General features: G+C 42.4%; 1 protein-coding gene and 1 pseudogene across 1 annotated transcript; both read left to right on the top strand.

Annotated features, from left to right (window-relative positions):
• The first annotated feature begins 11,161 nt into the window (after positions 1 to 11,161).
• Positions 11,162 to 12,088, top strand: LOC142430397 (exosome complex component RRP43 pseudogene; annotated as a pseudogene).
• A 6,832-nt stretch (positions 12,089 to 18,920) lies between these two features.
• On the top strand, positions 18,921 to 69,293 carry HNRNPLL (heterogeneous nuclear ribonucleoprotein L like). Its single transcript, XM_075536134.1, has 13 exons — positions 18,921 to 19,374; positions 32,043 to 32,161; positions 35,120 to 35,357; positions 37,225 to 37,310; positions 39,492 to 39,588; positions 39,675 to 39,747; positions 44,341 to 44,412; positions 54,954 to 55,171; positions 61,396 to 61,517; positions 61,989 to 62,190; positions 63,190 to 63,247; positions 63,341 to 63,439; positions 68,217 to 69,293. The coding sequence occupies exons 1-13, from the start codon at positions 19,189 to 19,191 to the stop codon at positions 68,270 to 68,272; spliced, it is 1,626 nt and encodes a 541-aa protein (XP_075392249.1). The 5' UTR covers positions 18,921 to 19,188; the 3' UTR covers positions 68,273 to 69,293.
• The last annotated feature ends 2,796 nt before the right edge of the window (positions 69,294 to 72,089 follow it).

The raw sequence follows: 72,089 nt of genomic DNA, 5'->3' as shown, positions 1-72,089 counted from the left end.
GACAGGAAGAATGGGTTGGATTGGGTTTTCTTGTTCGTGGTCTCCTAAATCAGATGTAATTTGAATGTTCTATGCCTCGTTAGGGCGTGGACACTGAAAATGTCCTGTCAAGCAGAGAAGACCTCTTCCGCTTACAGACTCTCCACCAGCTATCATGGCAGCTGGGAACGGGTTTCTTGATGTGTTTATGGACATATCTGCTCATGTTCCTGTCGTGGTCCAGCCTCTTGGTGGAAGCTCACTGTTCATTGATTCAAATATATACCCTAGAATAGGAGAGGATGTATAGCAGCCATACGTACCCTTCTCTTTGCTTAGGTTTACACCCCACCTGAGTACCCCCTTCTGAGACATGTCTTTCATGAGAATGTCATCGGAACTTGCAAAGAGGTTTTTTTTTTTTTTTAAGATTTTTTATTTTTTTATTTTAACAATTTATTGGGGCTCATACAATTCTTTTCACAGTTCATACATATACATACATCAATTGTATAAAGCACATCTGTACAGTCTTTGCCCTAATCATTTTTTTCTCTTTTCTTCTTTTACATTTTATTAGGGACTCATACAACTCTTATCACCATCCATACATATACATACATCAATTGTATAAAGCACATCCATACATTCCCTGCCCCAATCATTCTCAAGGCATTTGCTCTCCACTTAAGCCCCTTGCATCAGGTCCTCTTTTTCCCCCCCCCCCTCCCTCCCGCAAAGAGGTTTTATGCCTCTGGCTAATGATACCAAAAACAGAATGCTCAGAGATTGAGCGGTGGTTATAGTCTTTCTCCAAAATTCTGTGTTAGAGTAGCTGACACTCTCTTGTTCCATATCATATACTTGCTGAATTAATCAAAACGTGCTCATGACTGAGATTCTATTTCTTATGTTCACATCTACTCAATAAGAGACGGAGTGCTCTAGAGCTCTCTCAGTCTTACAATCTTTTTTTTTTTAATTTTAACAATTTATTAGGGGCTCATACAATTCTTATCACAGTTCATACATATACATACATCAATTGTATAGAGCACATCTGTACAGTCCCTGCCCTAATCATTTTTTTCTCCTCTTTTCTTTTTTTACATTTTATTAGGGACCCATACAACTCTTATCACCACCCATTCATATACCAGTCTTACAATCTTGTAGGTAACTTTTGCATTTACAGAAGCCCTGGTGGCACAGTGGGTTAGGCATTAGGCTGCTAACTCCAAGGTCAAAAGTTCAAACCCTGAGGTGGAAGATGAGACTGTCTGATCCCTTAAATTCTTGGAAAATCTATAGGGAAGTTCAGAATTGACTCAAGGGCAGTGGGCTTGTTGTTTTACCTGAAACAACCTTAAGTGGGTCAAAGGGAGATCAAATGCAAAGATGTTACATTTTAGCCTAACTACATCCACTGTATCAACTGTAAAGTACTGTCGGATTACAAAGCTACTCACATCCCTCTACTATGGTCAGAGGGGATTCACCAGAAGCTTCATCCTTGTATGGACCCTGCAGATAGATTTTGGCTTCCACTGTCATCCACTGCCTTCTGTGACCCAGGTGTTCACAATTTAAGCTCTGATACCATTCTCTCCTTTGGATAGCAATTTTATTATTTATAATCCTTGGATCACACAAGCTTGTGTGCTTCTTCCACGTGGACTTAGTTGACACCTCACTCAGCTGGCTGCTTGCCTGAAGACAAAACTTTAAGACCCCAGATGCTATTCTGATAGCTGGGCACCATCTAGTTTTTCACCACACTTTGCCATAGCACCCATATCTTCAGTGATCTCTTCATGGGGTTGAGCATCAAGCAGACAGGGCCGTGGGTTTTTTTTTTTTACAGGGAAGTCAAACACACATTAACTTTTTACTGAAATCCAGCAAAGGAGATCAGTAATGAAATACTACTGCATTCGTTTTTCTTTCTTGCATATATATTGTTTCCTTTGGAATCACTGAAAAGATTTTTTTGGAAATCAATGGCAATTCCGCATTTGGACAAACTCCAAGAAACACTTGGCAGAGTAAGACTCATGCCCAGCACACATGACTAATTTTCTTTCTTTCCCATCTGAATGACGTATCAGTTTGGCTCTATGCTTTCTAAAGTGATTTTGAAGTCATCTGAGTAAAATTTCATTTGATTAAATGATTAAAGTTGGGAGGTTCAAAGTTATCTTTAATAATAAAAATGTACCATAAGTAATCTTTAAAGATGAACCCTTCTCAAGAATTTGTGTGAATCATCACAGACTTCAGTTTTATTTCACTGTTCCTTAATATTTTTTGTTGAAAGACCGTTAGAGGATCTTTAATCATTTCAATAGCTTCCTATTAAAATGCCTACTTTTTTCAAAAGTTCCTTCTAGCTTTGTCTATATCTGCAAATATGTCACATAGCTGTGATTATAGCATGTGCAGCCATGCTTCCCAACTAGAAGTGATTTTCCCAGCCCAAGGGGACAATGGGGATTGTTTGAAAACATTTTGACTGACATAGGTGTAAGGATGTTTCCATCATCTATTAGGTAGAGGTTAAGGATGCTTGCTGCTAAGCATACTACAAGGTACAGCCTTCTCTCAACAAAGAATTATACACCCAAATAGCAACTTTGCCAAGATTGAGAAAACCTGATACATACATGTGGTAGTTACATAATCTGGTGTCAATTTGGCACTTGAAATGATTAAGAGCGAAGGGGTGGAGTCTAGTCTGTCAATCAGGTCATAGCCAATGAGGCCTCTGTGTGGACATGCCTTCTCCTGAGGATTCTGAGAACTCCTATATTTTCCTCCTTGGATGCTGGAGACTCACTCTCTCTCTCTCTCTCTCTCTCTCCTCACTCTCTGAGAGACACTCTACTGACAAGACACATGGCGCTATGCTGATAAACCCTGTGCCCTGGGAACTGGAGGAGCCACATGGAGACCCCTGTCAGTGCTGAGATATTTACAACGCCAGTGGATCCAAAAACTTTCTACCCACTGATCTGTGATCATCCTGCATTTGGCATCATTGCATGTGTTTCGTGAGTCTGAAGACGATTTTATAGATTGGTATCAGACATATAGGCTAATATTGGATTTATGGACTTGATTTGGTCTGGGCTGGGATGTTTTCTCAATATTCAATGGCTTTTGTATATAAAGCTCTTTCTTATACACATGTGAGTGTCTATGAATTTGTTTCTCTAGTCTACCCAAATTAACACAATGCACATATATGATTATTTTGTGCTCTAAAATATTTTTAATTCAGTAATATATTACTTAATTATCACAAAATTTATAACTCTCCCTTAATCAAATGGACAATTTTATTTATTGATTTCTCCCCTCCCCACATATAGATATCATACAACAAATAACTCACTGCCATTGAGTCTATCTAATTTATAGCCGCCCTCTAGAACAAGGTAGAACTGCTTATGTGGGCTTCCAAGACTAACTAACAAGTAAAAAGCCTCATTTTCCTCCTGATGGCTTTGAACTGCTGACCTTGTGGTTAGCAGCCCACATAACTCATAACCACTATGCCACCAGTGCTCCTGCATAGATATCATAGATAAAACGTTAAACATTTCCATGGATAGAGCTTTTATATTAGTGTGAATTCCACATGAATAAACTTATGACAGAGAGTACCAGTATACTATAGGGCAGCAGTTCTCAACCCATGGGTCACGACCCCTTTGGGGGCCGAATGACCCTCTTTCACAGAGGTGCCTAAAGACCATCGGAAAACACATGTTTCCTATCATCTTAGGAACCGAGACACCACTCCTCTATCCGTCTCCAGGTGGTGTGCCCACATGCAGATACGCCCACCTATGAGTACTCGGCGTGAAGACTGACCCATGCTACACCACGCTTCAAGACAACATTTCATTGATTTGTCATTAGAAATAAGTATTTCACAATATAGAATTACATATTGTTTTGTGATGAACCACTAGGCTTTAATTCTGTTCAATTTGTAACAATGAAAATACATCCTGCTTATCAGATGTTTGCCTTATGATTCATAACAGTAGCAAAATTAGTTATGAAGTAGCAACGAAAATAATTTCATGGCTGGGGAGTCACTACCACATGAGGAACTGTATGACAGGGAGGCGGCATGAGGAAGGTTGAGAACCACTGGCTGAGACTGTCTTTCAGATTCCGATAAAATGGATGGTAAAACTGAAAGCCGGGCTCGTCTGTGGCAGGAACCGATCAGATAAAGAAAATGCACATATATCCCCCTTAGACACCCTAGAAACGAGGTGAGAGGGGACCTCATCAAAGGCTGAGAGCGTGCAAGATCCAGAGAAAGGAGGCAAACCGCCGCTTCCAGCCCTCACAGGTCCCGCGCCGGCCCTCCGGCCCATTTCATGGTCACTGTTAGAAACTGGTGTGAGGAGACGTACGTTGATTATTGCCATCTTTCATTCTCTTAATGGAGTACAAATATTATCCTTTTTTTCAGTTCCTCAGATCACCTTGTCTATTCAAAACACTGAAACTGCCCGACAGAATCCTTCCGCAGCAGCTTTTTCCCCCACTTATAAAATGGACGCTTCCAAGCTCGTAGTCACAGGCCAGCGGGAAGGGTCTTTTCAGAAGGACAGGTAATGGACGTTCCCCGTCAACACGTGAGAGGTACACATCTCCAACACAGCCTCGCTAGGAGTTGAGCCGTCTCAACAGCAGTGGGTTTCGTTTGATTTAAACCATGTGTAGACCCTTGAGTGGGGCAAACGGCCAAGCATGAAGATACTTAGTGAAAGGTTATTGATCTGAATCCACCCCGCAATGCCTCAAAATAGGGGTGATCTACTTTCCAAAGATCATCACCCCTGGAAGCCCTATGGAGTTCTCATTTGACACACATGGGGTTAACCCTAAGTCAGAATGTACTCAATAACATCTGATTTTTGGATATACCAAATTTGATTCCCAGGATAGTGAAAAGAGTTATTAACCTGATAGGCTGCTAACAGAAAGGTTGGAGGTTCAAGTCCATTCAGAGGAACCGTGGAAGAAAGGCCTGGTGATCTACTTCTGAAAAACCGCCATTGAAACCCCTATTGAGCACAGTTCTACTCTGATACATAGGGGGTTGCCAAGAATCATCAACTCAATGTCAACTGCGTTGGCTTGACTCTTTTTATACCAAGTATCAGGTACCCCTATAGCAGTGGTGCTCAACCTTCCTAATGCCATGACCCTTTAAGACAGTTCCCCATGTTGTCAGCTTAGAGGGTTAGGATACTGTGTGTGGGACTCCAAAGGAGGACATCTTGGTAGATTTTCTTGAAGGACACGGGATGACCAAGGAGGCTTTTGATGAAGAAATTTTAAGAACATTGAAGACTGTATTGGTATGAAAAAGGTCAGAAAAGTGGCACCAAAGATATATATATATATATATATATATATATATATATATTTTTTTTTTTTTTTTTCTTTCCCCATGAAAACCATAGGAAGGAACCTGCTCACTCTGCTAGGGGATCAAGGGCTGTCCTAGGAGACTTTCACTGGGAAAATCTTACACTACCCACTCTGCAACTCTGATGATCGATCCCCTTTCAGTCTGCTCAAAACTTACACAACATTTTAAAAGGATGTCACTTGAATCCCCCAAGGATATCCAAACGGCTGCTTTGATGTGGTATAAATTAAAAATTGCAGAATTCTGGAGGGAAGAGTCGTTAAGTGCCATCAGCTCCATCAGAGAACACTGCCCAGTCCTGCGCTATCTTCACAATTGTCATGTTTGAGCTTCTTGGGCAGCCCCGTGTCAACCCATCTTGTCGAGGATGCTCCTCTGATAGCCTGCCCACAGCAGGTGAGGCCAAGTCTTGTCCCCACCTTCAGACGAATATAGACCCAGATGGAGGACATGTTGAGAAACAACAACTTCACATTTTGATACTTTGGGGTGATAAGTATTTCTGCAATTTTGTAGCAATACTATGTAACTTACCCTTTTTGATTTTAAATTATATTTATATTTTACTGCATCCATTTTCCAAAGTGGCTTGATCCCATAGGCTTGGTCTCTTTTGCAATGCAATTATACCTATTTAAATGATCTCATTTCAGTTATGAGTGAGGAGCAAATTAAATTATGTATCCATCGTTGAGACGTTTCCACGGACATCATTTGGAAAGTTATTGTTTTGCATGTGCTTATCCACCCCTGCCCCTCGGGCCATTGGAAAGAGAAGCTTAATTCAGATGAACGAACAAGGTCCAAGGAATAAAAAGGAGTGAAGGGAACATTTTGCATGTGAAAATATAGATAAAACAAAAGTAGTAAGAAGTTACTCATACTTAACAACAAAAAACATACTCAGAGCTTCCAATGCTTTCACAGAAGACACAATTTGTTTTCTTTCCCTGGAAGAAAAAATTCAGAGTTTTAAGCTCCAAACTCTTCTATCTTTCTTAAATTGAGCAAAATAAAAAAGATACTGCATGCACCCCAGCCCTGGCCCACCAGGGAAGTTCCCTTGGTGAGCCTGTGACTCACTCACTCATCCTCCTTTTCTACTCTTGAAGGTAAGGTCCCTGTAGAACGAAAAGTGGGGAAGTGCGAACATTAACACATATGCTAGGTGTTTAGATCTCCGTGTGTTGACCCTTATTGTCTTCAGTTTGAGCCTGCAGTGTCTTCACATTCTGAATGTTAGGGGATTTTTGAATCAAATAGATCAGATTAAAAACTTAACCAAAAAAAAAAAAAATCAACCTCACTGCCATTGAGTAGATGCCGACTCAGTGACCCTATAGTTCAGGGTAGAACTGCCTCTGTGGGTTTCCAAGACTGTAACCCTTTATAGAAATAGAAAACCCAGAACTGTATAATGTTTCTTTTCTTGCTACTTAACTGTTCAAAAGCCCTACAGCATTTTTCCAACCCGCAACCCCAAGACCAGCACGTTAAGAGGCCACCTTTATTTTAAGAAGGAAATGTTTTGCTCATGTAACCACAAGTCAGCTCTTGAGTTTGGCCTAGACCTGTACTGTTTGGTCCAGCTGCAACTGGTTATGTATGACTGTTTAAATTTAAATAAAATAAAACAAAATAAACTTGAAATTCCATTGCTCATCACACTGCCCACATGTCCAGTGTTCTATAGCCTTATGTGCAAGTGGCTTCCTTCTCGGACAGCTCTGAACCGGACAGTTGCATTGGGCATGGGGGAGTCTCATTTCTCTTTCTGTCGTCAGCACCTCCAGAATGCCTGGGCATGGGAAGCTTCAACCACATTTAGGAAAGCCTTCGGGACCTTCATTGGCCGATGAGGCATGGCTCAACCTGAGAAGAAACAGCTGTAAACAGATTAATAATTGGAATTTGGAATGTAAGAAGTATGAGGCTGGGAAAATTAGAAGTTGTCAAAGATGAGATGGACCGGGTAAAGTACAGGGTCATCCAAAAAAGAGGAGACCCTGGACAAGATGGATGGACACAATAGCTGCAACAATGGGCTCAAACCCAAGAACACGAGTGACGGTGGCCCAGGACTGAGGGATGGGTGGTAGTGGTGTTCCTTCAGGCGTACGGAAGGTGGCTAAGAATCAGAATCGCCTTGAGGTCCCTAAACATTCTATTCATCCCCTCGTTGTATTAAAATCAACTTTTGGACACCTAAAGCATGATCAATTCACATGAGTCAGAGAAAGAAAGGGAACAGAATTTAGATATGGTTTCTCCTAAAACAAGGGCTAAATCATGTCCATGCTGTTAAAGTTAGTTGCCCTCAAGGTTGGGGCTCTGGTGGTGTGCTCCACTGCGTTTTCATTGGCTGATTCTAAGATGAAGGTCATCAGGCCTCGTTTGTCCAAGTTGGGAAGTTCCATGGAAGCCTGGGAAGCATCACAACAACATGTAAGCCTCTACTGACAGGTGACGGGTGGGACCCAAACCCAGGTCTTCTACGTAGAAGGCAAGAATTCTACCACTGACCTACCAATGTCTCATATCCAATAACACAAACAACAGCAGCCACAAACCCAACTCAGCACCAGCAAGGCTACCCTGTCGGACTAGAACTGCTCCTGTGGGTTTCCGAGACGGTAACTCTGTAGAGGAGTGGGAAGCCTCATCTTTCTCCTGTGATGCTTTTGAGTTGCTGACCTCAAGGTTTCAGTGCAACAAATAACCTACTATGCCAGAGAGCTCCCGAAGAAAGTATCACCTGGCATTATCTTGTGTGAATAAGCACTTTTAGGCGCTGTCAGTTTTGTGTTTGCAGATTGATCAGCGGAAAAGTTTTCAAAGAGGTCAAATGCTGTGTCAGCTGTGAGCCTCCAGGCAGATGCCCCTGGTGAGCATAACATTTGAAAGAGCTACTATTGTGGTTACACTTGGCTACACAGTGAGCCACCGTGCTGGGGCTACTTCCTGCAGGGCATATGCTCTTGGGACTGTGGTTTCTTTTCACCCTCACTAACTAAATGTGAGTTTAAAATATCACCTCCTCCTCCACACAAATCAACGAACTACCCCCAAAACGCTAGTTTGGGCAAGAGCACCCCAATGATCTTTTTTTGATGGTCTCTGTCAAAGAGTATCATCAGAAAGTAGCACACTCTGGATGTAGCAAAGTTTCACGGGAACTAATGATCGACGTGAATCACCTGTGTTCTAAACGGACTTTATGCTAGTCTTGATTAACACTCTGTACACCTCTATGATGCCAACCCTCTGGAAACAAAGCTTTCCCTTGATTTTTATAGAAGGTGAACCAGCAAACAAAGTCTTGCAGAGCCAATGGAATAGCAGGAATGTTGATAATTTGGGATGGAAAAACTCATCATTTGTATCTTGAGTCATTTAGGTGATGCATCCACCAGAAAAGGGGTGACGGGAAGCAAGCTCAAGGAGAAAGCAAAGGGACAGATGGTTCTGGAGGGGTTTGTGGGGAGGAAAAGGGGGGGAAGGGAGCGGTGAGCAAACAATGCCATAGACAGGGGAACAACTAGGGAATTAGAATCAACAACTAGGAAGATGTAGAGATCCTGGGGGTATTGGAGCAACAGCATTCTAGCTGAGAGGGAATTAGTAAGAGGCAGAAGTAGGGTGAACATGATGGTGGGACAGGAGGAAAGTGAAAGGAAACAGAGGAAAGATCTAGGAAGCAAAGTTACGGTTAGAGGCATAAACATAGGTGTGCAGTTATGTAAATGAATTAATAAAAATAGAGGTATTGGCCTATGTACATATATTTCTATGGCAATGGACAGACTTTGGGTCTCTGCTCAAGCCCTGCCTCAAGGCAAGAGCACTTTGTTCTAACAACCTGACATTCTGCGATGCTCACCCTCTCCGCATGATTGCTGAAGAAAAATGGGTACACAAGCAAATGTGAAGAAAGCTGATGGTGCCTGGCTATCAAAAGATATAGTATTTCGGGGCTTAAAGACTTTAAGTTAAATAAGCCCACATGGAAGAAGCACATCAGCCTGTGTGATCATGAGGTGTCGATGGGATTAGGTAACAGGCATCAGAAGACCCCCAAACAAACAAACCCATATTGTTGAGAAAGAGGGAAGTCAGACCAGAGACCCAAAACCCATCTGTAGACAATGGGACTTGGAAGGGTCACAAGGAAGGGATGAGTCAACCAGGGTGTAGTATAGCACCAATAAACACACAATATTCTTCTGGTTCAGGCTTGAAAGTAAACTAGAGGCCATCTAACTCAGAAGCAACAAAGCCCACATGGAAGAAGCACACCAGCTGGTGTGATCACGAGGTGCTAAAGGGATCAGGTATCAGGCATCATCAGAACAAAAAAAAATCTTATCACAGTGAATGATGGGGGGAGTGCTGAGTGGAGACCCAAAACCCATTTGTAGGCCACTGGACATCCCCTTACAGATGGGTCTCGGGGAGGAGACAAGTCAGTCAGGGTGTGAAGTAGCAATGATGAAACATACAACTTTCCTCTAGTTCCTAAATGCTTCCTCCCCCCTACCTTCCTTCCCTCCCCCCTATCATGATCTGAATTCTACCTTGCAAGTCTGGCTATACCAGAGGATTTACACTGGTGCCGATAGGAACTGGAAACACAGGGAATCCAGGGTGGATGATCCCTTCAGGATCAGTGGTGTGAGTGGCGATACTGGGAGGGTAGAGGGTGAGTGGGTTGGAAAGAGGGAACCGATTACAAGGATCTACATGTGACCTCCTCCCTGGGGGATGGACAACAGAAAAGTGGGTGAAGGGAGACGTCGGACAGGGCAAGATATGACAAAATAATAATTTATAAATTATCAAGTGTGCATGAGGGAGTGGGTAGTGGGGAGGGAGGGGAAAAAAAGAGGACCTGATGCAAAGGGCTTAAGTGGAGAGCAAATGCTTTGAAAATGATGAGGGCAAAGAATGTACAGATGTGCTTTATACAATTGATGTATGTATGGATTATGATAAGAGTTGTATGAGTCCCTAATAAAATGTTTTTAAAAAAAGAAAAGAAATAAGAGCTCACGATACATGGAATCCAGGCACAGAAACAGGAGTAGCAATCCCAGGAGGGTAAGGGGAAGGTGAGGAGAGGAAGGGAGGAAGAGGGAACCAATCCCAGTGATTGACACATAACCACCACCATCCACAGGGGCGAACAACAGAAGGCTGGGGAAAGGGAGACAGCAGTCAGTGTATATGAATATAATAATAGTTTATAATTTATCAAGAGGTCACGAGGGTGGGGGTGGGAGGGAAAGAAGAGCTGAAACCAAGGGCTCAAATAGAAAGTGACTGTCTAGAAAAGAATGATGGCAACACATGTGCAAATATGCTTGATACAATTGATGTATGGAATGTTATAAGAGTTATAAGAGCCCCCAATAAAATTGTCTTTTTTTTAATTAAATACTTTTACTGGGGGCTCTTACATCTCTTAGTACAATCCATACATTCATCCAGTGTGTCAAGCACATTTGTACATATGCCGCCATCCTCATTTTCAAAGCATTCTCTTCCCACTTGAACCCCTGATATCAGCTCATTTCCTCCACGTCCCGCCCTCCCTCACAAACCCTTGATAAGTTATAGATTATTATTTTCATATATTACATCATCCTGCATCACTCCTCACCCATTTTCCACTGTTTGTCCCCAAAATGAACTTTTAATTAAAAAAATAATAAAAGGGGGAAGATGGCAGCCGGGTTCAAAACTGTGGAACCGCTGGAGTACTACAGGAGGTTTTTGAAGGAGAACTGCCACCCTGATGGAAGAGAACTTGGTGAATTTAGGACCACCACTGTCAACATAGGTTCAATTAGTACTGCAGATGGTTCGGCTTTGGTGAAGCTAGGAAATACTACAGTTATTTGTGGAATTAAAGCAGAATTTGCAGCACCACCAACAGATGCCCCTGATAAAGGATATGTAGTTCCTAACGTGGATCTGCCACCCCTGTGCTCACCGAGGTTTCGGTCTGGACCTCCTGGGGAAGACGCCCAAGTGGCTAGCCAGTTCATTGCAGATGTCATTGAAAATTCACAGATAATTCAGAAAGAGGACTTATGCATTTCTCAAGGAAAGCTGGCTTGGGTTCTGTACTGCGATCTCCTTTGTCTGGACTATGATGGGAACATTTTGGACGCCTGCACGTTTGCTTTGTTAGCTGCTTTTAAAAATGTACAGCTGCCGGAAGTCACCATAAGTGAAGAAACTGCCTTAGCCAAAGTTAATTTAAAGAAGAGGAGCCATTTAAATATTAGACATTATCCAGTTGCAACTTCCTTTGTCATATTTGATGACACTTTACTCATAGTTGACCCAACTGGAGAAGAGGAACATCTGGCCACCGGAGCCTTAACAATAGTGATGGATGAGAAGGGCAAACTGTGCAGTCTGCACAAACCAGGTGGGAGTGGACTGAATGGCACTAAACTGCAGGACTGCCTGACCCGAGCAGTTACAAGACACAAAGAGGTGAAAAACCTGATGGATGAAGTAATTCAGAGTATGAAACCCAAGTAAACCACATCTTCCACGCGTCTTGTAGAAATGGGATCTGTTAGCACTGTGCACCAGCCTTTGCATTCAGTATCAAACCACATTCTTGATGTTCCTTGTCTTCCGTAGGTCACTGTCATGTGCAGGAAAACCATTTTTTGGAAAGGCAATGACTTAGGCAAAACCACCCTAGGTTCATTAAATCATTTCCCTGTTTATTTAAAAATCATAGGGTTGTGCTTCTATATAAAGTTTGTACATCTAGCAATGTAATATACCAACATGTTAAAAAAAACCCAAAACCAAATGAAGTAAAAACTCAAAATACTTTTGATTCAATGCTCTTTTCAAAGAGGAAAAAAAAATAAATAATGCGAGACTCAGAAAAAAAATAATAAAAGGGATGACACTTTCCCCACATTTCTGGGACATTCTAATTGAAATTAAATTCAAAAACAAATGGTAGGACATTTAATTATGTATCGTATTTCCTCTGGAGGCTCACTTAATGTCCCTTTCCAGAGAAAATAGTGACAAGGATAATTTACTTAGCTCTGTCCAGAAGTACAGCTGCGTAAACCTGGGTGCAGCTGGGTGAATGGATTAGTATCATGATCAGTGGCTATACAATCGAGTTACATGTCTATGGCAGCAAACAGCACAATGATTAAATCAATCGCTGAAAAAAATTACATGAATCTTTGTGGTGAACAAGTCATTGAGTTAATTCCTTATTTCCAAGAGAAGACCGAGAACAGTTTTGTGTTCTTAGGAAAACGGTACTTATACTTCCTTCATCCGATAAGCCCACATACCAGACAAACCTCTGATTGCTTCCAGCACCCTCTGAAGAAGGCAAAGCATCAAGCACTGGCCAGTCAAAACGGTTCCTTTAAAGACAGACTTTGAAAGCCAAAACTGACAAAAAGCCTGGACCCCTGATTACACAAGGGTCCAGAATCCATCCGCTCCTCTGAGGAGTCAGATGCGAGAGCCAGGAACCAGTCGCTCACAGTTGCCATTCCCTCAAAGCCAGGCACCTCGGTTACCTGGAGAAGTAGCTCATTGTGCACAGATCCCTGGCACTCCTTCATCTAAAGAATTCTCTGAATCCTTGACAACTCTCAAGAACGAATTTCTGGGATGCTACAATAGGGCTCCGCTAGATGTGAGTCTGGCCGCCTGCTGTGCCCTCTCAAGACAGACATTTTGAAATGGAATGTTACTGCCCTCAGAAAAGGCGAGTAAGGGGCAGTGCCCTTGTCCCGCCAGGAAGCACAAGGCCCACAACTGCCCTCCCCCGGCAAGGGCGAGCTCATCCGCAGGCATGCATGGCTGTTCTCGGGGGACAAGCTGAACATTTCTAGTCTTTATTCATAAAACGTGCAGTCTCCAAGGAACTGGGTTGAGGTTATTGATTGCGATTCGAAAGAGCAGCTTTTGCTTGTGTTCAGGTAGTAGACTCTTCATCCTCAGTGAGCTGCTAAGCAAAAGGGGTGTCAGATGCCAGAATGTGCCTGCACCATGCTTTAGGTCTCTCCTTTCCCCTCAATGCTACCGTCATGGCAACAGTGGGTGCCACACCTTGGCTCCGCCTCCCCAGAGGTGAAAGGGGCAACTTGCTTCCTCCACGTAGGTGTGGCACTCAAGTTTTAGTACATAAAATGGTCAACAGATTTCAGGAGAGTTGGAATACTGGCATGTCTTAAGAAGATGTAAAGTTTTCTTAAAAAAATAGCTCACAAAGTAAGCAGCTCTGTAAGCTAGGGCCAGTCCTGTCCCTTCTCTCTGGATTTTGTAAAAAGGCAAGGTTGGTTGAAATGATCCACAAAACCGTTCCAAATTCCTATGAAACTATTCAGGATGTCTACAGGGACTTGACACCCAAATCGTTTTGCTTGTAATTATAACCGATGGTGTAAACTGAAAGCGGTTTTTGTTGTTGACAGTTGTACTTGGGAGATCTTGCTGTTAGTCACATAGTTTATATGAGTGAGTGTTTATTTGTTGTATGCTGCCAGGTCAATTATATGCATGTGAATTGTAGTGCTGGAGAAGAATATTGAGATGTATCACTCAAGTATAAAGAAAATGTTTTGAGAATGATGGCAACAAATGTACAAATGTGCTTGACACAATGGATGAGTTGAATGACCCCCCCCAATACAATGATTTAAAAAATCAAATTCAAACATGAACACACAAATGGGAAAAACTGTACCAGGGACTGCTGAAGGACAAACAAATCTGTCTTGGAAGGATGGCAAGCCATGGTCATGGCAAGCTCAGGGGAGCCAGTCCCTTGTGCAGGACGTCATGCCTGGTCAAGTGGAGGGGCAGCAGAAAAGAGGATAGCCCTCCATGAAACCGATTGACACAGTGGCTGCAACAATGGGCTCAAACATCAGAACAGATTGTGAGGATGGCGCAGGACCCTGCAGTGTTTCCCTCTGTTGTGCATAGCATTGCTATGGGTCAGAAATGACTCAATGGCACCTAACAACACACATAACAGTCAAGTCAATTCTGACTCATCGGCTATGTAGGACTGAGTAGAGCTGGTCTACGGGGTTTCTTAGATTTCATTCTTTATGGAAATAGATGGCTACATCCTTCTCCCAGGGAGCAGCTCATAGGTCCAGGCCACTGATGTTGCAGTTGGAAGCTGAATGCTTAACCACCATTCCAGTTTGTAGTAATCAACCAACATACCGATGAAGCAGATGTTCTCCATCCCAAGGAACTCAGGAGAGACTTATTGCACCAAGGAAGAGCAATTGCTAGAGAAAAGAAAATTGGACCAAACACTCACGCCACACAGCAGGGCTTGCACAGGTCAAGGGTTTTCCACTTCTCGTGGTGAAAGATCATGGGAAGGCAGGGAATTGACCCAAGGAGGATAAAGAACACGGTTGTTGGATTCAGTCTTTTGAAATGGGTTGGATGGTGCTCTCAATGTTACATTCCTGGACTCTTCAGTTCTGCATTTATCTCCCCTGGCTGCTCTCTTTTCAGACTGCCTACAGCCTGCATTGCCCTTGTGGATGATGGGCACTGGCTCTGGAGTCGGATGGGTGGTGTCCAGTCTTGCCTCCCCAGCTTACTTGCTGTGGCTCTGTGGCAGCTGGAGCAGCTTCTGCAGATGGCTTCTTTCATTGTGTGATGGGCCTCTTTGGGTGGTGGGCTTCTTTCAGAATTGATCTCCACGGCCCTTGTAGTGGTGAGCAGGCGACAGGGAAGACTATGTGACTTCTGTATTGTGTGCATGCATATCCATCTTGTGAAGCGCCCTGGCGGTGTCATGGCTGCTTGTGGGGCTGCTGCCACAAAGCCAGCAGTTGGAAACCACCAGCTGCTCCGCGGGATAAAGATGAAGCTGGTTGCTCCTGGGAAGCGTGACAGTCTCAGAAACCAGACAATGGCCAATTTTGTTATTTTATCAAAGTCAAGTCACACAGAATACACCCCCTTCCTTTAGTCCGTCTCATGGTATGGAGATGAACTAGCTGGAATTTTCCCTCTGGAAGAACAACTCAAAGGTAGGTCATCCATGGTTGAGGGACTAAACGCTGTCTTTGAAACATGCTTTCTCCATTTTGCATACCTATCATTGTTTCAATGTCCTCACAGTTTGATCTGAGCCATTTGAAAAAAAAAAGGAGGGGATTTAATACTGGTGTTTGATACAGGCGCACCTTGACTCCTACCCACTGTAAAGTGAATGCAGAGTACAGCTGCCCCCATTTGGCAAGACCGGGTTTCCTTACAGGTTGCTGTGAGAGGTGCGATTTGGTTTAAGTTGAATGCAGGGCTTTGAAAATTATATATATGTTAAGTATTAAGGTAGCAGACAGACATTGGGTCTCTACTCAAGTCCTTCCTCAACGCAAGAACACTTGGTTCTAATAACTTGATATTCTATGATGCTCACCTTCCCGACACCATTGCTGAAGACAAAATAGGTACATAAGCAAATGTGGTGAAGAAATCTGATGGTGCCAGGCTATCAAAAGATACAGAGTCTGGGATCTTCAAGGCCTGAAGATAACCAAGCGGCCATCTAGCTGAGAAACAACTAAGCCTACATGGAAGGAGCACACCAGCCTGTGTGATCATGAGAGGTCATTGGGATCAGGTATTAGTCATCAAAGACCCAGAACAAAAAAATCATATCAATGTGAACGAGGGGGAGTGTGGAATGGAGACCCAAAGCCCGTCTGTAGACAATTGGACATCCCCTTACAGAAGGATGAGATGAGTCAACCAAGGTGCAGTACAGAACCGATGAAACATACAACATACAACTCTCCTCTAATTCTTTAATGCTTCCCTCCCCACTATCATGACCCCAATTTTAACTAACAAATCTGGCTAGACCAGAGAATGCACACTGGTACAGACAAGAGGTCCAAATACAGGGAATCTAGGACAGATAAACCCCTCAGGACCAATAAGGGGAGTAGTGATACCAGGAGGGGAAGGGGAAGGTATGGGGAGAAAGAGGGAACTGATTACAATGATCGACATATAACCCCCTCCCTGGGGGACAAACAACAAAAAAGTGGGTAAAGGGAGACATCGGTTAGTGTAAGACATGGAATAATGATAAATTAATTCTAATTATTATAAATGATCAAGGGAGGGACGAAAATGAGCTGACACTAATGGCTCAAGTTGAAAGAAAATGTTTTGCAATGATGATGGCAACCTATGTACAAATGTGCTTGACACCATGGATGTATGCATGGATTGTGATTAAGAGCTGTATGAGCCCCCAATGATTTAAAAAAATCTTCAACGTCACAAGAAATATCTGTAAGGTTTGTGTAAGGCCCTTCAGTGGCCCCCACGCACCATTGCTCTGTGGATGGCATTGTCCTCACCAGCTGCCAGCTTTTCAGCTCCCTCTTTTACACGCTTTTCTCCCCACTTTCATGTTAGCTTAACTTTCAAGCCAGAACTTCTCATTATTCTTCAGTCCTCTCGTCAGCACGCACCTGCAGCCTCACCAAAACTTGATTACAGTTGTGCAGTGTTGTGAAAAAGCTTGCGGTTGTTTCCAAGATGACAGCCTGTGTAAATTATAAACTACAAACCCGTGTAGGGTAAAGCCATGTCAGCAACAAAGAAAAATAGCTTCCACAAGAGGAAATAACTTTGGAAAGGAGAGAGAAGTAGGAGGGAACAGGAAACAATCTTCCCTGTTAGGGCAGGAAGAGCCACACTCAGGGAAGCACTCTGGGGACAAGGACAGCGGGCACATTAAAGAGACTCTTGTCCCAGGCAGGGCTCCAAAGGTTGAACCCCAGACGTTGCATTCCCGATTTGCCAGTTTCTTTCCTAAAGGCACACACATCCAGAGCTGTCCAGGGATTCGGCTTCGTCGTGGTCCCACAGGACAGAGTAGAACAGCCCCATCGTTTCCACGTCCGGACTCTTCACCCAACAGTGTTGCCACGTCTCTTTCATCTTTAACTTCCAACTGTGGCGCTCCAACTGTCACCTTTGGCCAGTAAGGGAGCTCTGGACCAGAGCCAGGCGCTAAGGTCCCCTGTCCCTAAAGCGTTATTGCTGCTGTTGAGTGCCAGCCACTCCCCCACCTCTCAGAGACGCCATAGCGCAGGGTAGAACCGCCCCACAGGGTGCTCTAGTGAAATCTTTACCAGAGTGGACCATCAGGTCCTCTTGTGCGCAGAGCACCGGGTGAGTCTCCATTGCACCACAGGAGTTCCTTCCTCTAAAGATATTACTCACTCGCCGCGCTCCAGTCACGTCTGACTCAGGGGGCCCTATAGAATAGGTAGAACTAACTGTCCCTGTGGGTTTCCGAGACACTGAACCGTTATTTCCCCAGGACCACTCCTTCAACCCTGCAGAAGACATCGATTGTGGGGAGGGGCGGTGCAGGGACAGGTTTACAAAGATGGACCGAGTTCTTGTCCTCACCCGCTCCCTGTGTTTGAAACAGAGCACGTCAGAAAGCGAGATTAGAGGGCAAAAGGAGGCACAATTACAAGCAACAAAAAGCCCTGGCCGGGCATCCATCCGCAGGGCTCGGCCGAGGAATTGATGGGCGGTTTGGCTAGTTTGTTCTATCTTTCAAAAGTAAATGCAGAGAAAAAAAGAATTGGGTGGAAGGATGATACTTTATGATGAAGGCTTAAAGGGCCTTTACTTGGAGTAAAGGCTTGCACACACAACCCCCTGAATTCGTCAGTGAAGAAGGGTCCCATTACAAAGGAGTCCGGACGGGCCTGGGTGGAGTGGCTCCGGGCTAGCGCCCTGGCCTTCAGCAGATGCTGCAGCCACTCTGGGCGAGCACTTGAGGGGCTGGCAGAGAGCTCGCCCCTTTCTCGCAGGTTTTGCACTCACCACGGGAAGGAAGGCTAATTTCCCGGTTCCACGACCCTTTCCTCCCCTCCCACACCCCTCCGCTTGCAGGGTTCGTGGGGGCGTACGTCTGCAAGGATTTTAGCGGTTCTCCCTTCCTCTTTTGAAGAAGGGAAGAGATGAAAGCATTTAAATTAGCGGGAAGGCGGTTAGCAGCCGCAGCCCAGCCCGCTGCACGCAGCGCTGCACTTGGCCGTGCGCTTCTCGCGACCTCGGGCCGAATCCCAACAGCATTAACGGCCGCGGGGCTGCAACGGCTCCCGGGCGGCGCGCGACGGGCGTTGCGCAACCGGGACTCTGGGGCACGCGAAGGTGCCTGGAGCGGGCGGAGCCGGGACGACGGGTGGCTGTTGACGGACAGCCCTGACGCCCAATTGGATGCCTGGTCGACTTTTCAGCCGGCCAATAGAGAGCCGCACCCGGGTTGGGGGCGGTTCCCGCGGGCCGCGGCTGGATTCCTTCCAGAGAGGCAGCGGTGGAGGCGGGGGCGGGGGCGGAGGCGCGGCCCCGGCAGTGGGGAGCGGATTTGGGGAGGAGGGAAGACCGGAAGCCGCGGTCGCGTCCCCATCCTTCGCGTCCCTCCTCGGGGCGAGCGGCGGAGACGCAGGCGGAGGGAGCGGCGGAAGGTGCGGCCGGCTATAAAGGGGAGCGGTCCTCCGGCGTCTCCCGGGGTCCCCTTCGCCCACCCGCTGCCTGATCGCCCGGCCTGTGCCCGCGGCCCCCGCCGACGGCCGGCGGCGCCGATCGCGCCCAAGTCCCGCCCGCGCCGGGCAGCGGCCCGAGGCATCGGAGGCCCGCGCCGCCCGCAGTCGGTCCCTGCGGTCGCCGCCATGTCCTCCTCCTCCTCGTCCCCCCGGGAGACGTACGAGGAGGACCCGGAGTACGAGAGCCAGGCCAAGCGCCTCAAGACCGAGGAGGGGGAGATCGACTATTCGGCGGAGGAGGGCGACAGCCGCCGGGAAGCGGCGCCCCGCAGCGGGGGCGATGGCAGCAGCGGCCGGAGCTTCTCGCAGCCGGTAACAAAGCGCGGCGCCGGGTCGCGGGAAGCAGGGCCCGCGGCGGGGGCTCGGCCGGCGCCCCGCTCGCCTGCCCGCCTCGGGGCCGCGGACACGGCCCGGCCGGCGGAGGCCCCGGCGCGGCCCTGGGCCCTGGGGAGGGAGGGTCGCGCGGCGGGAGGCGCGGCGCGGCGCGGGGGCCCTGGTGCGAGCCCAGCCCTTTGTTAGTCTACGTCCCGGGCTTGGTGGCCCGGGGACCGACCGACTCCTTTCGGTCTTGCTGCCCGGAGCCTGCGCACCTCCGCCGGCGGGGCTCGGGCCCGGGCTCTCGGGAGGAGAGCGGCTACCCGATGACCAACGAAGCTCTGACGCACACAGCCTGGTTTCAAAACCCGGAGGTTTAATTTTTAAAATATTTCTCTTTGCGGGGCATCCCTGCCGTGTATGCTTTGCTACTCTCGTGATGATTGCTCAATACCATGACTAGCACCCCGGTTTTTTGGGGAAAAAGACCCCCCCCCAAAAAAAGTTGGTAGGACTTTCAAGTAAAACGAATCTTAACAATCATCTCTGTTGTTCGAGGCAAATTTGCCCCACGAAGGGAGGAACTGAACACAGGACTGCATCAGTCAAGCCCCCGGCCCTGGATTCATGAGAAATGTTAGTTGAGGGCCGGAGGGAGATGAAATTCATTTTATCCACAGCAAGTAAGCTCCTCCAGTTTAGTTGGATACAGACTTTAAGGAAACAGAACAAAGCAAAAACATTGTTGCTCTTTTTGGGTGCACAGTCCCTTCTGTAGCCTCAATGCTCTCCAACCATTGAGTTTATTGTGACTAATTCGGCAAACGGTAGTGAATAAAAGCTTAGGAAATGGTACAATGTATTGTTTATCTGAGCATCTTTTCCACTCTACCTTCTCTGCGAGGCAGCTTTAAAGCCTTTTAGCCAGTGGTTTGAATGATCATGTCTGGGGGCTAGGGTTCCAATTGTTAGGGTTGCCAAATATGATGTGGTGACTGATAGGTTGAAGCACCCTTAAAATAACTTTTTTCTTCAGCAAAAAGATATCCTTGTGTTCTGGGATTCCTTTTGATTTTTTGTGCCTAGCTATTTGGAATATTCAAAGTGCAATGTAGAAACGTGAATAAGGAGAAGGCGTTTTTTTTCCTTCAGGAAGTTTCACGTCAAAGACAGCTGTATTATCTTGAAAGATTAAGAGAATTGGTGTATTGTCAGTATTTAGATGCGTTAGATCAGTAGACTTCTTTTGCCCAGAGAGGCTTGCATGAGCTTTTGTGCAGTGGAATGAAATGCCTTCTGAGTGTCATGGAAAGATACTTAAATCAGTTGATAAAACTTTAGGGAGAATATTAAACCAACAGTATTATTTTAAACATGGGGAAGAAAATAATGTGTAATTAATGCATGTAAAGTGAATGTTGTTGGTAGCTGTGGAAACAGCACTGAGCAGGGCGTGGAGGGGGGAGGGCCAGGAAATGTTAGCCAGCATGAACTGTGACAGGGCAGGTCAGCTACCTGCTACTCTGAATTCTCTGAGTAAAAAGAGAAAGTTGTAGTTCAGAATGCAGCCATTAAATCACCCATTTGCAGATTAAAGTGATAAAAATTTTATTTTAGTCCTGTTATGTATTTTAGGGGAGAGAGGAAATGGTTTTGATTTAATAGAGCCAATGTTGAAGTTTAGTGACGGCTTATTTTTTTTTCTTTTCAACCTGTTTTTCTAAGATTAAATGTTGATACTATTTTGAAAATGTTGAAATTCTGGAAACGTGGGTATAATAAAAATTCTAGTGCTGGAACAGGAATTTCCTGGATAGATGTTTACTGTCTAGTAATTCATCATTTAGAAATTTGAGAATTCATCTAACCAAAAAGAGTTTGGCCTAACCTCAGTGGCCCTTCAGCCCAGAGGAGGAACACCTTCATAGTGGAACTGTCAAAGTGGAGATAAATTAGGCAACAGTGATGAGCAGTCTTTCAACTTCAGTTGGAATTTTGCAAAGCGAAAAGTAAAACTTCAAAGGTTTGTATTATTTGACTTTTCATGATTGTGTTTTCCATGAGAGCATTAGTAAGCGAGAGTGCAGTAATGGAACTAGATTGAAAGGAAAACGTGAGTAAGAAAGATGTGGAGATGTTGAGTCCATTCTACTGGATGGTGACTCCATGTCAGATGCTCATAGAACTGTGCTCCTCAGCGTTTTCAAGAGCTGATTCTCCAGAAGGCTCCTTGCTGGGGGTGGGGTGGGGCAGGGCTTGAACTGTCAACCCAAGCACTTTGAACTGTTTGTGCCACCATCTTACAAATACTCTTCAGGTTAAAGTCTTCATTGTGAATGGTCATGATGTTTTAGGATAGAAGCGAAGAGAAGTGAGTGAGTTGGCTATAAGAAATCAAGAAGTCTTTCAAATACTTGTCTTCTGGCGCTTACTCTGAAGCACAACAACTTCCAGTAGTCTTCAGATTGACTTGGCCACATTTTTGAACAAGGCTTGTTGATGGAGGTGTATGTCATGCCTTATATAATTACTTTATCATTTTTTTCTTCTGAATTTTATTTTGTTGGAGAATATATGCAGCAAAACATGTACCGACGGAACAGCTGCTTTATGTGCAACTTAGCAAGGTTCAGTATATTCTTTGAGTTGGAAAACCGTTCTCATCTTCCTCCTCTGAACTAACCCTTCATTGCCATAAACTCACCTCCCCTTAAGGCTTCTATCTCTAATTTTTCCCTTTGCTGTTAGCAATTTGATTTCATAGATAAGAGCACAATGCTCAAGGCAGACCTTTTATATTTTTCATTCCCCCCCCAACAGTTTTATTGTCATATAATTCACATATCATATAACTCAATAGTTCAGTCACATCAAGAAGAGTTAGACAGTCATCCCCACAATCAATTGTGGAAATTTTCTTTAATCTTGTGCTCATTGTTATTAACTTCCTATCTCCCCCCAACCTTAACCTACCTAACATACCCCCAAAGAACCATTAATCCAGTTACTGTCTAGAGATTTACCTATCTAAGATTTCATATGCAGAGAAACATTAAACATCAAGTAAACAAGAAGAAAAAATGTTTTGAAACTGTGGTAGCAATTATATAATAATGCTTGATGTGATTGAACTATGGAATGTTATGATAGCTGTAAAGAGTGGCTAATAAAATGACTAAAAAAAAAAACAAACCCCAAACAAGTAAACAACAATAAAAACCCTAACAAGAATAAGAAATAAGGCAGACCTTTTAAAATTAGTTAAGCCAAACTATTGTTTGATTTTAAAATTTCAAGGGGGTATTTTTCATTTATTGTTTAAAGCTTATCTCAGGGTTTTTTTTAACCCCTCATGGTTTCAGAAAGCCCAGTAAGTCTGAGAAAAATAGAAATTCTATTCTGCCTTTTCTCCCTTCTGATCAGGTTGCATCTGTGGAATATTTCATCAAGATACACAGCGATGATAACTGGGCCCCATCCAGTTCTTTTGTTCTCATGCCAAAGGAACAATTTATTCTTGCAGAGCAAATTGTGTTCTTAAATTTAGCAGGCACAACCTTTAATAACATCGGGGGTGGTAGGATAGGGCAGTCGTTAAAAAGCGTATGGAGAGTGCGTATTAAAAAAACTATGCATGAATTAAAAAAATTGTACCCAAATAAACTCATGCTAACTTGTTACAGGATCTCTGAAACAGTAGGAAAGATAGCTCTGGAAAGAGCCTTATCAGATGAACATGAACAAACGATTCGATTTCTATGAAGCGGGAACAAAGAAACATGAGTCCCTTTCTCGTCCTCCATCTGCAGTGGAGCTGCTGCCAAGATGCATATTTTCTTTAAAAACACTGGTGAGGGGGAGACCATTACTCTGGAGGTTGAACCCTTGGAGAGGCCAAGATCCAGGATAAGGAAGGAATTCCTCCTGATCAGCAGTGGCTGGGTTGATCTGTGCTGGCAAGCAGCTGGAAGATGGACCTACTTGTCTGAATACAACATCCAAAAGGAGTCTGCTCGTCATCTTGTGTTGAGACTTCATGATGGTGCTAGGAAAAGGAAGAAGCCTTACACTACTCCCAAGAAGAACAAGCTGAGGAGAAGGAAGAGTAAGCTGGCTGTCTTAAAAGACTACAAGGTGGACGACAATGGCAAAATCGGTCGCCTTTGTCTGGCGCGCTCTTCAGATGAAGGTGGTGGTACTTGAGTTATTACGGCCAGCCACTTTGATAGACACGACTGGGGCAAGTGTGGTCTGACCTATTCACATAAAGGACACGCATGCGCTAAGAACAATAACAAAACAGAGCATCAAATTATGGAGATGTTTGGGTGGAAGGATGGTGAAATCATTGATGCTTTACAAAATGTTTATGGGGACAATGTCCCAAAGAAATGAGCAACTTACAAGCAGATCACTCGTTTTCAGAAAGAGGGAGACGGCGTGGAAGTTTAAGCCCACAGTGGCAGACTATCCACATCAGTGTGAGGAACCAACCGAGTTTACCTCGGTGAAGAGAAGCAGCAATTAACAGCAGAAACAGTCTCACACTGATCCAGTGTACACAAATGTGGCGGAAAAAGTTGTACACATTTTCTGCTGCGTGGGTGCCAAGCTAAAAGGGTTGGTCCCAGATCAGCTGCAGATGAGACAGTTTTAGTTGGACATTTTAAACAAGTGGGATCAAGATCCTGATGCATTTCTTCAAAGAATTGTAAGAGGAGGTAAAACATGGCTTTACCAGCACTGTCCAAAGCACCATCAGTCAGCACCGTGGTTGCCCACAGATGGACGTGGTCTGGCGGTCAGAGCAAAATTGGACTGGCCACGAGCCAAGGTCATGGCAACAGGTTTTGGGGATGCTCGAGGCATTTTGCTAGTTGACCTTCTGGAGGGCTCAAGAGTGACAACATGCTTATGAGAGTATTTTGGGGAAGTTCAACATTTTAATAGAAGCATTGATCAAGAAAACCTGGGGTAAAAAAATATATATAAATAAAATGAAAAAAAAAAAAAGAAAACCTGGGGAAAATTCACCAGAGAATCTTTCTCTACCGTAACAATGCTCCTGCTCATTCCTCTAGTCAAACAAGAACCGTTTTTGTGAGAGTTTTAATGGGAAATCATCAGACATCCTTCTTAGAGTCTTGATGTGTGCCGCCGTCTGACTTCTTTCTGTTTCTTGGTTTTAAAAATTCTCTAAAGGGCACCCATTTTTCTTCAGTTAATAATGTAAAAAAGATGCTGTGATATTGTTAAATTCCCAAGACCCGCAGTTCCTCAGGAACAGACTCAATGACTGATCTCACCTAAACAAGCAGGCCTTGGCTGTAATGGAGGTTTTGTTAGAAGCAAAGTTTACATTTTTATCTTTTAAAATTTCCAGGAATTTTTTGAAGTCCTCTCATATTACTAGTAAATTTTTGTATCTGCTGCTTTTAAGAAATCAACCTGACAGAGTGTATTAACAAACTGGGCAAACCAATTGAAGAATTGAATGACCGTTTTCAGGAAGAGTGCCATCCGGAACTCATGGAGGACTACTTCATTTTGGAGACTTTCAGGCTGTTCGTTTAACTGTCCTGACCTTGAGTCAACAGGAAACTCAAAGACAGTTACAGTGGCGGAAAGTTTAATCCTCTCAACTTTTACCCCTCTGTAATCTAAACTACAGTGATGATATAGATCATATGGGTACCAGTAACAGCTTAGACTCAAACCAAGGAATTTAGCATAGATGCTGAAAAGAGGTAATTTTGACATAGGTAAAATATGCACTACAAATTCTTTAAAATTTTATTACGTGTGTGTGTGCAAAAAGATTGTGAAAAAATCCCACTGCCTTTCAATTGTGTGGTTACAGGAATGTTTAAGTACCCCCTGGTTGTGTGTGGATAGAGGTGAGAAAGTTGGTTGGAGAAGAGGAATAGTAGGGAAAGAGTGGGATGGATCACTCTTCATGCTCTTAAGTTGGGGGGTTGGGTTGGGACTATAGTTTGAATATAACATCCTTATTATGTTGGTTTTACAAGCTTTTTCTTTTTTATAAAGCACAAAATAAACTACATAATGGATAAGAAATTTTTATTTTAAGTAAAGGGGGGATACAATTTAAACAGAAAGAACAAGGCAGATAAACTCACTAATGGCAGATTTATAGTTGGTTAAAAAGAAAAATGCCAGGGCTTTAGGCTCGGGGCTTGAGGGCCAGATAGTTATAAATTTCACAAAGTACCAAAATGACTGAATCGGACATTTTCCAGTTCTTACGGGATGATTTCCATCTGAGTCTGTTCCATGTGGGAAATGTCATTAAATAACAATATTACAAAATTAACTCTTTTGAGGCATTTTTATATTCGTCTGCTGCTCTCTCTCTCTTTATGAGAAGACCAGTTTGAAAAGTTTCACCGTTAGCACCGGATTCAGGAAGTGATTGCCTGGATGACAATGATTGTAATTGGAGGCGATGTGATCAACCGATGGCAATGTTCTTTTGGATTGGAAGCCCCCCGCCTCTGGTGGGGTTCTGTACCCATCTGCCGGGGCCACTTCTTTCTGACTTAAGTTGAATACCTCTTAGTTATTTCTTCAAGTTTTTATAGCCTGCAGTACAGCAATTTTAGCAGACCATATCCAGTTATGTGCCGCAGCTTTCTTTGTATGTAGTATATATTCCTAATGAACAAACCACCACAAAAAGACATTGGTGACTTCCTGTATTAAACGAGGTGTGACTAATATAGGCATTTCTTTACACATGGGTGCTTCAAAAAGTTTGTGGACAAATGGAATGAAAAACTAGTGGAATTTTTCAATAAACTTTTTGAAGCTCTGCTTACATTATTTTTTATAGTAAAATAATTCCCCAAGTCTTGGTCAACATGGTTGAGTTACATCTTCTCTGCGTTGTGATTCTGTAGTTTTTAACATTCTGTCCATCGGGCTATCCTTTTATAGGAGGGTGGTGGTGGGAAATGAGTGTGATTCCTGACCACGCATGTGAGCATCACCACCATCAAGGCTGGCTTGTGGAATCTGACGCTGAACAGGTTTTAGGGGAACTTCCAGACTGAGCTATGCCAGGAAGCTATACCTGCAATCTTTCTTCAAATCAGCTAATGGAAATTCTGTTGGTCCCAACAGTCTAACCCCATTGTGCCTGGACAGAAACTAACAACAGCATATTTACATAGATATTTTTCGAAATGATTTGAAAGTAAGGTGATACTGCATCTCTAAGAATAAGGATGCCCTCTCACATACCCTTTCATACTTATAATTATTCAGATATCTGCAGTTGCCCTGACGTCTTTTGAACCCAGTGCTGATGAGGAGTCTGTGACTTATAACAACCCAGTAGAGCAGTGGTTCTTAACCTTCCTAATGCCACAACCCTTTAATACAGTGCCTCATGTTGTGGTGACCCCCCCAACCATAAGATTTTTTTTCATAAAATTATTTTCATTGCTACTTTGTAATTGTAATTTTGCTACCGTTATGAATCGGGTGACCCCTCTGTAAAGGTCATTTAGCCTCCAAAGGGGTCGCGACCCACAGGTTGAGAACCGCGGATGTAAAGGGTTTTTGAGACTGGAACCATCAGGGCACCGGACAGGCTTTCCTCACAGTTCTGAAAGCACATACATGGGTTGCTCTGTATTGGAATCAAATCAAAAGCAACTGGTGCTGGTAATGGAGCCTCACGTGTGGCACTTGGTTGTATCTCTGTAGTTTCAACATGCAACTTTACTTTTGCTAGTTGTGTGTGTGTGTGTGTGTGTTTGTGTGTGAGTGAGTGATACTAACTTTTTAAAGTGTCTGGGCCAATCCAGTTTTTAAAGGAACCTTTTTCATTTTTGAAGTTATAAAATTCATACCATCCCTTTAAAAAAAACCCGTTACCAGCTGAATTCTAAGAGTCAACTGACTTGACCCTTTTATTATGCCTGCAGTTTATTATCGGCTATTCCCCCCCCCCCCCAGTAAAATCTGGGGGTTTTGGTACTTTATGCTTTAAATCAGGTACTAGGGCTTTATTCACGCTTTACTCCAGTTGTATTTAAGAAGTTAGGCCTGATAAGGCCTATTTCAGGTGTCCGAGAGGTGCAGCCTTGGTGACATAGTGGGGGGGTTACTGTTGAGTTGTTCGCTACAGCAGTTTGAATCCCCACCCCCCCAGCTGCTCGCCCCCTGGGAGGGAGACCAGCGTCCGCTCTGTAAAGAACAGAGCGGACGCTGGGGGGCGATTCTACCCGGTCCTGTAGGCTGGCGCTGTGTGGGCACGCACTCCATGGCAAGGGTGTGGCTAGTGGCACTGCAGTGAAGCACTTGGCTGGGAACCAAACAGTTGGTTCAGAGAGAATGAGCCGCAGCTCCGCTGTTGGAAGACTTGCCTTCGAGTATGAGTTCCTTTGACTTCACTTGACCTAATGGCACCCAACAGCGGTGTGCATTTGGTTTGTGAGTTTCACTCAGGCAAAGTTGCTCATTTCTTAGGGTTGCTAATTGTGTTGGTTGGTATAAAATATAGTCAGAATGTGTTCTGGATCCAAGCAAGGTAAAATACAGCTTCATTTAAAGGTTGGCAAGTGATATTAGTTAAACCATAGAGAAAACTCAGCAAAACCAATTCAAATGAAATGCCAAGGGCTGAATTGATTTGTTGGATTTAACAATCGTAAAAGAATAAGCCCATGATTAGGTATTTAAATCAGTCCCTTTCTTTAAATGTGGGCATAGTTTAAAAATCATTTAGTGACGGGCACACCATTTGGTGCATTTCCCAGGCAGACTTTATAATAAAAGAAACATTGATGAGTCTTCTAAAATTGCTATAAAGGGGATTTCATCTTTAAAAGCCGATCCTTACATTTTGTGGTAAACATTTCAGATTAGTTGGCTTGTAAGGCAGACATATTAAAAAGAAACAAGGCTTTCATTTTGTAGGTTTTATATGGAAGTTGTCTGTTAGGTGCCCTCCAGCGGGTTCTGAACCATCGTGAGCCTAGTACCAGAGAAACACCGCCTGGCCCGCGCCATCCTCCCAGTTGGGCTTGACCCAATTGTCGAAGCCCCAGTGTCAGTGCGTCCCCTTGAGGGCCTTTCCCTTCTGTACTCCACTCTGCGAAGCCTGGTGGCTTTTTTTTCAGGGACTGGTCTCTCCTGATAACATGTCCAATGGTACGTGAGATGAAGTTCGCCATCCCCGCCTCCAAGAAGCATTCTGGCTGCACTTCTTCCAGGACGATTTGTCTGTTCTGGCAGCCCATGGCACTTTCAGTCTTCTTTGCCATGACCTCATTCGAATGCATCAATTATTCAGTGGTTTCCTTGTTTACCGTCCAACTCCCACATGCAGTATGGAGCGATTGAAAATACCCTGGGTTAGGTGAGGTCTGTTGCCCTCAGTTCTACAAAATGACACCTGGGCCCTTCAGTACTTGAAAAAGGTCGTGCGCAACCAATTAATTGAACACATCGTCTGATTTCTTGACTGCTGCTTCTTGATGACTGATTGTGGATCCAAGCACGATGAAATCCTTTTCCTTTGCTTTTCCATTGCTGTCGGTGGTCCCGTTGTGGGAGTTTTGGCTTTCTTTATACTCAGTTGTATGTAATCTATGCTGAATGCCACAGTCCTGCGTCTCTATCAGCAAGCACATCAAGCCCTCCTTGCCTTCAGCCAGCCAGAGTGTGTCACCTGCATATTGCAGGTTGTCACTAAGTCTTCCTCTCATCCCAGTGCCTCCTCCTTCTTCGTAGAGTCAGCTTCTTTGGTTACTTGCTCAGTATACAGACTGAATGAGTGTGGTGAAAGCACAGAATACTGCGCACAGCTTTCTTGAGTTGAAATCAGGCAGTTTGCCCTGGATGCATTTGAACAGCCACCTCTTGATCCTTGTACAGATTCCACAATTGAAATGTTCTGGGGATGCTCAGTTTCCTCAACGTGGTCCATAGTGTGTTCCATAGTTGAGTACCTTTCAATAGTCAAACAAGTAAGCATCTTTGCTGTGCAGCTGAAATCCATCTGACAGCAGCAGGGAGATCCTTCACCGCTTGTCCTTATCCGCATGCAGCTCGAATTTCCGGTCACCTCGGGTTGATGTACGGCTGCGAGTGTTGCTGAATTATCCTAGCAAAATTTTCACTTGCAAGTGATACTAATGATACTGTTCGATAATTTCCATATTCTATTGGGTCACTTTTCGTTGGAATGGGCACGAATATGGATCTCTTCCACTCCATTGGCCAAGCAGCTGTCCTCCAAATTCTCAGCACAGGCAAGTGAATGTTTCCAGCGTTTCATCAGCTTGTTGAAACATTTTACTTGGTATTCGATCAATTCCTAAAACCTTTTTCCAGCTGATGCCTTCAGTTCTTGATGCTATGTTGACCTCTTGAAATGACTGAATGTCAATTTGTTCTTTTGAGCACAGTGGCTCTGTATATTCCTTCCATCTTTTGATGCCTCTTAACATCATTCCATTTTTGACCACAGAATCCTTCGATATTTTAATGGGAGGTTCAGCATTTTCAATTCTTTCAGCTTAACATGCTAAGCGTGTTCTTTCTTTTGACTTTCTAATTTAGGTCTTTGCACATTTCATCATAATACTTTGTCATCTTCGGCTACCTTTGAAGATTTCTCCTCAACTCTAAAGTTATTTCTTCCATTTCCTTCAGTATATTCAAGAGATGTGTAGTATCTCTTCAGACACCCATTTTGACCTTCTCCTTCTTGTCTTTTCAGTGACCTTTTGTTTTTGTGGAGTATGATGCGCTCAATGTCCTCCCACGCGCGTCAGGTCTTCTGTCATTGGTGCCCAGTGCATCCAATCTCGTCTTAGGATGTTCTTAAGTTTTACGTGGAATGGATTCAAGGTCATATTTTGGCATTTGTGGGCTTCTTTTAATTTTCTTAGATGTTAACTGGAAATTATTTGTGAGCAATTAATGTTTTGTTCCACAGTTGGTCCTTGACCTCATCTTGACTGCTGATAGTGAGCTTTTGAATCATTTCTTCCCATAGATGTATAGTCGGTTGGATCCCGTGTATTCTATCTGGCAAGGACCATATGTTTTATTGCTCTTTATATTGTTGAAAAAGATATTTGCAATGAAGAAGTTGGTTTTAGAAAATTCTATCATAGAATTTCCAGCTTTGTTTCCATCAGTAAGGCTTTATTTTCCAACCATTGTTCCAACATTCGCATTCTAGTCACTGGTATTTCTCAATGCTTCTTGATGGAATGTTTGATCGATTTCAGACTGAAGAAGTTAGAATTCTTCAATTTCTTCACCAGCTATCATGGTTGCTGTGAGTACATTTGAATAATGGTTTATTAACTGGATCATCTAAATACTGTCCTTGCCTTAATTATTTATAGATGGTTGTAGCTATTTTTTCTTATTTTGAGAGTCACGCCCCATCAGCGAATGAAGGTCCCCAGAGCTGGCCTCCAGCTGCATCGTTCTGGTCATTTATCTTTGTGAAAGCAATTCTTCTCTTTGAGAACTTTCCAAGCAGAGGAGCTCATCTTCTGCTTCTCAGAAGGTTTTCAGTGGCGAATCCTCCTGAAAAGAACACCTTATTTCTTCTTCATTGTCTGTTTTAAGTCGGGAAGCTCTGCTGAAACCTACCCACCTTGGGTGAGCCTGCTGGTATTTGAAGTGCCTACATCGCAACAACACAAGCCACCCCAGTGGGACAAAGTGACAGACGTGCGGCCGAGTACCTGAGTGGGTCGTTGTCAATGTTCGTCTTAAGAGAACTAGAATAAATAAGGCGCAGAGCTGTTAGCATTTCTTTTTCTTGTTTTCATTTTGAAAGCTGCTCTTGTAGAAATTTATTTTAAAAATAGACTCCACTTCCATTTTATAACATCTGCTGGACATTCTCAAGGAGCCTTAATAATACCCCACAGAGGCCCTAGGAAGGCTTGCAATTTTGTATACTCTTCATTTATCAGCAAAGATAGTACTTTAGCCTGCTGCTAATGCTTGCTGCCAAGTGAGCCAACCCCCAGCCCTAAAGAGACATTTACATTGGAATTCTTTGTTCTTATCAAATATAATTTCCCTTCCAATGCCTCATTAGCTGGTTCCATATATGAAGATTCAAACAACTGTGGGCAAAGGGAAAATCCTGGGCCAGAGCCGTTCAGTGGTCAGAACAGTTCCTCAAAGGCTAGGTCTCTAAGTAGTCTACAGGTGTTGTAAAGTGTGCTGGAGGGTGCTGTAGACGCTCATGATATCCTTTTCTTCGAGGGACTTGAGCATCAGCGGATCTGGGCACGAGGTGGGGAAGGTTGATTGACGATTGTGTTTGAAATCTGGATTTTGTGGAAGTGAAACTATGAAATCATAAGGAGATCTTTCCAATCATCACATGCTGATTTTTTTCCCTGAAATTTCCTTAGAAGTAGAAATGTTATAAATAACTTATTTGTACTACTATTTTTGAGATGGAAAACTTTTTAAATTAAAATTTCCAAAGTAAATATTTAATTGATGTTTTCACCCTCAGGTCACTTTGCTAATGCATGGATGTGTGACAATGTTTTTTGTTTTTTTTAAATGCTTTTAAATGCAGAATTGAATGTACTACAAGATGCAATTTTGGCTTTTAGGGGTTTTAACTAGAGATTTTTTTCTCTTGCTAGGAGGCTGGTGGAAGTCACCATAAAGTCTCTGTTTCCCCTGTTGTCCATGTTCGAGGACTCTGTGAATCTGTGGTGGAAGCAGACCTGGTGGAGGCGCTTGAGAAATTTGGGACTATATGGTAAGGACACCGGGGCCCCCTGCTGGTGTAAAATGACGTGTCTCAGTCCTCTGTGAGTAAACCCGGTGCTGGTTGGACATAGTTTCCCCTGAACATATTTCTTTGGATTTATTCACCCCTAGAAGTTTCAGTTTTCCTGGGTGATGCATCGATGCCCTTTGTAGGTCCATGATCACCCTCTCGTTCCCCAACCAGGTTGTAGATAAAATTGATAACTGTACATGTTTATCCAATTTTCAAATGAGTCCAGGACTTCCTTACAAATTTGGCTTTTAACCAATGAATGGATTATGTCCTTCATCTTCAGAGTCAATTACACTTAGTACTTGAGCTGAAGTACTGAATACCAATTTCTTATTTTTGGTTTAGAACATTGGACTGTTTAGGAGTTCCCTAGCCACTCTGAATGGGCAGGCTAAGAGTGGGCATGGTTTGCGGAGGCCGTGTTGCTGTCAGTTCTTAGCAGACCTTGCGCAGCCAGTGCCGCGTGCTTGCGTGTCTTCCTGTGGTGTTGTATGCGTTCTTCAGGCCCCATCTTTCCCCAGCTGGTGTCGGCTTAGGCAATTGGACTTAAGTGAAAACACAATTAGAAAAGTAAATCTGCTGCTAAAATTAGCTCCTCTCAAATGCTTTCTAAAATATTTTTGGAATATGCCCACCTGTTGCTCTCTTCTTAAGGGTAATGTGGAGTTGATTTTATCCTTTTCGTTGTTTCTTCTTTCTTGACAACTACGGTTTTCATGTTGGCATCTGACACACAGACCAACTTGAAATAGAGAAGCAGGGGAGTTTCAGCATAATTTACGGAGGCAATTAAATGCCTCAATGTATAGAAATATGAGTGAAGCATTTGAGGACCGAGAGGGTGGTGATGCTTACTTACATAGGTGCCATGGGAGTGATAAGATCAAGTCCACCTGTGGGTGCACTTGAAAGCCCAACTGTTTCTTTTTTAAGTTTATTTTAAAAATCATAATATTGGGGGCTCTTACAGTGCTTATTACAGTCCATCCATCCATCCATCCATCCATCCACTGTCTTTTCACAATACATCTATCCATCCATTGTGTCAAGCACATTTATACATATGTCCCCATCATTATTTTTAAAACATTTTCTTTCTACTTGAGCCCTTGGTATCAGCTCATTTTACCCCCTCCCACACTCTCCCTTCCTCATGAACCCTTGATAATTTATACATGATTATTATTTTTCATGTCTTACCCTGACTGCCCACCCTTCCCTTCACCCACTTCTGTTGTGCATCCCCCTTGGAGGGGTTATATGTCGATCATTGTGATCAGTTTCTCCTCTGTCCCCCCCACCTGCCCTTCCCCTCCTGGTATCGCTGCTCTCATTATTTTGGTTCTGAGGGGTTTATCTGTCCTAGACTCCCTGTGTTGCGGGCTCTTATCGAGCTGCATTTGTAAGGTAGAATTGGGGTCATGATATGGAGGGGGGTAGGAAGCTTTCAAAAACTAGGGGAAAGTTGTATGTTTCATCGGTGGAATGTCCAACTTTTTCGTTAGTATCTGAGTGCATTCACAATTGGTAACACCCAGGGACTCCCTGTTTGTGAGAGGAAAAGCTCTAACTCTTGACTTGCCTTAGCATAGGCTTGATTCTAAGGAGATTTTGTATTCCAGTATGCAAGATTTCAGAACTTTGGGGGAAGTCTGCATCTTTAAAAGGAAATGTTTCTCTTATGTCATTTATAGTTGGTTAATTTCCGGCTGTGTCTTTTTCTGCATTTATCTCTGAAGTTTTGATTGATGTGGCATGGGGAGAGCTAACAAGCTTCGTAGCTCAACACATATTGATTGTGCATCTGCTATGTGCCAGACTCTGTTTATAGATTCAGAGGATATGAAAACAAGGCAAAGTTTATAAAAATTTTCTCATAGTTAACCTTTCATTGAAGGCCTTCAGTGTGCCGGGCACTCTTGAGCACTGTGTATGTAATTCTAGTCACGTCAACAGCCCAAGTGTGAAAAATGAGGAAGCAGATTCTGAAGAAAGTCAGTAATGTTCCAGGCTCCACGGTGGTCTGTTAGTTCATGATGATGGACCATTTGTCAGTTTCTAAAGTATAGCAAGCAGCAGGCCCTGAATGCCTACCTGAAGAAATAGCTGTCACTGGTTTGATGTGCCAACGGTCTAGGCTTCTGTTACACGAGCCATGTTCGTTGTGTTTGTGGACATCGGTCACATTTCTGTTCAAGCGGCTAGAGGATGTGTGGTCCCCATCTGTGATCTACCTGCAGGTCCACTTCTCTCTTCATTCATTTCATGTATTTTTCATTTCGTATCGAAAATAAGTTCCGCAAAAAGAAGAACATGCCATGAAAGGTAAGTGCCCACCCGCCCACAGGCACCTCAGATGACCAGTATTTACCAGATTTAGTGACAATATATTTTCATGGATTCTTTCACTTTAATATTTAACATATTTTGAAGGAGGTTTTTGAATTTTTATCAATTTCTAATGGCTTCTATTTATCTTTTGATTATTCTAATAAGGTAAACAGATTATGGACAGTTTCTAGTTACTAGAGTATATACTAATTAATGTGGCAAATTCAAGAGAGGTAGGAGTTATTGCTGTTTAAATAGGCATCTTAGCTGTCACTTTCTGTGTAATCTGTGTCGGTTCTAAATCTTGGGACTTGCTCCTATTGCTTGGGACTGGCAGCCTAAAGAAGCAACTGGGAATGCCGCTAGCCGCTGAGAACAGGCAATTATGTGCGTGGAGAGAATGAGGTGTGGTGTGTACCATCTACTTGGCATAACACAGCTTATTTAGATGATTTAACAGTTGACATACACTGACTATAAGTTATGAATAATACTAATCGGTATGATTTGGCATATTTTTATTAAAAGCTAAGTTTACGGAAGTGAAAACAAGCAGCGCTAACATCTTGTGGTCGATTCTGTCCTCCCAACCCCGCTCTCTAGCTATGTCATGATGATGCCGTTTAAACGGCAGGCTCTAGTGGAATTCGAAAACATAGATAGTGCCAAAGAATGCGTGACATTTGCTGCAGATGAGCCCGTGTACATTGCTGGGCAGCAGGCCTTTTTCAACTACTCTACGAGCAAAAGGATCACTCGGCCTGGAAACACTGACGATCCATCTGGGGGCAACAAAGTCCTCCTCCTCTCCATCCAGAACCCTCTGTATCCGATCACAGTGGTATGTATTGCCGCATGACAGACCTCGATAAAAGACGAGTGTGGGATTTGCCTGCACGGTTGTCTGCATTACCATCTAGGTATTTGGAAATGGTTCCTTTAAAAAATTATTAAAATTAATGTTAATTTTAAGTGTCATATTTAATGAACAAAGGAAAATATGGTGGAAATTGAAGTTGTAAGGCCAGAAGCAGTGTTGACAGTGCATTTATTAAATTTTTATTCCTTAGTTAGCATCAGTATCATTTCAGCTTCTGATAACAAGGGACAGGACAGCCCTTTTTTGGAAATGCCCCAAGAATTCTCTCATTCAGATGCCAGCACATGTCCTAGGTAATGACAAAATCCCACGGTACCGAAGGAGCCACCTGTTATATAAGCTCTCTGGAGTAGCTTGTTAAAAAGCTGTCTTTGGTTACTTAAGAATCTCTCGATTTACTTAAAAATCCTTGTAAACAGTATTAGTAGAATTTTTAAATGCATTTGTGTTCGTAACCAGTTTTCTTCATAATCACGTACCATTTCCTAATAAGCCAATGGAAAAGACACTGTTAACAAAATTGAGGCACTTTATTTGAATATAGAAGAGCAGAGTAAAATACCAAACCCACTGCCATTGAGTCAGTTCTGACTCATAACCACCCTACAGCACAGAGTAGAAATGAGTTTCGGAGAGTTTCGGAGATTGTACATCTTTACCACAATAGCCTCATCTTTCTGCTGTGGAGCAGCTGATGGATTTGAATAGCTGACTTGGTGGTTAGCATCCCAATGCATACTCCACTGGTTTATCAGGGCCCCTCAGTTGTGTGATTTCTAGTGTGGGTTATTCAATATTGGGCACCATAAGCTTAAAACAGAGCATAAGATGCCTTTTAGATTTAATTGGACCTTATACATTTATTCACTTTTTGGGTAATACTTATGGACGTAGTTTATAGCACTAATATATTTGCAATATTTGCTGCTCTGGTTAGAAAGAATATTTGTATTTGTGTGCTGTGGTGCTGAGCAAGTGTCAGCAGCTTCTAGCCCAAGACAGAGTAGGAAAAAAGGCCTGGCATTCTGCTCTTAAAAATCAGCCAGTGAGGGCTCTGTGGGTCCTAAAGATCCCGTCCGCAATGTGCTGCGAGGAGGGTACAGGACTGGAAAGCTCTTCATTTCATTTCAATGGTGGGTCTCCCTGAGTCGATTGAGCAGTGGCAGCTAGCAATGATCAACCTAGCAGCCTTACATTTACATCTGACATCTGATTGCTGCATTTCTGTTCCTGCCTAACAGTGTAACTATGTGATCGTAGACGGTCAGGAAAGTTCTTGAGACTCGAAAAACTGGTTCTAAGTGGGTGTCTAGATTGATTAGACATGAAGCGAGCATCTTGTCGGTGACAACGCTCATTGTAGGACTGATGTACTTGGGCCCTTGCTCTGTAGCTGTTGTCCCTTGAAAACAGAATACTAGAGTTGGATACTACTATCCCTTAGTAGATATTAAGGGATATTTTTATTTAGGGGATTATAGTATTAGATATTTCAGAGTCATATGTGGACAAAGTAACCATAGGTTGATTCCTGCTTATTCCTAGAGATTATGTTAGGTCTCTGTTAAAAAAGTGAAAATGGATTCACTTAAAAGATAAACTAGGTATAAATGTTTCTCAAATGTTTCACTTCAGCTTCTTTAATGTGGATACATATTATGGAGGGAAGGAAATAACTTTAAATACATTGAAGTTGTAGCGATTTAAAAATTAGTTTAAATAGCAATAGAAATGACACATTCACAGTTAAAACAAAATGAACATCTGTATTGTTTGAATGTTTTTCTAAATATGCGTTATGAAAAAATCTTTTTCTTTCCCTTCATAGGATGTTTTATATACTGTCTGCAACCCTGTTGGAAAAGTACAACGTATTGTTATATTCAAGAGAAATGGGATACAAGCAATGGTTGAATATCCTTTATATAAAAATATTTTATTGATATATATGCATGCTGTCTAAGTCATATAGGTATGATTTCTACCTGTGTACACATCTCGAGACAATTGATACTGGCTTTCCTCCCCCTATCATAAAAACCTATTTGACTTAGGTTTTTTTGTTTTGTATTTTGAAGAGCATTTAAGTAGTATTTTTGGTAAAAGTTTACGTAGCAGATTAGGCTCCAGTTTGACCATTTCTTTACATATTGTTTCCTGATAGTGGTGATATTTTCAAAATGTGTCAACATAAAAAAAAATGTGTCAACTTTACCATTGTTTCCATCCTGGTTCTTCTGTTTCCATTAATTAGTTTCCCTGCTTCCCTCCACCCTTGCTTTACATCTTTGCTTTAGGGTCAATATTGACCATCTGATCTTGTGTACTCATTGGTGATACTGTGTATTTCACAAGCCAATCTATTATTTAGCTGAAAGATGATCTGGGAGTTTCAGTTCCACACTTACAGGGCTTGCATCAGGACACAGGTCTGCCTTCAGTGGCGCCTCTACTTTTTAAGTAAGGGTTCAGTAGGTCTGACCTTTTCTAAGAATTCAAGTTTTCGTCTACATTTTTCTCCCGTTCGATGCGGGACCATCTATTGTTTGCCTGGTCAGCATGGTCCGATATTGGTAGCTGGGCCCCCCTGGTACTTCTGGTCTCAGGATGAAGGAGGTGGTGGTTCGTGTGGGCGGCTGGTCCTGTAGAGTAGTTTCTTCTTGGTGGCTTGGGTTTCCTTTGTTTTACTCCAGGTGAATAGAGACCAGTATCTTATATGGCCACTTGCATGTTTTTAAGACTAGAGGCACTGCTCCCCAAATTAGGATGTCCAACATAAACTTTATGAACAGTGTCACATCACTTGACCAAGATGTCCTACTGGCTGCAGGAAAACCAGTCCCACTGGGTGTGTGGTTATAGCTAGGCTGGCATAGGTTTTAAAAAGAATAGTCCTATATGAGGGAGGGGGGAATGGGGAGGGAGGAGGGGATAAAAAAGAGGACCTGATGCAAGGGGCTTAAGTGGAGAGCAAATGCCTTGAGAATGATTGGGGCAGGGAATGTATGGATGTGCTTTATACAATTGATGTATGTATATGTATGGATGGTGATAAGAGTTGTATGAGTCCCTAATAAAATGTAAAAAAAGAAAAGAGGAGAAAAAAATGATTAGGGCAAAGACTGTACAGATGTGCTTTATACAATTGATGTATGTATATGTATGGATTGTGGTAAGAGTTGTTTGAGTCCCTAATAAAATGTAAAAGAAGAAAAGAGGAAAAAAAATAAAAAGAACAGTCCTAGTGGAAAACACACGAGGGCTTCACCTTACAGGGTGCCTTGCCTTTTTAGTGGGAAAAACAACACTCTTCAAAACTTTGATTAAATGAACTTTTCTCAATCTCCCTAAGATAATTAGTTTGGGAGATCTAGCACTTTAAAGTCAATAAGACCCTTTCTTACTGAAATTTTTAAGTGGCCATGGTTTGTGTAAAAATTACTTTTGGATATCAATTTGCTATATATTACATAAAAAAACGAAAGTTGCAAAATAATACACGTAGTACAACACCATCTTTAATCACAGGAAAAACTAACCCCTGTGCGGACATAGAAAAGCGTAGTGTGTGTGCATGCCTAGACAAAGAGAGAGCTACATCAAACTTGCTTGCTTCTGGCAAGGATTTGTGTTTTTAATTTGAGCTATATATTTTATAATCATGTACTAAATAATTTTTAAGTTAATAAAATAAAGCTAATTAAATGATCATAAAAAGTACCCTTAGGAATATCTATAAATATCTCAAAATATCTTTAAATATCTCAGAAATAGCTATAAAAATTTTGCATGTTTGATTCTTGGTAATGTTCATCCTACTGGAAGAGTGGCATTTCCTACTACAAAGCAGTAAGTTACCCTTTGGGAATTGAACTGGGCTCCAGTCTTCAGTTTTGGTGTATGATGTGTCATTTGGGACTCATGATCTTCAAATTAATTTCTCCTAAAATTCATCTGGGAATTATGTTTAGTAAAACATTCCCAGAAGTGGAAGAGGTATTTCAGTTTATTTTCAGTTCTTAATCTTTTTCAGAGCATGGATAATTATCGAATACTGGACACTGTAACAAACCACATTTCCTTAATAACTCTTATGTTTGAATCAGTGCTTTGTGCACAGAAAGCTAAAGCAGCACTCAATGGAGCAGATATATATGCTGGATGTTGCACGCTGAAAATTGAATATGCCAGGGTAAGCCCTCTTTCCAGCATGTCACCAGAGAGCGCTCTATGCTGTGGGTCTTTAATTTGAACTTGCCTTCTTTTTGATCTTAACAGCCAACTCGTCTCAATGTTATTAGGAATGACAATGACAGTTGGGACTACACTAAACCATATTTGGGAAGACGAGGTAGGTATTTTACTCATTTTAGAGTATACTTACATCTGCTGAAAAATTTTAACATGCAGTTAGATTCCTTTTTCCTGAGATGATCTAGTTATTGGAAATGAAAAACCTTGTTGATGAATGCTTTTGTTGCCAAAGACCCTGTCATGCTGGAAACTAACCTTGAACATTAGCGCCCCCTACTGGTTTGTGCTGAGCTATTTATATGTAGTTCAACAAGGAGCCCACACATGCAGGCACGCCCGCAGTTCAAGGACTTGCATTTCTCCAAGCAGCTCTCTCTCTTTGGAGGAGAGGAAACTGATTCAGAATATTCCTTACAAACTTCAAACTTGCACACTGCTTCTCTATGGAAAGGACTTTTCCCCCAAGCTGGACAAGGCATTAAGAAGGATAGAGGACTCCAGCAGGCTGACTCTACACTTCATCATGCACAACATCGGCATCTACAAAAAGCCCTCTGAAAAACTCAGACTTGCAACTCACCTTGACTGCATACTGCATGCACCACCACCCCACGCTTTAAAAGGAGGACACTAAACAGTACTTCAGACTTGCATGGGATGAACACCATGATAGACTGTGCCCACTCATTCAAGTTGGATTTGTATATCTTGGTCTGCTTTCCCTTAAAGATTCAGATGTAGAACTTAAGACTTTTCATGAATACTAGATTTTCTCTACAATGTTGTAAATCTGAATGCCCATTGCTGTCATTGTTTGCAGCTTCGATTCAAATTGTTAATTGGCAAAGAACCAGGGCCAATTTATCGATAGGCTTTGGGAATTGATGGTGCTTAACCAATCCACACAGATATGGTTGATTTAAGACAACTAGAAAGGTGCGCACTTGCTGCCCTTCAGTTTATTTTCCAGTTTCTTATCCTTCAATTGTGAACATTGAACAGAAATTTGAACATAATTATGAAAATTGTTTGATATGTTAAAACATTTTTCTGTGTGGTTTGATTTTTGTAAAGTGGCTGTTTTATACATTTCACTTTTTGTGAAAATGAAGGTTCTCTCTCCTGTTAATTTGTGTAACTAGAAAAACTGACATTTCAAATGTAGGTTTTGAAGTACTGTGTCTGTTCAAGGTAGACTATTTTGAAACTTGAAACATCTGAAAATAAGAGCATTTCATTTGAGATGCGTTTTTATTTACAACCTATTAATGCTAAATTTCATGAGACTAGCTTTGATAAAATTGTTCAATTAACTGTGTAGCAATTCTGGAATTTATACGTTAAAATGTGGATCTTGTAAAAACAAGGGGGCTGCAGTATTGGCTACTTTGCAACTACAATATCAATATTAAATCACATGTTGGAAAAACTCACCAGGATGAGTGTGCCTCGGAAAAATTCAATAATCCAGAAAACTGTGCATGGCACCTAAGCGATCTTGGGTAGCAGGGACTCTGTCGTATGTATCCTGTGATAAAGCCAAGAGCTGTCCTCCTTCTGTGTGTTCAAATATGAGGGACATTTGGATGATGGGCTCCTCTCCTGTGATTCCCAGGGAGTCAGCTTCCCTTATGCATGAGGTGGCAACTGTGTGTTTGCTTTGTAATGCAGGTTTGGCTGCACCCCACCTTGTCATTAACTCATGGAAATCTGCTCGTCATAAATCTTGTGCGGTAGAATACAGTGGTGGAAAATAAGACCTTAAAATGCAAACAACAGGACGAGTGGTTGACGAGAAACGTGTGACTTCTGTCGTCATTTAGTGCACACAGTCGACATAGTATTTTTTGGGTGGGAGGAGTTGGTGTATATTCCTTTGAAATAGTGAGTTTTGATTACATTTCGCTGACTGTCCCTTTTAACATACCTATTGCTGTTGGGTGCATGTGAGCCGGTTCTGACTCCTAGCTCTCACGTACGCTGCAGTCAGTAGCCCCATAGGGTGTTTAGGCTGTAAGCTTCACACTTGTCGGTCATTTTCTCTTTTGGGTCTTTTCTCTCGTGGAGCTTCTGGGTGGACTCGAACCACTAATTGTTAGTTATCACCCAGGGCTCCTTAAAACATTCATTGTATACATATTTTATTTTACTAATATTCAATATTTGTGTAAAGCTAGTTTCAATTCATTTTTCATGTAGAAAATCAAACTAAAGCTCAAAGCTATTGAGTCAGTTCTGACGCAGAGGGACCCCGTAGGGCAGAGTAGAAGAGCCCTTTTGGGTTTCTGAGGCGGCAACTCACCTGGCTCCGTGGAGCAGCTGGCTGGTGGTTTGAACTACCGACCTTGCCGTGAGCGGTCCATTGCGTAGCCCATCGTACCACCGGGCTCCTTCGTTTTTCATACAAAGAATATGAATTCAGGAATATGTCCGGCAGATGTTTAAATAGTGAAACACAACTAAAGGAAGCAAAACAGAGAATTAGCTTGTTTTTAAGGAAAACAACGTCTTGTTTTCTAATTGCGTATAGACAGATATTTGTGACCGGCGATGCTATAGAAGTTTACAGCTTTGTTTTTGTAGTAGTGATCGCCGCTTGCTTTCCAGTTGGTTGAAGGTGCCGAAACTGTTCAGCTGCTCCCCCCACTAAAGACCCTCATAACTTTTCTTATCGCCCTCTCCCCACACGACGAGAACCATTCACAAAACATAGCTTCATTGAAAAAGAATCCCTTTCTGGCCTACTTCAGTTTTGGTGCAAAGAATCTTCCCCATAGACTCTCGGGAAGCCCTTCAGACACGTGAAGCAGAACTTGCGTGGTGTGCATCTTCCTGAGGAGACGCTCTGCTTCCGTCGGATGTTAGAGATAGAAGGCTGTTAACTGCTCTTTAGAAAGCAGTGCGTCCAGGGAGGGACTCCTGCCCTCTGCTTCGGTTTCATGTGACTGGAAAGGTAATGCCTGGGGACATTCTGCTCTGAACACCTTCCTTTTATGCAGGAAGATTGTGCTTCCTCTGATGATACAGCCAAGTTGGGTGCAAATTGGGATCTTCTTGATGGCAGTCCAGTGCTTTCTGCTGTTGGGCGCGCTGTTAGCTGAGCTGTGAAGACATTACATTGGCTTGGGTTTATTCCTCGGTCAGATAAAGAATTGCATTTACCGTTTGGGGGCTTACTTAAGCAGAGGAGTAACAACGGGCTGGATTTGCAGAGCGGACTTACTGAGGAGGAGTGAAATTTAGAGGAACTGGGCATAGATTGAAGAAGAAATGGCTTTGGAGGAGTAGCGTGGGGTGGGGAACCATAGTAACGGTTCAAGTAGTTGAAAGGATTTCGTGAGAAAGATTAAATCTGTGAGGCCCCAAGATGGACTAGGATATGGACAAAGGTGCAGTTTCTGTCCAGTGTGAAAACCAATCTTCTCATGCTTTCAGACTATTGGAAAATGCAGGGGGGGGGGGGGGCGGGGAGTGAGCTCCTTGGCCCTGGTGTACGCTAAGCAGAGACTGCATGCTCCCAGCTGTTCGGAAGGAGTAGAGGGAGTTGATCCACTGAAGAGAAGTTGAGCCAGATGACCTCCTAGCGCCCTTTCCGTTTTGCAGTAACTTGTAATGGGTAATTAGATCACAGTGAAAATTAAAGTCTTTTCTCATCTCCCATAAGCCTCATTTCTTTAGGTGAGTTAGGGTAGATATATGGAAATCACTCTCTCTTCTGAATTTTCATCCATTAGAAGGACCAGAGTCTTAGCATATGTGAAAACAAACAAACAAACCTTACCTGGCACTGTAATTTGATCAGCAATCTTTCTAAACAAATTGTGCAGTGACTTTCCAAATTTACTAACCAACATAGGAAGTGCCATTGTAGAAACCTACCAGAAAATTTGTTACTGATGTGTTAAACTAGATTTGGGGAAATTGGCCTGCCTTCCCTGAAAACACAGCTAGAACAAAACTATCCATTAGAATGAGTATTGTAGTACTCTGATCCAATAATGTAGCCCCCTTGCTTAGCCTTGTCTTGGCATATTTAAACTTTGGCGGGGCGGGTTGTTTCCAATCCTGCCTGATGTTAAGGTCTGTAGATAATGACCAATCCGTGATACGGTATGGGCCAGTGATATGCACATTTTCTTCTCTCGAGTCTGTAGGTGTTTGTAAATATGTGTATATACATCTAAAGTACTCTCTGTTTACTGATTGTGAAACCATGTAATACAGGTTGTTGTTGGCTTATGCTGAAACTTCTTGAAAGAAGCCCACTTTGAAAATGTGTTGCTGTTGAAGCTAATAGTATGACTCAGGTACTGTCTTTCAAAAGTACTGCACTTACAGCTTGTTTTAAAGACATGTATTGGGAACAACTTCTGTACAGTGTCACACCTCTAGCATTGTGTACATTCACTTTCTGAAACGGATCCATTCTTCCCTTAAAATTTGAAAGTGTGTTTGTATTTGGCTCTGGCCAAAAAGCTATTTCAAGTTAAGTGGAATTTGTTAGATAGAATTATCTCCCTAAACTTGTGTTGTTTGTATTTAAATTGGAAATGACTAGATGTTTAAAGTTAACAGGAACCCTATTTCTCGTATGCACTGTAATGGATGTTTGAACGGGGTGTTCCCCATGTGAGAACTGTCATGTACTTGGGTCAAACTTGTTAAAACCTTGTTTCTACTTTTGTGTCAGATAGAGGAAAGGGTCGCCAGAGACAAGCCATTTTGGGAGAACACCCTTCGTCGTTTAGACATGATGGCTATGGTAAGTCTGCCCAGGCAGAAGGAAGGGCGTGGACATGAACTGTTAGACGCTTTGCATCTCTGATGAAGAACTGCATGTTTCTTGTCTCTGTATTTTTTTCTCCCCCCCCCCCGACTTGATTTCTATGGGGATGGGGTGGCGTGGGGAGGGGAAGGGTCAGTCCTTTTATAATGTATACACCCAAGGAATTGTCCCAAATCCATTGTTTTCTCGGGATATCGCCACATCAAATGACCTTTTAGATAAATGAGAGCTATTGGCTGGAAATTAAAAACCTTTTTGCCTGTATGTGTGGTTATGTGTTGGTTGTGGTTAGCAATGGCATTGGCCTGCTGGGAGCCAAAAAGGAAGCGCGGCTCAGTTCCAGCATTGTGGATAATGTTAAGTAACTGAGCTCGGAAGAATGGGTTACTTGTCAAAAAGGAAACATGTCTCTTTCATGGGTAGATCTTTCGCGCTTTCGCGTACACGGTTGGTATTTTGGCCTGGCTAAATTCGTTTGTATTTAATCCACTTGTTTAGCAGTTTCAGCTTTCAGTATTTGCCATTACGCTAAGTTGATAATTTCAGGTTATGAAACCAAGAATAATAATCTTCTCCAGGGGAAAATTAGTTTTTCTTGTAAGTATATGTTGAGAATTGTCATTGATAAACCTGGTAAAATCTGGTTTTCCATGGTTTAGTGGTACTTAATGACCCTCCCCATTGTGTGGCTTAAACTTACTATTAGCAGTGGAAGGAAATAAGAAATTGCTGCTTTGTACTCCTGGGATCGATCATGGAAAAATTCCCAGTGTTGCCTGTTAACCGGAATGCTTGGAATTACCCATGTATTTACGTTAAAGGTTATTCTTTAGTTGTGAGTTTTATTCCCTAGTGTCTTAGTTTGAACTGTGGGAATTTAATAGGAACCCTGGTGATGCAGTGGTTGTGCGCTGGGCAGCTAACACCAAGGTTAGCAGTTCGAAATGACCTGCCATCTCCGAGGGCACAGCTGATGCTTTCTCCTCCCTTGAAGAGTCACGGCCCCACGGCCCCGCTCTGCTTTGTGCTGTAGGCTTGCCACGAGCCAGAATTGGCTGGATGGCAGTGAGTTTGTTTTTTTGGTTTGAGGAATTTAATACCCATGTTGGACAGATACACCATTCCTCACTTAACAACCTGCTTAGTTTCTAAGGACCACATTTATTTGTGAAAAGGTGATGATTTGAAAATGGAGGATGATATCAGCTCACAAAATAGAGGATGACCATATCACTCTATCACTGCCAAATCACATGGCCCAGACAAGTTGACATATGTGTGCATACGTGTAACCTTAACCACCACAGCCCCCCTCTCTGCCCTCAGCATTTGTTACAGCCGGGAGTACATTGTTAATGCACATGCTAGTCGAACAGTGGAGTTCTTACTATTGTAAATGTAGACTGTTAGATAGGAGATAGTCCATAAGTGGGGAATGTTTGGTGTGCATTTGTTCAAGGCTCTCTATGGTAGAAGAAAGTGAAATGATGTCTATGCTATGTTAAAACAAGCAATGTGGTATAGAATGGAAATCTTATGTTTGTTTAGGGAGTGTGTCTCTTGGCCATTTTTTTTAGCTGTTCCTAGAACAGTAAAATTTTACCATGATCATATGGGTAGTTCTGATCCGGCACTAAAGAAAGAGCCTCTTACTGGAACCCGTTGTGCTTTGCAATAGTGGAGTGTGAGAAAGGACTACCTTTTGTGGTCTGACAGTGAGTTAAACGTGTCCCGGGAATCGGGTGACAGGTGAAACACGGCTATGCGTTCTCACAGGTGGCTACAACAGTCTCAGAACAAATAGACTAAGGGCAAGGAAGTGCTCTGTTGAGACAGATGATTTTCTCAGTATTGGTTTTCAGATTTGCTTCCCTTTATAAAATATGTTTCACTGAAAATTATATAAACAGAAATATGCTATGCACCCAGGAAGAACTCTTTTATTTAAAAACCCAGTATGCAGTCTTTGAAAGTCTTCATGCCTTTATGTATTTACCATGTATGTGCGTGTGAGTAAAATAGCTACAAAGAGGTGCAACAACAGTTTGTTACACAGGAGTCATGCAGGGGCTGGAAAGCCAGCGGGGGAGGAGTGTGTGTGTGTGTGTGTGTGTGTGTGCGCATGCGTTCAGGCTGTTCTTTCTGGACTGTCTCCATGTAAACCTCCGCGGATCATTTGCTGTACGTTCCTCGGGCTGTAAGCAGAATCAGGTGGAGGGGGGAGAGAGCATGAAAGAGGAGGTGGGGATGAGCAAATGGGAGGAAACAGCAAAGGCGAGGAGTTGCTAGTGAATCTGACTTTGCAGTGCTGCGAGTCCCAGCTGTGTTCCTTCAGATCAGCAGCAGTTCAGCAAACCCCGGGTCACTGACATGACAGTGGCTTTTCCCTGCAAAATGACATGGGAGAGAGGGAGTAGAAAATGTTAATTATGACTCAGGGCCTCTGATGTCTTGGATTTAATTTATTCAGTGATTCATTTTAGCAGTGTAAATCTCTGCGCATCTTTAGAACTCTAAGTCTTTAGTTTGGGGAAGCCCTCCCTTACTGAGATGAACTGGCAGCGACACTTCCATTTAATAATGACAAAAGTGAACATATGTTTGCTCTGAGCTTAAGAAAAGTGTATATACTAATTGTTCATATCTTTGGATATGGTTCCTGAGTCGAAGACTTTAAGGTCAAAGATGCCAAACACAAACCCCTTTAGAATTGAACGCCATCTTACTGCTGTAGCACTTTCCCACCTAAGTAACATTTAAAAACACCTGGTATTCATCTTTGAAGTATCACGGCTATTTGCATTGCTCCTAAAAATCCTCTTTCCCATCTTCTCAATCAGTATAGATAACAACTTAAATATTATGTGGCAAACATAGCCTTGGGCTCATGGTAATGCAGTGCCCAATGAGAGTCAACACTGGTCTACAGAATTTGGGTTGACTGATTTTCAGTAGTCGATTGCCAGGCCTTTCTTTCTAGTAGAGCTTAGTCTGGAAGCATGGCTGAAACGTCTTTTCTTTTTTTACGTTTTATTAGGGGCTCATACAACTCTTATCACAGTCCATACATATACATACATCAATTGTATAAAGCACTTCTGTACATTCTTTGCCCTAATCATTTTCAAAGCATTTGCTCTCCACTTAAGCCCTTTGCATCAGGTCCTCTTTTTTTCCCCCTTCCTCCCCGCTCCCCCCTCCCTCATAAGCCCTTGATAATTTATAGATTATTATTTTGTCATATTTTGCCCTATCCGGTGTCTCCCTTCACCCCCTTCTCTGTTGTCCGTCCCCCAGGGAGGAGGTCACATGTAGATCCTTGTCATCGGTTCCCCCTTTCCAACCCATTCACCCTCTACTCTCCCAGTATTGCCCCTCACACCTCTGGTCCTGAAGGTATCATCCGCCCTGGATTCCCTGTGCCTCCAGTTCCTATCTGCACCAGTGTACAACCTCTGCCCTATCCTGCAAGGTAGAATTCGGATCATGATAGTTGGGGGGGAAGCATCCAGGATCTGGGGGGAAAGCTGTGTTCTTCATCGGTGCTACATCGCACCCTGACTGACTCATCTCCTCCCCTAGACCCCTCTGTGAGGGGATCTTGGCTGAAACTTCTTTAGCATCATAGCAACACACACACCTGCACTGACAGGTGGCTCGTGGCTGTGCATCTTGGAGTACGTAGTCTGATAAATGAAGCAGGTCTGCAGGCAAGGCGAGAATCTACCACTGATTCACCACTGTCCACTTTTGAACAGCATGTTGTTCTTGGCTGCTGTCTAGTTGAATTTTTGACTCACAGTGATCCCCTTGACAATAGAACTCCCCCCTAAGGTTTTCTTCACTGCAACCTTAATGGAATACGTTCCACTAGGCGTCCTTCTTAAGTAGTGTTACAAAAACTACTACCGTTGAGTTAATTCTGACTCCCAGAGTAACCCTATACTGGGCTTCTGAGCTATCTTTATTTTTAATTAATCATTTATTGGGGGCCTCTCACAAATCTTATAGCAAGCCACCATTCAATTATATTAAGCAAAACTTGTACATATGATGCCATCAACATTTCCAAAACATTTTCTTTCTACTTGAGCCTTTGGTATCAGCTCCTTTTTTCCCCCCTCCTTCCCCCAACCTCTCACCCTTGTGTATCCTTGATCAATTATATATTGCTAATGTTATTTTGTGTCTTACAACTGTGTGTTGTCTCCCTTCACCCACATTTCTGTTATCCCCCTCAGGGGAGAAGGGGACCATATAGCCAACATTGGAAAGGGCCTCCCACCACCACCACCATCTCCCAGCCCTCATGATATCCCTAAACCCACTACTGTTCCTGATGGTTTTCTCTGTCCTGAATTCCATGTGTTGAGAGCTCTTATCTGTACCAATGTGTGTACACCAGTCTAGCTGGATTTGTAAGGTAGAACTGGGTCATGGTAGTGGTGGGGGGTGGGGAGGAAGCATTCAGAAACTAGAGGACTGATGTGTGTTTGGTTGGTGTCATATTTCACCCTGGTTGAATCATCCCTTCCTTGTAACCCTTCTGTGAGGGGATGTCCAGTTCACGTCAATATAATTGTTTTTTTGGATCATTTGATACCTGATCATTGATCCTGTTGACACCTCATGATCACACAGGCTGGTGTGCTTCTTCCATGTGGGCTTATTTGCTTCCCTGCTAGATGGCTGTTTGTCTTCAAGCCTTTAAGACCCCAGACACTATATCTTTTGATAGCCGAGCTCTATCCGCTTTCTTCACCACATTTGCTTATGCACACATTTGTCTTCAGTGAACATGTCAGGAAGGTGAGTATCAAAGCGTGCCACATTATTAGAACAAAGTGTTCTTGTATTAAGGGAGGCCTTGAGTAGAGGCCCAAAGTCTGCCTGCCATCTTAATAATTAACATATAAATATATGTACATTGGCTTCTATCCCTTTCGTTATAAATTAATATATTTTCATATATACATGCCTTAGCCATACCTCTGTATAGCTTTTGCCTCCTAGTTCTTTCCTCTATTTCCTTTCACCTTTCTCCTGTCCCACTATCATACTTGCCTACCATTTGGCTCTCAGTAATTCCTCTCGGATACATTGCACTTGATTAAACCCCACCAGGCATTATACACCCTCCTCGTCATCAACTTTAGATCTCTTGCTGTCCCTTATCCCTGATTTGTTGGCTCCCTCCTCCTTCTTCTTGCTCCCTCCTCTCCCATGATCCCCCCAGGACCGCCGGTGCCATTGTTTCCTCCTCAGGATTTTTTGTCCTGTCTATCTTAGATAGATAGACATAGAGTGAAAAAAAAACACCAAAAAATAAGAGCAACCACCCCCCCAGTACATAGTTGAAGTCTGTTTGATGAGGTGTCAAGCCCTGTCCCCCCAAATCAGAATGTTATTTTCAGGATTCCTAGGGGACTTTGTTACTTTGCTCCCCTTGCTGCCCTGTGTTGCACTCCCTTCAAGGTTCATCCTGCTGCACATGGGGAAGACTGGGCACACTTTCTGCACAGTGTCTTTCCACATATTGGCTGCTCTGAGCAGGCATGCCATCCCTGGGCTTGGTGGACCGTGATAGTGTTCTCTCTCTCTCTCTCTCTCTCTCTCTCTCTCTCTCTCTCTCTCTCTCTCTATCCCTCTCCCTCTCTCCCTCCCTCCCTCCCTCCCTCCCTCCCTCCCTCCCTCTTCCTTCTCTCCCTCATAGTTTGTACCCGTGCAGTCTGGACAGACCCTCCACTCTCGCCAGGCTATATCTTCAGTGCTGTCCTCTGCATTACATTCTTCTGGGGAGGGGGTCAATGTAGCTTGGGCTCAGGCACGGGTCCGGCCCTGTTGCCCTCTCTGTGAGTTCACTGCTCGATGCCAGTATGTTGTCCTCAAGGCTTGACACTCCTGGCTGGGTCTGGTCCCTCTCTCCTTTTCCTGTGGAGACATAAACAGTGCCCGTCCTATGGGTGTTTTAGTGCCCTGTTCCCCCATCACTCTCTCTCTTTCCCCCTCTCTTTTAGTTGGCTGCCATATGCATCTGTGGGTTGAGTCAGACCCCAGAGATCATACCTTACAGGCAGCTCAGACAGTGGCTAGCCCAGAGTGCCAGCAGAGCCCCTGTCAAGTCCTACAGATAGAATGAGGATAACTAAAGAAACCCCTCCAACTCATCGCCACGGAGTCATAACCCTACAGGACAGGGACAACGAGCCCTGGGGGTTTCTGAGACTGTCTGTGGGAGTAGAGTGCCTCGTCTTTCCCCAGTGGCGGAAGATGGTTTCAGGCTGCCGAGTGTTCCGTGTGCAGCCCAGTGACTGGCGATTAGGCCACGTGCATCAGTCACTCACTTGCACGACCTTTGTCTGTTGCCTAGAGTAATGGTTCTCAACAAGTTCTGGACCTGGCAAACTAAAGTAGGGTGGGCATTTCTACTGCCTATCGCATATTTTTACATTTTCTATGAAGAAGAAAATTAAGTAACGCTCGTACTGATGATTATTGTACAAGCAAAAAGTGATGGCAGTGTTGGGGGCCCGAGTATACTAATGTACACAGACTGTGTCAGGGATAGAATGATTGGTTTTCGAAGCTCAGTGCATGTATCCTGGTCCAAACCAAAGGCCACCGTAAGTACAGCTATTAGCAAGTCGCTTAACCGTGAACTACAGTGATTGCTTTGGTAAGCTGCCAGGTACCAGCAGGAAGAGCCGTTGAAAACAATGACCAGCTTAAGGCAGTGCTCAAGATGATGCTTTGACCAAGAAGCCCACCCTAAAATTTCAGGAATTCAAACTGTGTATGTGCCCGTGGTGTAGCTGTCACTGTTCTTACGAATGCCAGCTATGTTCAGAGTTTCTGACTGGAATCCTCAGTAAGCTATATAAAGGATATGCTAATTTTAGGCTGATGAATACTAAACTTTAGTAGTCCTTAGTAACTCACGTAACGATGACATGTATCTCTTCATCCTGCACATGCGTGCGCGCGCGCGCACACACACACAAATACAAATCAGTGGCATTGATAGTATTTTCTTCTTGCGAAATGAGAAAGGGCTTGGGCTTTCAGACAGGTTCTTTTGCACATTTGTAAGATCTTTGCGGGCACCCCTGGGTTTCTAGGTTTCTGCAACCACGCACTGAGCAGTGCCTGCCATGTGTAGGGTTCGTTGTTGTGAGGTACCATTGAGTTAGACCCATGTCCTTTGCACAACAGAAGCAAACATTGTCCAGTCTTCACAATTGATTGAGCCTATTGCTTCAGCCATGGTGTCAGTCCATCTTGTCGAGGGTCAATTTCTCTCTCTCTGCCCCTCCACGTTACCACACATGACGTCCTTCACCAGGGACCCGTCTCTCTTGACAACTTGCCTAAAGCATGTAGGACGTAGTCTCGTCATCCTTGCCTCTAAGAAGCTCTCAGTCCACACTTCTCCCAAGACAAATTCGTCTGTGCGTTTTGTAGTCCACGGTACTGCTAGTATTCTTCTCCAGACCCATAGCTCAAATGCATCCATGCGTCTGGTCTTCCTTAGTGTCCAACTTTCACATGCATATGAGGTGACTGAAAATACCACGGCTTGCGTCAGGCACACCTTAAAGTCCGCAGAGTAACACCCTTGCTTTTCAGCACCCTAAAGAGTTCTTGCGCAGCAGATTTACCAAATGCGACTCGTCTTTTGATCTCTTGACTGCTGCTTCCCGGAGCATTGGTTGTGCATCCAAGCAAGACGAACTCCTTGACAGCGTCGTCCTTTTCTTGGATCTTCTTTACTTTGAGTGGTCATCCATACCGGAGGCTGCAATCCTTGATCCTCATTAGCAAGTGCTTCAAGTCCTCCACGTCCTCTTCGGAAGCCAGACTAAACATCTGGCGGCTCCCTCTCAGTGCACTGCCGCAACCATTGTTGGATGGTCTTCAGCAAAATTTTACTTGCATGTGAAATCAGTGATACTGTTCTATAATTTGAGCATTCTGTTGTCACCTTTCTTTGAAATGGGCACAAATATGGATTTCTTCCAATCTGTTGGTCAAGTAGCTGTCATCCAAATTTCTTGGCATGAGTGGGTGTTTCCAGTGTCATCAGTCGTTACTTGGTAAAACATTTCAATTCCTGGAGCCTTGTTTTGGCTAATGCTTCCAGGGCAGCTTCAAGTTCTTCCTTCAGCACCATTCGTTCTTGCCCGTACTTCTACCTCTTGCAATGGCTGAATGTTGGCGACTTCTTTTTGGTCCCGTGACTGAGTTCTCGCCGCCTTCTTCTGATGCTTCCTGTAAGTTTTCCTGTATGAGTCAGTCTTTGACCCATAGAAGCTCTTAATGTCGCAACTCGACACTTGAAATTATTCTTGAGTTCTTTCTGTTTAAGATAGGCTGAGTGTGTTTGGTTTTCGCACTCTAGATCTTCACACTTTTTATTATATTTGGTTTGTCTTCTCAAGCGACTCTTTGAAATGTTCCGTTTAGCACTTTGGTGTCATTCGCTTTAGCTACTGTACAATTAAGAGCAAGTTTCAGAGTCTCTTCTGATACCCAGTTTCTCTTTTCTTTCTTTTCAGTCTTTTTAATGACCTTTTTCCTTTTTACTAGATAATATTCTTTATGTCCTCCTCATCGGGTCTTCTGTCTGAGTGTTTAATCAGGTCTTCTGTCTTAGTCAAATCTGTTCTGGATGTTATCGAAATTCAGGTGAGATAGACTCCAGGTCGTGTTTTGGCTCTCATGGACTTACTTTAATTTTCTTCCATTTTAACCCATGGTCTGGTTTTAGCTGCTGATATTGACCTCTATCTTTTCTTCCCACAGCTGCAGTCAATTTGATTTCTGTGTATTCCATGTGTATTTTATGTTCTTGAAAAAAGGTATTTGCTGTGAACAAGTCGTTAGTTTTGCAAATTCTGTCATCCAATCTACAGTTTCATTTCTATCACCAAGTCCTTATTTTCCAACTATTATTCCTTTTTTTTGTTTCCAAGTTTTAGTTTTGCATTTCAGTCACCAGTAATTGTCAGTGCATCTTGATTGCATGCTTAATCAATTTCCAATATGTCATTGGTAGAATTCTTCAATATCTTCATTACTAGCTTTTGTGGTTGGTGCCTCAATTTTAAATAGCAGCTGTACTGATACGATCCTGTAGCACACAGCGTTTCTGCTTCATGGTGGATTTTGCATTGTCCTCTTTGACAATGCCACGCCATTTCTCTTGATTGTGTTTTCCCAGCAACATAAATCATATGATTTTCTGATTCAAAATGGCTAATACCAGTCCCTTTCAGCTCACTAATGCCTAGGAGATCACCTTTATGCATTCCATTTAATTTTTGACCACCTTCATTCTGGATTCATTCTTCGCGCATTCTAAGTTCCAATTTTTGCAGCTCTTTCTCCCTACCTTGAGTCGTGCTCCTTCAGCCAGTGAAGATCCCAAAGACTCCGTTCCCCTAGGCGTTTCCCAACTCACGTCACCATGGTCCACTCCACTCCAAGAAATTGGCTCCTTCTGAGTGACATTTCAAGTGTCCCTGGAGCGGAGGGTCCCACCCTGTAGCATAGTCTCGGACAGTGTTCTGCTTCCATTCGTTAGGCCTTTGCTGTCTGACTGTGTCTGGGAGGATAAGGTTTTTAGCAGCTGCCTTCTCCAAAGTGGGGAGCTGAGTTCGTGTTGGATGTTCTGTTTTTAGTCTGGAAGCTCTGCTGACACCTGCTCACTCTGGGTGACCTTGTCGGCATCTGAAACATCACTGCCATGGCTCTCAGCGTCACAGCAACATGCAGTCCACTGCATGTGACACACTGACAGACAAGTGGTGGTGTGTAGGGTGTAATGAATGCGAACTCATGCTTTCCATCTTAGTTGCCTCTGAGTTCTAGTGTCTGTCATCTTGCTGCCGAAAATGTTCCCTGTGCCTATTTTTAACGTATCAGTTTCTTCATATCGCCCCAAACTCTTGCTCCTTCACCCATGGTAACCATAGGTCAAGTTTGGTTTCTTTCTCTTTTTTTGTTTTACAGTAGTTTTCTTGATAAAACATTCACATATCATACACTTCCATAGTTAAACCACTTCATTCTAAAGCTCCCTCCCACCCACTCCCCAATTCGCTGAGCCAACTTTTCAGCAAAGCAAAGAAGTGTTCATTTCCGCTTCCCTATGGAGAGAGCTTCCTAGATTTCACTGTTTCTTTTATGATCGTGTTCCTCCAAAGACTACATTGTTGTGGTTTCTTATTTTAATTTGAGGTATAATTGATACACAGTGGCAGAAAACGTAATTGATATTTTTATAAACTTTTATAGTAAACTAATACTACTAATAATATAAGCTTGTAGCTTTATGTATTTAGGTCAAAGTTTTTTGGACCTAGTATTCATAAGTATAGATACTATTTAATTTAAATATTCATGTTTATGCTTTCCTGGGACATAAACTAGCTATCAAACTAAGAGTTTATTGTTTTGCATGGTCTGTTGATATTTACAAACAGAACTATTCTTTTTTTAAAAAATTATTTTCGTAGGATCGCACGGCCCACTGTTGCCTTTACCAAGTCGTTACCGAATGGGCTCTCGAGACACACCTGAGCTTGTTGCGTACCCATTACCGCAGGCCTCCTCCTCTTACATGCACGGAGGGAGTCCCTCCGGCTCAGTTGTGATGGTTAGTGGATTACATCAACTGAAAATGAATTGTTCACGAGTCTTCAACCTATTCTGCTTATATGGGAATATTGAAAAGGTAAGTCTCATTTTAGATTATTACTTGTTTTTATTATTATTATTACTTGCTTTTGCTAGGACAGCTAATAGTAAACTTTATGAAGACTGCAAACACGTGTCTTCTCTTTGTAACTCCTCTTCAGGGTGGTGGTTTTCAGTAGTAAAGACACCTTACTTTAAAATTGCATTTTGGAGCATTTCCTTGTGCTTTAAGTGAGCATTGCCGCAGCCCCTTAGTTTTGCTGTGACCTAGGTTGCCAGCTCTAGTGTGTCGGTGCTCTCCTGGGCTCCAGCCGGGCGCCATGCATCCACCTTCCCTGCCCCTTTCCCCCTGCTCATCTTTGCTTTGGGGGAAAATATTGCCTTTTTGGCTTTGGAGAGTTGGTTGTTGTCAAGGATCGCATTCCTTATGGGTGTTGCTTATGTTCGAGCTGTCTATTGATGGTCTCCATGAGTGGCTTCAGTTTGAGGTTAGAAGGGTGCTGCTGTACAAAGGGCCATAATTTGGGGGTTCATCCCGTCTTTGTCAGACTAGTAAATGTTGTCTTTTTTTAATGGGATTTGTTTCTTCTATATTTTTATCCATTTCTCACTGAGACCTTTGATGCCACCATCCCGTGCTTCTGAGTTTGGACTAAAGGAGTTGTGGATCGATCACGCAGGCCATTAGTTTTCAGTTTTTTTTTCCAATTTTTTAAATAAATCATTTTACTGGGGGCCCTTACAGCTCTTACCACAGTCCACACATACATCCATTGTGTCAAGCACTTTTGTACATATGTTTCCATCATCATTATCAAAACCTTTTCTTTCTACTCGAGCCCTTGATATCAACTCCTCATTACCACCTCCCACCCCTACTCTCCTTCCCTCATGAACCCTTGATAATTTATTAAAAAAAAATTCCCCCCATGTCTTACCCAGACTGCTGTCTCCCTTCACCCACTTTTCTGTTGTACATCCCCTAGGAAGGGGTTATATGTTGATTATTGTGATCAGTTCCCCCTCTCTCCCCATATTCCCCTTCCCTGCCTGGTATCTCTACTCTCATTATTGGTCCAGAGGGGTTTATCTGTTCTGGATTCCCTGGTGTTGCCAGCTCTTATCAGGACCAGTGCATATGCTCTTGTCTAGCTGGATTTGTAAGTAGAATTGGGATCATGATAGTGGGGTGGGGGTGGGGGTGGTGGAAGCATTAAAGAACTAGAAGAAAGTTGTATGTTTCATCAGTGCTGTACTGTAACCTGACTGGCTTGTCAGTTTTTGGTTTTCTTCATTCTGTGTTGCTCTAGGTCAGAAAAGGCCTGATAGTTCTATCTTGAATGCCACTCGAAAGCTGTAAGACCCCAGATTAGGATGTAGAGCTTTTGGCTTCAGATACTGCATTGAACCAATTGATGCATGGCCCTTGGTCTTCAAGCTCAGCAGCTCACCTATGAGATATTGAGTTATGTTTATAAATTTTCATTGTACTGTTTCCTATGTGCTGTATTTTATATACATGAATATATGAATATATATGCAGCACTTATAAATATGTATGCAGAAAAATCTACCACCATGCCTAAATGAGGGGTCTTTAAAGAGTTTGTGAAAAAAAAAATTCTGTTGTCTTTTAACTCTATCCACACACCTTTTGAATTCCTCCGGAAATGCACCTCAGTGGAATCCCGTATGACCTCCCACCCCTAGTTAGCATACATGTGTGCTTACGCATCCACTCACAGGTGCTTGTTTGTTGTTACTGTGATTGCAGGATTGTTACATATTCTAGTACGTAACATACCTCAGAAAAAACCACTGCTATCAACTTCGTTAGCGTTTATAATTTCCTGTTGTTTTTCCCCTCCCCTTTGGTTTGCTTTCGTCAGTGCCACGATTGCCAGAACAGCCCTGGTCTCGTCATGGTTGGTCATGTGTTGGGCTGTGATGCACAAGGTTGACAATTTTTCTCCATTTTGTTAAAGAATGTTGCTAGAATCAGGGTTGGGATAACATTATATCTATAGATTGCTTTGGGTAGTGTAAATATTTTCACAGCGTCTAGCCTTCTATCCAAAAACATGGTATGTTTTCTTCTTCTTTTATGTAGGTGTTATTGGTTTTTTTATTATTAGCGTTTTGTTATTTTCTCTGTGTACATCTTTTATGTCCCTAGTTACATCTGTCCTTTTGGGACAGATATTATAAATGATATTTTCTTCCTGGTTTCCTTCACATGTTGAAGAATTAAACTAAGGTTTCTAAGTCGATCTTATACCCCGTCACTTTGCTGAACTTCTGTTAGTTCCAATAACTATCTCGTAGGGTTTCTAATATTTTCTGTGTATAGTGTCATCGACAAATGGGGGGTGGTTTACTCACACGGATGCCCTTTACTTCCCTCTCTTGCCTCGTTGCTCTCGCTAGGACTCAGGGATCAATATTGGGCGTCAGGTACTCAGAGATCATCTTGTGGTGTTCCTATTCTCAAGGGGGTTCTTTCAGTCTCTGTCCATGAGAGTAGTGTTGTGTGTTGGTTTTGTGTGTATGGTCTAAATATGTTGAAAGTTCCCCTTCTCGCCCTATTTTGCTGAGAGTTTATTTTTAATCAGGAAAAGGTGCTGGATTTTGTCAAATGCCTTTACAGCCGCTATTGAGATGATCACGTGATTCTTCTCCTTGGTTTATTAATGCGGTGCATTGCTTGGGTTTCCCAGTGTTGAACCATTTTTGTTGAATCCCTGGTATGAATCCCACTTGATCACGATGAATTTTTATATTTTGATTGGCTGTTTTTAGAATTTTTTTGGAAATTTCTTTGTGCCCTGGTGGTATAGTGGGTTAAACAAGGTCAGCAGTTCAGATCCATCACCCACTCCATGAGAGAAAGATGACCCGTCCTGCTACGTTGAAGATTTACAGCAGTGGTCCTCAACCTTCCTCATGCCGTGACCCTTTCATACAGTACTCATGTGGTGGGGACCCCCCAACCATCACATTATATTTTCTTTGCTATTTCATCACTATAATTTTGCTACTGTTATGAATCGTCATGTAAATATCTGATAGGCAGGATGTATTTTCCTTGTTACAGATTGAACAGAATTAAAGCATAGTGATTAATCACAAAAAGTATGTAATTCTATATTGTGAAATATTTATTTCTAATGACAAATCAATGAAATGTTGTCTTGAAGCATGGTGTAGCACGGGTAACAGTCTTCACACCGGTTACTCGTATGGGGGTGTATCTGCATGTGGGCGGACCCATCTGGAGACGGATAGAGGAGCGGTGTCTCAGTTCCTCAGACCATCAGACCCCTGTGAAAGGGTCGTGCGACACCCCCCCAAAGGGAGTTGAGAACCGCCGATTTACAGCCCCAGAAACCCAAAGGCGCAGTTCCACTCTGCCCTATAGAAAACGACGAGCCTGAATTGACTCAGTGGCTATTTGTCGATAATTTTCTTTTTGAGTGATAACTTTTCCAAGCTGTGACATCAGAGTTCATGCTGACTATACAGAATGAATTAGGGTGTGTTCTTTCCCCTTTTTTACGTTCTGCAATAGTTTGAGTAGAATTGTGTCAACCCATCTCTCAGTGTTTGCTTTCCAGAGAAGCTAGCTGTCTGGGCGAGTGCTTTTTTGTTGTTGGAGGCGCGTTCCGTGACCTCTTTGAAGATTTCTTTTGTTTGAGTTTGTTCAAGTTTTCTACCTAATTTACTACCTAATCGTGTGTTTCTAGAAATTTGCTCATTTTGTTTAGGTTTACAAATTTGTTGAGGTTGGTTTTTCAAAGCTTTCTGTTATGAACCTTTTTATCTCAAATTGGCTGTGTTGTAACATTACTTATCATGTTTTTTATTTTGGTTATCTGTATTTTCTCATTCTGTTATTATATTGGCCAGTGGTTTGTCAGTTTTATTGACTCTCATAAAGAATCAGCATCTAGTCTTATTGATTCTGTTGATTTCTGATTTATTTATTCTCTAATCTTTATTATTTCCTTTCTTTGGATGATTGGGCATCTTTTGCTGGTCTTTTTCTGTTTGTTTGAGTTGTAGGGTAAGCTGTTGATTTGGGCCTTTATTTTGATATGTGCATTTCATTGCTATAAATTCTCCTATGAGACACTACTTTTGCTGTGTCCCAAAGGTTTTGGTTTGTTGTGATTTCATCTTGATTTTTAATTTCTTCTGTTACCTAAGTTGTAACTCAGTTTCCATTTATTTGATTTTTCTCCTTGTTCTTCCTGTTGCTAGTTTCTAGTCCTGTAGTCTTGTGATCAGAGAACATGCTCTGTACTATTTCAGTGGTTTTGAATTTATTAAACTTTGCTGGTTCAAATAACAGGGTTTTAAAAAATTGTCTTCAGCTTTAATTCAGAATTTCAGGTTTCTTTTTCTTTCTCATTTTTTTCTGAAATTACTCTCCTGAGCCTTTGTGTTACATGTATTATAAGCTTTTGTGTTGAAAGAAAAAAATATACATTTACAAATTGTGAGATTTTTAAGAGAAAATGTCTACGATGTATCCTGGCTTGTTTCTTAATTTAAAGCAGGGTTTCAAGCGCCGAGGGACGGACGTGAGGTGCCTGTCCCTTCCTGTTGTTCTGGTGTCGGGGCCCAGGAACCCCAGGGCGCGAAGAAGAATCTACTGAGGGTTTTGTTTTTGTTCATTCCTTCTGTCGACTGGCAGTGTCTGCAGGAGCCCTGGGGTTCACTGGGGCACCCAGCCCACGGGTCCAAGCCCGTTGGGAACCCTGGTGGCCCAAAGCCTGTGTCAGAAGCCAGCCTCCTCGGGCATGTGTCCCTGTGTCCCCGCTGACCAGTTTGGCCCTAGTTTGAATAAAGAAGTGTGTTTGGATTAGAACCTCCCCACCCCTCTCCCCCCCCAAAAAAAAAGAAAAGTAAGGGCTGTAGATGGAATGAGGTAAATTTTTTCTGCAAAATTCTCCTCGGATACCATTGCTACTGTCTAAGAATAAGCAGATGTGTTTTTGTGTTGGGGGAACTGTAGTTGGCTCAGCTTTCCTGGCATTTTTTCTCACCGATGCATTTTTCCATTTTCCTTAAACTTCTTCATGGTAAGTTCTTTGGAATTGAGCCATTTTGATAGAATGTGTCCAGATTTTCTGACCAGAGATTTGTACTCCAAAAGTAGCTAAATATTTAAATTTTACATATTTTTAGAGTCTTTAGAGAGAATTTACACTCAATGGTTTCTGTTTACCCCAAATTTGTCATGTTTTCTGCATGATGCCTAACAAACACTTAGTATTTTTGTGTCTGGAACTTAATGATGCTAGAGGGTTTGGGGATGGATCATGGAACATTTAACTGAGAAAATGAGTGATACTCTCAAATTAGTAATTGTTTGGTACACAAAGTAAAAGTAAGGCCATGCTTCTACAATAAACGATCTTGAAGTAAAATAAATTAATTAAAGAAAGAAAGCTATGTTAATAAAAACAGTAGTTGCAGTGATGTTATATTTGCCAGGATTCCTTTGAGATTGACAGGTAAGAAGGAAGTCTGTTCAAGGTGTTGCATATGTTGGATTTGTGTTGATCGGGACTTCACAAGGGCTAGATGGTATTCAGAGTGGCTGTCATGCTTTCTCTCCGCTGAGCCCTAGAGCCTTATATACTATAATTGGAGTCATCCGAGAGGTTGACTGGCTTCTGCCCAAGACCTCATAAAATTCAATGTTGCCTACTTTTTCAACTGCTTCTGCCTCGCACAGACCTTCCTTGGTCATGTCACTTCTTGTCTAGAGTGTTTGTTGCCTTAACAGCACTGTGCATAGTCTGTAATATGTATTGGCTACTTTTTGATTTTTTGATCTGCCTACCAGGATGGATATAAGCTTCACAAAGACCTTGTATATTAATATGCATCAATGAATCCCTAGTAACTTAGTATAGTGTTTAGTAAAATATGTGAGGCGCTGAAGGAATATTTGTCAAATTGATGTCTTGCTGGCTGTTTATTATCATCTTGATTCTACAGTTCAATAATTTATCCAAATTGCACAGTCAGTAAGTAGCATCCTGATATTCTTCAGTGTGTAGTACAATCATTAGAATTCTAGTCTGCCTTTTTTTCACTTTACTGAATTGAATTATCAGACAGCAGAATAAGGTTAAGATTCCACCTGATCTATATTTGACTTTCACTGCTTAAATTATGCTATTAAATTTTTTTTAATTGTAAAATACTACTGTGTAAATGGTCACCTTTTGGGGATTTTTGTGTTTACAGGTAAAATTTATGAAGACCATTCCAGGTACAGCTCTAGTAGAAATGGGTGATGAGTATGCTGTAGAAAGAGCTGTCACACACCTTAATAACGTCAAATTATTTGGGAAAAGACTTAATGTTTGGTAATTATTTATCTTAAGTAACACATTTTAAAGATATTTTGTATTATTTAAATCTTTACCCTTATTAGAAACATTAAATTTGACTTCAGAATATTTCAGTGTAACTAAGCACATTTGAAACTAGTAACTGTAGTATTGTTATTTTAGACAAAATACTAAGGCGGTATAGTTCAGATTTTGCCAACTTATACTTAGGTTTTAGCGTAATGATCATAAAACAGCATGTTAAAAAGGAATGGGTATTGTATTACATTTTTCTAGTAGAATCATAGATTTTCTTCATAGTTGATCTAAGCTATAAAAAGAACTAATTATATTTCATGCTAAACATTGTGTTTAAATAGCATTGTCAGGCCCCTCTCCACTGCAATTTATATAGATTGATGCAGGTAAAATGCAGAGCATTTTGAGACGAGTTGCTGCTTTTTATCTAACACAGGGATGTTCTGTATGTTTTCCTTTCCAACCCAGTGTATCTAAACAGCATTCAGTTGTTCCCAGTCAAATATTTGAACTGGAGGATGGTACAAGCAGCTACAAAGATTTTGCAATGAGCAAAAATAACCGTTTTACGAGTGCTGGCCAAGCATCTAAGAATATAATCCAGCCACCGTCGTGTGTCCTGCATTACTATAATGTCCCGCTGTGTGTCACGGAGGAGACCTTCACAAAGGTGGGCATGCATGACTGAACCGCAAATGTGTGCAGAATGTTGCTGCTTCCGATTTCAAAATAGATTTTAAAGTCTGCTTGCTCTTTTTGTAGTCATCGTTTGATATTAGTATTATTATTTGGGGATTGTGATGGTTACGGTTCATTTATTTATTTTTAGGTCATGATAGTTAAGGTTTATTTACTTATTTAGATCATTTTATTGGGGGCTCTTACAACTCCTATTCCAACCCATCCATCGATTGTATCTGACATGTTAGTGCATGCATTCCATCGTTCTTTTCTTGACATGTTTGGCATTATGAGCAGTCGGTTATCGGCACTCTTTGGACCTGGTCTTCGTTGGTCTTTTGTTGTCTCTACTGCAGCCCCTTTGAGATGAAAGGTTGCAGCAAGATACTTACACCTCTGTGTTTAGAACATACTTTCATCGTGTCCTAAAATTTCCCTTATGACAAACATTTATGCGACTAAATAACTGATGACCTGTAAAAAACGCTTCAGAAAAGAACTGACTTTTTAGAACCCTCTGCCTCTCTTACTAGATAAGTCTTCATCAGCCCCGAGACGTACATTTCTGTGCTTTTAATCAGCACAAAATAATGTATATCGTTTATAGGATTTCACTATTTTCCATTGATTTTTCTCCATACCATACCATACCATACCATACCATACCACACCATACCATACCATACCATACCATACCATACCATACCATACCATACCATACCATACCATATATACGCGTGTATAAGCCAAGTTTTTCAGCACATTTTAATGCAGTTTTTGTGGTAAAACTAGGTGCCTCAACTTATATTTAGGTTGGTTTATACTTGAGTATATATAGTAACTTGATGTTACTCTAAAAGCATATTTGATTTAATTCATTCATGCCAGAATCAAAGCTTAAATTATGCAATGAGATTTATTTTCTTTTTGAAAAGTGGGGTTATTATTTTGGACATGTTATTCATGCATCTTCACATTTCTCTGACAGTTGTGTAATGACCATGAAGTTCTTACCTTCATCAAATATAAAGTGTTCGATGCAAAACGTAAGTGGACGTTTCCTCGTTGTAAGTTTCTAGTTAGCGGATAAAAACAAAGAACCACTTGAACTTGTGTTTCTTGATTTTGTCTTGTTCCAGCTTCTGCCAAAACCCTTTCTGGGCTGCTAGAATGGGAATGCAAAACGGATGCTGTGGAAGCGCTCACAGCCCTTAATCACTACCAGATAAGAGTCCCCAGTAAGTAAAGTGGTTGGTGCCATACTTACTCCATGGAAGTTAACCGTCAGACACACAGAACATGTAGAAATAATATGTATTGGGTTTTTTAAACACAGAGAAGTAAAGGATAGAAGGGGAAAAGGCATATCATCCTATCTCCCACTGAATCCCTGTTTTAGGCATCCGTAATCTGGGTGCGGATATGCCAGCACTGTGTGGCTCAAGGTTTCTCATGAGGTTACAGTGAAGCTGAGGGCTGAGTCTACAGTCACCTTCTATTGTGGCTGGGAAATGCACATCCTAGACTACTCCTGTGAAAGACAGATCACTCGTGTGGTTGGGCAGGCCCCAGCTTCTTGCCACGTGGCTCTTTCTGTGGTAGCTGCCTTCCAGTTCAGTGGATGGATGATCCAAGAGAGACGAGAACAAGAGACCAAAGTAGAAACTGCCATGTCTTTTATAACCAAGTCTAAGAAGTGGCATGTTGTTGGTAGGTGTTGAGCCAGCTTTGAATCTTAGTGATTCTGTGTACGATAGAATGAAACATGGCACCACCCTCACCATCATTGCTGTAACAAACCAAAAACAAACTTGCTGCCATTGAGTCACTGCCGACTCATGGCTACCCATGTAGGACAGTGTAGGACAGTCCCTGTGAGTTTCTGAGACTGTTTAGGGGACTAGAAAGCCCCATCTTTCTCCTGAGGAGCTGACTTTGCAGATCGCAGCCAAACACGTAACCCCTATACCAGCAGGGCTCCTATAGAAGTGACATACTTTGAAAACCAGCAGGGGTTCATAGCTGACCTCCTCTGTCTTCCCTGTTGCCATGAGGCAGAAGTCAGACATGCCTCTACCCTCCATCCTTCGTGTCGAACACCAACCGTTCCTCCCACAGTACTCTTATTTTGGGGGGGATTTGATAATTTGTATGACTCTCAACTTCAGAGGGGTTTGTTAGGGAAGTGAACAGATCATAAAATGTAAAGGATATAGTCATTGGTCCAGAGCAGCAGTTGTCAACCTGTGGGTCGCGATCCCTTTGGGGGTCAAATGACCCTTTCATAAGGGCCGTCCGATTCATAACAGTAGTAAAATTACAGTGATGAAATAGCCACGAAAATGTTATGGTTGGGAGTCCCCACCACATGAGGACCTGTATGAAAGGGTCGTGGCCTTAGGAAGGTTGAGAACCGCTGGTCTACAGCAACACCCCTCCTCAGCCAACAGCCAACACAAGGCATTGTGGCTAGAAGGGCCATATTAATTGGCCAATTCATCTCACATGTCACCACGTGTTGTGTGTTCTGGTCACACGGATCCCCTGTAGCACCAGGTGGGCTCATTGGGGTCCTTCTGAAAGCTGCCTCCCTCCTTCCTATTGACCGCTGTAGAAGAAAGCACTACATCTGTGTGGTAGGACACTCAAACAGTACATAAAGGTACAAAATGAAAGGTGAAAGCTTGTCACACCTCCACCTTTCTTCTCTCCCCTTTCCCCCTCTTTGTTGTATCATGATTCTCGTTTTCCTGCAGGAGTTATGGTGTAAAAAGTTGTGATAAATGTTGGTAGTGACTACTGACCCATTTCTGTAGGGGAAATATTGGGTGAGATTCCTGTAAGCCTCTAGGCACAATATTTTCATTAACTAGCAATACAAAACCTTATTTTATATTTATGTCTGTTTTATAGCATCAGCATGTATTGCATATTCATTAGCATTGATCTCGGCAATGCTAACAAGACCTTAACCTAAGCCTTAGCGAGCAGGTTATCAAACACATATTTCCTCTGTAAGGCAGGCACATCATGGTTTTCTTTTTTTAATATATATTTGATTATTATTATTATTTTAAAAACCATTTTATTGGGGGCTCGTACAACTCATCACAATCCATACGTACATCCATTGTGTCAAGCACGTTTGTACCTTTTTTGTAATCATCATTCTCAAAACATTTTCTTTGTACTTGAGCTCTTGGTATCAGTTTCTCATTTTTCCCCTCCCTCCCCGCCACCCCTTTTTTCATGAACACTCGATAATTTATAAATTATTATTTTGTCATGTCTTACACTGTCCAGTGTCTCCCTTCACCCACTTTTCCGTTTTCTGTTTCCCAGGCAGGAGGTTATGTGTAGATCCTTGTAATCGGTTCCCCCTTTCTACCCCACATTCCCTCCACCCTCCCGGGATCCCCACTCTCACCACTGGTCCCGAAGGGATCATCTGTCTTGGATTCCCTGTGTTTCCAGTTACTATCTGTACCAGTGTATATCCTCTGGTCTAGCTGGATTTGTAAGGTAAAATAGGGATCATGATAGTGGTGGGGGGGGGGGAGGAAGCATTAAAGAACTAGAAGAAAGTTGTATGTTTCATCGTTGCTACACTGCATCCTGACTGGCTCGTCTCCTTCCCTCCACCCTTCTGTAAGGGGATGTCCAGTTGCCTACAGAAGGGCTTTGGGTCCAGAATCTACACCCCCTCATTCACAATGATATGATTTTTGTTCTTTGATGCCTGATACCTGATCCCATTGACACCTCGTGATCACATAGGCTGGTATACTTCTTCCATGTGGGCTTTGTTGCTTCTGAGCTAGATGGCCACTTGTTTACCTTCAAGTCTTTAAGACCCCAGACACCATATCTTTTGATAGCCAGGCACCATCAGCTGTCTTTATCGTGTTTGCTTATGCACACATTTGTCTTCAGTGATTGTGTTGGGAAAATGAGCATCATGGAATGCCAATTTAATAGAACAAAGTGTTTTTGCATTGAGGGATACTCAGACAGTCGAGCAGATACACGTTCTCAAGATAGATGGTAATGATCCTCAAGTAAGCCTCAAGTAAGCCTCAAGTAAGCGACTCCTCATTGGGATCGCTACCTGTGCTAATTGCTTCTATTCAAAGACCACAAAAAGAAAAGCTTGCGATAAGAGATGTAAGAGCCCCCAGTAAAAGTAAGAGGAAAAAAGAGAAAGGTTTCTATTGTTGGGAAGCAAGTTGGAGCCCAGCTGGAGTTAGGCTCCGGCCCTCTCAGGAAATGGGGAGACGGGCTGCTGGCAGCTCTGCCTGCATTTCGAAGCGAGACCTTCCAGCGGAAACATCGCTGGGTTGTCAGGACACGAAGCGTGTGTGCCTGTAAAAAGATTGCTTACATTTCAGAGAGGCAGGAAAAAATAAACCCATAAAATGACAAGTTCTCTAAAATAATTGATCTAAGAAAGGGAGGGGGACTTCTTCCTCTCGCAACCGAAAAAAATTAAGCTTTTTCCTTCCCGTTTTAAAAAAAATTCCCTCTGCCCTTATAGTACGATTTTAGAATTGCTGATAAATTTTAGTGAGTAGGCAGATTTACAAAGTGCAATCCATGACAAATGAGCGTTGGCTGTATCTGCATTGTTAAACCATTACAACATGGTCTTTATATACCGGTGGTTCTGTGTCTTGGCTACTTACAAATAGCTGTGTATAACAAAGAAGGGCAGCGGGTGGCCCAGTGGGTGAAGCATTGTACTGTTAACCATAAGGTCAGCAGTTTCAACCCACCAGCCGGCTGCTCCCCAAGAGGAAGATGTGACTCTGCTCCCATCATGGTCTGCCGTCTCAGAAACCCACTCTGTCTGCAGGGTTGCTGGTGGTTCTGTGTAGTGGAGGTGTGGTTTACTTACCAGTTTCTCACAGCAGATGAACGCTCCAGTTTCCAATAAGCATCCTGATCAATGATTTATATATATATATATATATATATATATATATATATATAAACTCTTTGTAGGACCGTTTCCTTTAAGTAGGAGGAATATTGTTAAGTGCTATTGAGTTGGAGTGTGACTCTTGTCCACCCCATGTCATCGAGTCGAACTGCTCCATAGGGTTTTCTAGGCTGTAATCTTTGCGGGAGTCGTGAGTCAGGCTTAACAGTAATCCAGAAATATGAGACAGTACATTATCTACATATATGACAAGTACAAGAGGAGCTTCAAAAAAATTTACAGAAAGGAAATCTAGAGGAGAAGGGAGCTAAAAACAAACAAACCAGAAACTGGAATTTTTCTTTGAACTACTGAAGCCCCTTGTTTATTCAAGTGTGTGACTTGTAAACTTATTGGAGTTGGGACAACGATTTCTTTTTATCCTCTACAGACTCTTGTAAACACTTGTTGTTGGATGTACTTTTCCCAACCCCCTAAGGAGTTTTTAACACTAAAATTCTGATATAATAAGATACCAGACTTGCTTCTCTGCATTGATTTTTTAAAAATAATCAACTGATGAAATGATACCTCTGCTTTGAAAATGAAAGAAAAAAATTTCAGGATACAAGTATTTGGATGAATCATGAACAATCTCTTTTGAAGTATTTTAGAACTTTGTTCTATTGCTGATCCAGTTTTCAGAACCTTTGGGCTGATAGATAGCATTGTGTACCCTCCAGAGTTGTGTGGTTGGATTGATTATATGAACAAATTACCTTTGACAGTACTTTCTACAAAATGAGCTTTGCTGATAGTTGTAGACCTGATCCTGATGCCTTATTTTTAACAATTAATTCACTAAATGTTGAATGCCTTTGACATGCTAGATAATGTTAGAACAGTAGGACTATAACAACAACGAGTTACCTTCTAGTTGATATGAATAGAAATTTTCTTCTTACCTTATGTAGACCTTTTTCTTTATACTCTTACTTCTAATGCTTTATCAAAGGGTAAAATAATCTTATTCAAGGTGAACTGAAAGTTGATGAAGCAGAAGCTAATATTAGCTTTTTCTTTTTGATTTTTTGCAGATGGTTCCAATCCCTACACATTGAAGCTTTGTTTTTCTACATCATCCCATTTATAAGAAGATATGAATGAGCATGTTAGAATTTATGTTTGCCTTTATTACAATTTTAAAGCTATGCTTCCTTTAAAAATTCTAAAGTGGTTGATCTAATGTTGCCTTGCTTACTTTGACTTAAGATCCTGTTCTGTAATAAACAGATATTTTGCCTCAAGTAAACTTGTTGTAAACTTTAATACGGAACTGTTTTCATTTTAAAATAGGATATCCTAATATAGACTATCTACAGCTTCATTGCAGATTATGCAAATATATGATTTTAACCTTATTACTATAATTTTTCTTCCACAGTGAAAATATATTTGCATTCTTAATGTTAATTCTTTGCAAGTATTTTTCCATTGTGTCTGAGATTAATGCAAGTGGAAGCATTGCATTTTAATGTTATAGAGTTCCTATTATATGTTTAGATGTTCAAGTATGTTGCAGTTGTTCATATTAAAACATAACTTGTATTTATTAATATTTTACTCAAGTTTGAGAATAACATTGCACATATTGAATTTTAAGTACCACAGATGTATCTGATTTTATATTTCTGAAAGGCTAACTGACATGTGGGTCCGTAGGCATAGTGTGCATTCAAGCTAATTTAAATTGGTGTCTTTTAAAGTCAGTATCCATTTGTATTGACATGCCTCTATCTGTTTCTAGTTCCGGTTTGGAGGTTTTATAAAGTGACAGCAATGAGTTCATGCGTTTATCTTTATTTGTTGCATGTGACTTAACCTTGAAACGCCATCTAATACTTGACACTGAGATTTTCGTAGAAGCTATGGTCAACAATTCTTCTAGATGATGATCTGGGATTCATGGATGGTATTTAGGGGAGTCTCTGATGCCCCTAAATATGTACGTAGAATTTTGGGTATTTGCGTTTTTATTTTTTACTCTTGGATCCATCAGTAATATATGTATTTTTCTATATGGTGGAGGGTGTAAGGATCTAATATTATTTTTATTCCAAACAGATAGCTCTTTGTCTCAATGCCATTTATTAAACATTCTTCCTTCCACTGGATCTGCTTTTCTTTTTTTCCCCCCCTTCTCTTTTGAAGATATATTTATATACGCACATAAGATTTGAGGACTAGACATGGTTAATAGACTATATAGCACACTTGTTTCTGATTTTTTGCGTTTTTACGGAAACCGAATGTATCCATTTTACTTTCATCTTTAAATGAAGGGTAAATATGTGTCATCTGTCTGGAAAAGCTATGAAGCCCATAGTTGGCAATAGCAATTTTGTGAATTTGAGACTTTGAAACAGATTTACAAATAGTATGGGGGGAAAAGCTTTGTTTATTGAAAAGTTGGGTATTAAACTGGCAATGAATTAGAAAGCTCCATAGTCACGGTATGTCATGTATTTACCTTTCTCACCCAGTTAACCTTGGCATCAATAGTGGGCCCATGAGAAGGACTGTCATAGATTGAATTATTTCCCTTAAAAAGGGTGAACTTGGCAGTTCTGTAATGATGTCATCTGACTGGCATGATGGTATCATCCTCCTGATGTGGTCTGATGTGATCAGTTTACCAGTTTTAAGGTGATTGGGTGAGATGCAACTCCCATTTTGGATTTGTCTGTAATGTTATGTTACTCAGCGTGAATGTAAAGTAGACGGGGTTACTTTTGTTGTAACTTTGAGATGTGGAGAAAACATGACAATTTGAAGGAAAATATCTTCCAGCTTCTACAAAAATCCTTTGTGGAACTTTCATGCGCAGCGACATGACCGGCCTGCCTCTTGGACATGTAGTTTACTCGTCTGGCTTCCGTGACGTGTCCTCGGTGTGCCACACAGTGTAAGCTTAGGCAAATGACTGGCTTTTAAAGTCAGCGGGTCAGTAGAGTGTATAAAGGAAGCAACAGAAAAAGATGGCAAAAGCATTTTCCCAAACGTAAGAGAAACACGCTGTTTGTCCTTAATACTTAAAGAGAAACCATATCGATGAGTGAGTCTTTGAGGAACAAAACATGCTTTAGATTTTATGAATTCCACTACAGAATGGGGAAAAAATTGAAGGAAAAATTGGCACTATATGGTGTAAGGGTGAAAAGTAAATAAGATGATTTCAGTTGAGAGCCCCAGATAATATGATCTGGTAAGTTTAATAAAATGCACACACTTTACTTCTCACTGACATGGTGAGTTGGCGCTGGGCCCGTTGTGAATCGGCAGAGTGTACAAGGAAGGATAACCACATTAGGTCACAAAGTGGGAGATAACTACATCGTTACACACTTGCCAAATGCATCACCACACAACTGCCTAACTACTAAAACTCGTGGCCCAGCCACGTTGACACATAACCTTGACTCTCACGGTAAGCATTTCATAAATGCATAAAATAGTCGAACATTTTGCAGTTGTAAATGCACAAGTTTGGTAAGGACACGGTCGGTAAGTGAGGAGGAGGGGGGGAGTGCCAACGTGTTACCATGCAGATCACTTGCCAGTTGCAAGCGGGAAATGTAGACTCCAACTGTGGGATTGGATCATCCACACCTCCTTCGGGGTTGGTTAATCTTAGGATCACCAGTGAGATGGATCCATCAGCTGGAACATGTTACCTAATATAAAAAGATGAAGTAAACTCATGGTTTAAGGTATGTATATTGTAAACATACTTGACTTTTCTCCCAATCTTCTGTTGATCAGAAATACAGAAAACCAGAGAACAAATAAAGTAACCAAAAAGAAATATCCTGACAAATCTAAAAGATGACCCAGCCTATACGAGATCTGGTCTGGTTAAGTTTAGTCAGTGTCATGAGAGAGGCTGTTACTAATGTAGAAGAGTCAAGCTATCAGTGGACAGAGTGGCTAACTCTGGTAGATAATGTTGTATAGAAGTATTTGCTTTTAATTACCTCAGCCTGTTGTCACTTGCCTTATGGTGACCTGCTATAGCAGTGGTTCTCAACCTGTGGGTCATGACCCCTTTGGGGGGTTCAAACAACCCTTTCACAGGGGTCCGCTGATTTATAACAGGAAGACCATTTTCACAGAAGCCTGCTGCTCTCTTTCGAGGCGCCCCCCCTGTGCTCTGCAGCTGCTGGGTGCTCCTCGCTGGCCTGGGCTTTGCTCTCCATGGTGAGATGGGGACAACCCCCACAAAAAACACGGGGTTAGTGCCAGCCTGGTGGGTACTCGTTTCAGGGGACAGAGGTTTGCTCTATGTCATTTTCTCTCTCTTTAATGCTTCCATTCTGTAATAATACTGCCCTTAATTTTTGAAAAGTCAAGATGCATCAGTTGACACATGAGCCAATAAAATGTTTGAGACAGAGACTGTCCTGGGAATTGCATATGATACCTGCCAGATGTCTGAACAGCTGTGTCTGGGGGGAGGGGACTGGAAAGGGTGGCATACTTAAGTCAGAATAAGGCTTGGGGCCATTCTGCTGGGAAGCTTAAAAGCTCAGAGCCTCTCATTCTGGGCTCATCTTTCCCAGGAATCCCTGAGTGGGGCAAATGGCTAGTGGGTGGGCCATGGAGATCCCGGAGGTGAGCAGTACATGTGTTCTCTTGTCTGGTGTCTATAATTTTACCTCAGTGATACAACCGCCCTGTGGGCCCGTTCAGTTGTGGAGGCCGGTACCCCACAGGACCAAGCAGGACGAAATCCCTGACAACTTCAATATTGTGATGTCTGAATTTCTGGTTTTTTGGTACATTCCTCTACACTGAATCCATACTGAAAAGTCGCCCTTGTTCTCCATCAGTTAGTGACTTGGCCTCTTCACTGTCAACAGACAAGGTTGAGTCAGCTGCATGTTACAGGTTGTTCGGAAGCCTCCCTCCGA

Source organism: Tenrec ecaudatus, chromosome 17 (genome assembly GCF_050624435.1).
Source record: "Tenrec ecaudatus isolate mTenEca1 chromosome 17, mTenEca1.hap1, whole genome shotgun sequence".
Classification (NCBI taxonomy): domain Eukaryota; kingdom Metazoa; phylum Chordata; class Mammalia; order Afrosoricida; family Tenrecidae; genus Tenrec; species Tenrec ecaudatus.
This window is presented reverse-complemented; position numbering and strand designations above follow the sequence as displayed.

Excerpts from the sequence above, each read along its gene's own strand:
- HNRNPLL (XM_075536134.1), top strand. The coding sequence starts at position 19,189 with ATGTCCTCCTCCTCCTCGTCCCCCCGGGAGACGTACGAGGAGGACCCG. Across the intron at positions 35,358-37,224 it reads CTCTGTATCCGATCACAGTG|GATGTTTTATATACTGTCTG; the intron begins GTATGTATTGCC and ends TTCCCTTCATAG. Across the intron at positions 61,518-61,988 it reads GGGAAAAGACTTAATGTTTG|TGTATCTAAACAGCATTCAG; the intron begins GTAATTATTTAT and ends TTTCCAACCCAG.